We start from the raw sequence: 68,182 nt of genomic DNA, 5'->3' as shown, positions 1-68,182 counted from the left end.
TAATTATTTAAGTAAAAAAAGTTGTGAAAAAAATAAAAAATGAATAGTAGTTGCCATGGCAAAGGGCAACTGCTGGAAACACACATAGCTTAATATGGCAAGGGCAGCCACTATTCATGTGATTAGTAGCTGCCCTAGCCCCCCCCCCTTGCCATGGCAAGGGGCAAACTGCTGGAAGTGCTCTTACAGCATCTCTTAGTCCACTCCCTTGGCCAAAACAACGGGCCCCATCCCTGCCCAATCATCATCATTCCTCTCCAATCCAAAACCCCACCGTGCACTATACTTCTCACTCTCCTCCTTCGTTTCCATACCCCAAAACCCATTCTCCCTTCCCTCACCAAAACAAGAGTAGTAAACAGAATTTTTTTAATTTTAAAAAAAAAAAAAAAAACTGGCATATTTTGTGGAAGATTTTAAAATTCTCTTTTAATTTTTTAACAAGGTGGAAACAAAAGTTAGTTTGTCCAATACATTTAACAACGGTAAATTTGGAAAACAAAATATACATTGTTTTAAGTGTAGAGAAAGTGACACATGTCATGAAGAGAAGGGAGAAGGTCCAAAAGAAAAGGTTAAAGAGAAGGTTGCTAGCATTCCTCTTAAGACGATAATAAATTTTACAGTGGAACCTTATTCTTATACCACAATTTCACCTCACTCGAATAAAAGTTGGACTTTATTCCAATTTTTTTGTTACTACTAGAATGTTTACTTATCCACGTACTGTGTTTGATTCTACTTACTTCGTTATCTCTTATATCAAATAAAAAAATAAAGTTTTTTTTGGTTTAACAACATAGCATCTCAATTATTTAACAAGAAAAACTCTTTCCAAAAGTCATCAAGAGCTTCTTCCTTTTTTTTTTCTTCTGTTTTTTTTTTAATTTTTTTTGAAGTCGAAGTCATCATCAAGAGCTTGACATTGGATGGCGTGCAAGACTTTTCTCCTCAGTACCTTGTTTACAATGTTTAGGCAAAAGAGGTTCTGCTTCTGATTGAGAAAATGACTCAAAGCTTCCGGTTTGATCATTTTGGGCCTCCTCCTTCACTTCTTGGGCTTTCCCCCAAATTACGGCATAAAACCCTACCACTGTTATAGCCTCTCCCAGCAACCTGTTGAAGTAAGTTGAAACAGATGAAAAAAAACTCAATAAAACATGGTTTTTTATTTTCTGGGTCGGTGAATAAAACATGGTTAATTAGGTAGCAGGTAGCAGAGTATGTGAAAATTATAACAGATAATCTTTACCTTCCAAGATAAAGAGTATCTCCAAGAAATGCCACGCCAACGAAAAGTGCCAAGACTAAACCAAGCGGCTTGAACTTGGCAGCATAAACAGGACCCTTTATATTCAATGCCCACAAATGAATACCAGTCCTTAGCATTACTTCAAAAGTTGCCTAGAAATCAATTAAGCAGCACATAAAGTTTGGTTGAAAATCAAAGGAAACTAAGCCTATAAAGTTGAAACAGATCATCCCTCACATTGTACCCAATAGCTATGAGTTCAATGTCAGGCTTTAGCTTCCATGCATTTAGTCCTTTGACAGCAATCAGAGAAATTGCAGCAGATTGGATGGTAACAAAGATGCACCGAATCGTTGTAACCATCAGCACTGCAGGGTAGTCCCTAATAACCCATGTCTGCAGATAAAAAAATCAAAAAGGCTTTGAAGTGATGCAATTAAGAGGTGGTTTTAATGTGAGCACAGGATTTTAAATTACCTCTGCAATATGCATCATTGCTAGCAAAAAGCTTTGAAATGCAAGCACAATGCCTCCAATGAACCAGTTCGTTTGAGAGGATAAAAGACGCTGCAGATTGATTAATTTATTATGTGATGCATCAGCCCTTATGAGTGGTAGGCCTTTATATAAGGTCAGCATGAGTGCCCCTGTGATTGAGACCACTGTGCCTATTCACTTGGCCTGTCTACTGGTAATTCTCAAATCCAGAATTTCCATCCTAAAAAACCAAAACATATTTTTTATTACAAAAAAAGAAAATATATTCATCAATTTGGGACAGTAACTGTATATTTACCCAGTGATGACAGCAAGAATGAAGGTAAAAGCTGGCATGAGATCAATCAGTGCAGAGGCCATAGTTGGAGAGCTATAGTTTATCCCAATAAACTTTAGCAGCTGCGCACCAGAGCTAGAAATCATGTTCAAACAAATTTAAACATGATTAACCAAAATATATAGTAAAATAGATCATCAGAGATGACTAAGTTTAAACTACCTCATACAGCTAACAAGGAACAGTTTACAGATGAAGGACCATGAGAGAGGTGGATAAGTTCTTCTCCTGCAGAAATAAATAATTAACTACTTCATTAAAACTAAAAATTAAAAGAAGGGATATTGGGTAATTAATTGGATGAGATTAAAACCTGTAGAAGAAGGAAGATGGAAGCAAGACAAAGAAGGCGAGGGCATTCGCATAGACAACAAAGACAAAATCACTCATCCCTTTGTTCATAGCTGCTTTGCTCAAATTGTTCAACCCCACATCCAAAAACTCCACCATCACCATGATCACTGTTACTGATTTTAAACCCAACATTGCTGCTTGCTTCTGTGACCTGCTTCCTCTGTATGCATGCTTGCTTCTCGTTCCCACTTGCTAAATAGATCAATAATTCAATCCTGTTATTGTTATTCATCATTTGTAGAGACGAAAAGTGGTGGGCTAATAATACATAACATACGATAATATTTGACTGTTAGTGGTTTGATTGAATGAGGTTGAGTATACAAGAAATTATGGCATTGACTGTTTACCAATTATATCGGTTGAGTATTTATGGACCACCTATATAGTTGGTAAACAACAATGGTGTGGTTAAATGCTCGACCAATCGCATTCCAACAATGGCTTGGTGGTTTGGAGTTTGTGATGTGATGTTCTGTTTGTGCGGTCACAGATTAAGGTTCGAATGATGTTACCTCATGATCATAATAGTGTTCTTTTTGTTGCTATTAAAATATAAAAACAGAGAAAATTATGAGAGAAAAATAATATATTTTTTGGAGAAATATATGTAAGACATGACTTTCGACCACAAAAGGAATGTAAGGCATGACGATGTTTCTTTCTGTTTTTTTGTGGCTCAGAGAAAGATAACAGTTGTGTTTGTTGGACCATCTTCACTTCCTCTTGGGCTTTGCCCATGAAAGCATTCGCAACAAGAGGCCTTAGTTTAAATTTAACTTAGACCATGTTTATTTCCTTGGAAGAAAGTTTTTCCCTTTATCGAGAGTGGCCCATGAGACAAGCCCATGAACTTGTTTAATATTTTCCTGCTACCATGAAGGCGGCTGCTGGTCTGTAAATCCAAGCCTTTAGCGATCAGACTCTCAGTATTCCAAGCCTTGTTTCCCAACTTTTGGGTCTTCCCCCTGCAGTAGGAAGGGCTGATTGGAAGGCCACAGAGATGCAACAATCAACCCTCAAGGGCAGCTCTCTGCGTCTGCATGGTCCAACTTGGTAAGTGTAAAAATAAAATTCCTAATTTTTTTCAAATTTTATAAGTAAGGAGTATTAAATCTGATTAGTAATCATTCTTTTTGTGTTTAAAATGCCAAATGAAGAGCATTACTGTTCTAGTTTGCAGCATGGGTTGATCATACAGTCCAAAAGCCAACGGGGTCTAAGCCAATGGAAAATGGTCTTGATTTGATGATCAGTGGTCTCAGATTCACATCTCTATGACACCTTGTCAATGTGTGTGTAAGAAAAATCCCCTCCCGCTTTCTAACTTTGGCAAAAAAATTAAAAACAAAAACCAACAACAAGAAGAAGCAGCATGCGAGCACCTTTATGTGTTGAAATTTGAACCTATTTACCATATAGGATGAATGTGAGTCTGGTTGAGCTTATGCAAGTCAGTTGTATGCTTAGGCAGTGGACCAATAGAACATAGTTCTTCCATCTGCTTCAAGGTGGTCCTATAGTTTGGTTTGAATGACAAATCGACAATGACCACTCTGGGGGCTCTTCTCTGCAGCTTAGCTCCTTGGTGGGCTCTGATGGGTTCTCACTGCTTCTTCAGCTGTTTTTTTAAGGTTACAATCTTAATGAATTTGATCTCGGCCCGCCTATTGGAACATGCCAGGTTTCGTATGTAATATTATGTATGTATTTACACGCATTCATGTATGTATGTATGTATGTATGTATGCATGTGTCTCTCCATGTTGCATTTCTATACTGAAGTGGGGGTTGCTGCAGGCATTTGGCAATGATGATATGGTGATGTCAATGCTTACCGGAAATAATTGGAGGGAGGGAGGGAGGGAGCAATTATTTTGGAGAGGAAAAGCCACGTGAATTATGCCTCAATTTGACTCTAATGCATAAAACTCCACACACTCTAAAGTTCATATTGTACTGTGCCCATCAGTAAAGTAGGCCGGGAAATCTCCCCTTAGAGCAAATTAGGTTCTGGAGCTTTTGATATTAGTCTAATACAAGATTGCCAAAAAAGCAGTAATTTGTGGACATTGTCCCTGTCTGCCTAGAACTTGGAAAAGAAAATAGACAGGATAAAATGAGAAAGGGACATTTGAGTCGGTGTTCAAATATAGGCAAACCTGGTAAGGACGTGCATCTTTTTGATTCAATAAACTTCTGCCTTTGGTTAAGAAAAAAACTTCAGGAAAATGCACAATAAGAAGATAAATTAACCCTTTTAATTCTTGATCATTCTCAAATATTCTCGGATCAATAAGTCTCTGAAAAAAATTTGGTTCTGATATTTGCAAGCACTAGCAGAGGCACGGAGAAGGACAAGTCAGTGCAAGCCATTGGCTGCTAGTACCAATTACCTTCCCCCTTGTTTCCTTCACTGACAGACGCAAATAAAGGAAGAAAAAAAAAAGCTTCAAAGAGAGAGAGAGAGCAAACGTACAATATGAGGGGCCCTTTGAGGGCTTTGATAGTGGCATATCACTGGATCTCCGTTCCTCCATAATTAAATGTTGTTTTCTCACGAACCAGTACAAAAGCTTTAACCATTATTCAAAAAACAATCAAAATATTGGTGCATGATGAAAGTGATGTCAGGCTACTTCCTTCAATCCAATAGAAATTATGAACATTAACTTTGAAGTGAAGTAAAATCATAAGCGTATTTTCAGATTCATACACGCAAACTATCAATTATTTATAAACGCATACACAAACTCCCAGAAACCCTACATTTCAAACCACTCCGTCAGCCGTAAACCCTATATCATCAAAGTATCAGAAGATTGGGAATTGACTGTTACCTACCCAGGCATATAGTCCAAAGAAACGGGCCATAAGGTGGACAATCTAGAATGGGGATTGTTGGGACCTGGGAGGATGTGGGATCATATTTTAGTTGCTTTGGTCCATGCCCCACACAGTACAAACTTAGCGGCCTAACTGGATAAGAGCATCTGCAAGGCAGGCACCTACCACAAACAAACTCAACATGCAACCATTCTAAAACATGTATCATGTTTTCTTTTTTTCTCTTTGTTGAGTTACATGCATCATGTTTCTTTGTTCATTTGGTAAACTTGTATGCAAATTATGCAGGTAAACATATGTGTCATGTTTATGCTGTAAAGATTGACAATAAAAAAAAGTGGTCAGTAGTACTTTGATAGGAAAAACAAGAATTTAGTCCAATTTGAACACCTCAAGAAAAATCCGTGCTTCTGTTGTTACTGCATAATGTAGGCCAAAAAAATTATATCTTTATGTTCTGCTTCTTTTTCAAAGTAGAGAACATGGAGCATCACTTCACTATGGCCATGTTTTTATGTGTGTCATGCCAACTGTAAAGAGAGCTTCAATAAGTCAAAAATACTATAGCAATATTAATCAAGATGCACAGTAGCAGAGCAGCCTTATTTTTTTATCATGTAATCACTTGGTATATAAAATCTCAACCTGTCTTTGATTTGTTAGATGAATTAATTACCATGAGAATGGATTGGAAGGTTAATTGTGTTTGATTTGATAAGTCTCCAAGTGGGCACAAATGAGGGAGAAAAAGAGAAGGTTTTGGTGATTGAGAAGAAAAGGGATGAGGAGGCAGCTTCTGTGTGATTTGATCAAGTCCCTATCTCTCCATGTATGTCCCACATATCTTAGTCATGTTGTCCTCAACTGCAGAGCTTTAGATGCCAATTCCATCTCTCTATGATTGTTAGTCCCTTTCATCCTTCTGTTAGCCAAAGAAGCTAGCATCATCCCTTCAAACCCCACTCAATTGAGTGCAATCATGTCGATCCATGCATGTATCTCACTTAACCTTTGTTAACACTTTGTCTATATATGTATAACAACAGGACTAATTTATCATTAATTGATCATATCCAATGATTAGCATAATCTAATTGTCCCCCTAATTCCTTCTCCTAAAAGTACACAAGATTCTGCATGCATGTTTCCATCAACCAAAGCCCTATATTTATAATGTCAACTTATTAAGCGGGTAATATTGACAAAAGTTGCCTATTAGTCAATTAATTAATGCATATGAGATGACATGTTTTGCAAAGTGGATAATGAAACTAATCAATTAGGCCCTCAAGGATGAGAGAAACTCTCATACAACAGGTATAACACTTTTTGCTATCTCAAGTCAATACACTAACAAGTGGGATAACTTTTCAACGTGTCATTGTGTTATTAGCCGGAATAGTACCATTTAGAAGAAAAAAAATTTCCTTAAGAACATCACAATGTCACATTGCTTACAGCTTATAAGTGGACCAGTATATATATATATATATATATATATATATATATATTATATTATATTAGTTGTGTCTTGGTTGTCCAATGGCACTTTAATTTTGATGCTGATGGATGATCATGGTGATAGCGAAAGGGATGGTGATGATTATGAAGGAGCGTTGGAGAAAAAATCTTTTCAAGTCCCCTCAAAGATTGAATTATAAATTATGTGTAGAACATCTGTATCTCACAATAACGGTAGGTGGATCCGCATATGGATCGTCCACTAGATTGACCAAGCTTCAGACTTCAAAGAGAGTGTGATGATAAATCATTTTCCATTCTTTCAAGTACAAAAGCAAACAATGGGTATCTTTCTCTGACTTCCACAGCAGCACCAATGATCATGTTTGCATGTCTTCATTTTCCTATTTTTTTCCCCCTCAAAGAACTAATTATATTCAACCCTTTGTGAAGATATACAAGAACAAGAACTTGTACCATTATATTTCTTTTTTTTCCACCAGAAATTTTACCTTCTTATCAGAGAAGAGGCACATGCCTAATGCAATATCTAATGTATATTCTACTGTCTCTACACCTTTGATTATTTGGTCCCTTCCCTTGTGATGGACGGTCCAGAAAGAAAGAGCATCTTCCATCTTTTGATTGCAGGTTTCAGTTTACGACCACTTTTTGGTACTATATATGGGATGGCTTTTTGCAACACTGATGACATGTAAAAGTTGGGTGTGGTGTGTGTGTGGGAGCCAAGAATATTTTGTCTTTGAAAGACAGGCTTAATTTTACAGCAATGAAAAGGTTACAAAAGCTACCCAGAAAGGGATATCTTTCTTTAATCTCTTCCCTTTTCCTTTTCGTTATGGATTTGTACACACAGCTTTTTTGCTAGCCCAAAATTGTCACCGGCAATGCCTTCACGTGATTGCCTTGGAGTTTTTCTATATTAGGGTAAAGAATTCCCAGTATTTTCATGCATTTGACCAACTTCTGTCACACCCTAAAAACCCCTCCACCCTGGACATTTTTGAGGTTTTTCCCCTCAGGATTTTATGGCACACCCTAATTATGTATAGTTTCTTGATTCCTCTTCCCTAATATCGCTTTCGCTTTGTATTATAAATTATTAATTGTGCAGAAAACAAAAGGCACCTCTCACTTTGAAAAACATGGACCAAGGACTCACTAGAAAAATAATTAAAACTCACCGTATTGTTGTGACACATGCATGTTGGGAAATGTGGATGCCATTTTTATATGAGTGTGAGAACAAATCATCTTGTTAAGTGGATAAGACATTTCATCACTCCAAGAAACACTGAAATTTAGATTTTTGGACATTCATCACAAATTCACAGTAGAGAAGCTAATAACCAACCCTTTCTAACAAAACCAAATAACTGAGGAGTCTTTAAGACAAAAGAGGCAATCCACCCAACGCAACAGCCCATCATCTGAATTATAATACAATATCAAACATTCCAAAACAACATCAAATTACGTTGATCCCCTACCATTCTCTGCTCCTATACTTATATATACCAACCTTTTCTCATAAAATAAAATATGCTAAAGTTGTGTGGTGGGAGAGAAGAAGAAGATCATATGCCTGCCTTAGAGTGAGCATTACTAGATACTGTCTCATATTGTCTGATTATCACTATACATTTTCACAAAGCAACACCATTTGTTAATTAATAATTCTGTTGGTTTTTGCAATACATTGAGAGATTTAAATAATATCAAATGGGATTCAAAAAAGGATGGGGGATGGGAAGAGCAGAGATTCCACTTGTTAATGGGGAGAAAGGGATGGGGCAAATTCCAACACCAATAATCTTTGACCACTCGTATCTATCTTGTGCCATTCTTTGCTTCCATACCAACTTCTCCAATATCAATTTTTGCAAGTGCTTTTTCAAAAATCAACAAAACAACAATATAAAGTGTAGACCAGAACCATCACCAGCACCAATAAAATCCAAAGCTCATTCAATTGTTGCCCCTAACACACTCCTTTTGCTTACATCACCACCATCAGACTTTGTCTCCCAATATTAATATTTTACTCTGCCAAAGGGATCGTGAATTCATGCATTATAAGATCCCAAAAACTACAATATAACAGAACCCATTTATGAATTATAACACCCCACTCTCTCTCTCTCTCTCTCTCTCTCTCTCTCTCTCTCTCTCTCTCTCTCTCTCTCTCTCTCTCTCTCTCTCTGATTGAGTAGAGACATGGATGGGGTTGGCCTTGGTAACAAGAATCCAAAGGAAAAATTATGGAGATAGCAATGTGTGTCGCTATCAAGGCTAGCAATGAAGGTGACAAATGTTTGGCTACACATCCTGTAAATTACACTGATACATACATTTACTACACGGTGTTATAATGAGACGACGGTTTCTTTCTTGTAAAAAAGAAAAGGACGGTCAAAGGGACAGTATAATGTTCTGTCAATATTTTCCTTGGTGTCAGGGAGAGAGGGTGAGGAAATGAAATCACTGATAGCTCCTCTTGGTCATCATGTTGTTCACAGAAGAGAGAGAGAGAGAGAAATATAGAGATTGAAATCGATGCATGGTTATAACTTCTAATTAATGAATGCAGTATAGTCGATCAGCATTTTATATATGTAACATGGCTTTGTCTCAGTGAGGGCTAAAAGACTAAGAGAAGCACTCTTTAAACTCTATGGCAGCAACCAGCAAGAAAGCAGCTTTTTTCCACCTTATTATCTGCAAATGCTTAATAATGGCTGGCTGGCCCTCTTTGTAATTGGGAAAGTGCCATTATTATGAAGTGGCAGGAGTAGGGCATCAATATCAAGTACTACTATACGAACTGCAACTCTGTACGTATTATGGGCTAAGGTTTCTCGAACCTAAATAATAGCTAGCACCCGTTGTTTTTGACTGAACAAGATATCTATCTATCGTACACCAGTAGAAAAATACCGTGCCTTCCTCAACACCACAGGAAAATCAGAAATTGGCAGAACCCTTTATTTGTTTATGTATATTTCGTTGGTCATCAAACAATCTTTGGTTAATTTTATAACATGCTTCAATAACTAAGTTTGATGGCGGTGCAGTGTTGAAGGTCGAGGGTAAGAAAGTTTTTCATGGGACTGAAATGAGAGTGGGAACACCAAATGGTAAGTGCGTCAGAAAGTCAGAATGATAATAATACCATTGCGGGTTGGAGAGAAAGAAAGGGAGCTAGCTACTCAATACCTGCCATCATTTAGTCTGAGAAAACTAAGGTTTGGTCGTTTCTCTGATATAATAACATAATTGGGATCATGAGGTAGGACTTAACCAAGAAAATAAAATAAAATTTTAATAGTAGTTTTGAATGAAGGGTTGAAAGAAAGACAAGGTGGGGCCTCAGGAAACACTTTGGTAAAAAAGAAAAGTTGAAGAAAATTTTATGTTACTTCCAGTAGTCTTCCACACGGAGAGAGAGAGAGAGAGAGAGAGAGAGAGAGAGAGAGAGAGAGAGAGAGGGGGGTATAAATGAGAGATGAACATGTTGGTAGGCTTATTATATAAAGGAGGATAGGTGAAGATTGGAAGAGGAGAAATTGAAAAAAAAAAGGTAGAGAAAACATTGAGAGATACGCCCAAGGGATGGAAGAACATCTGAACCCCTTAGCTGTGACTCATCTGCTTCAACACACCCTGAGAAGCTTGTGCATTCATGAAAACTCTCAGTGGATTTATGCCGTATTCTGGAGGATCCTGCCTAGAAACTACCCACCACCCAAGTAAGGAAATAAAAAGAAAACAACAACTTTGCCAAATTTTAAATTTTTAAAATTTTTTAAAAAAACAATTCTTTACTTGTTTTTCTTCAAAGTATAAAGTACAGGTTCACAAAAAGCTTAGTTTATATTATAATTTTCATTAACAATTTTGGTTTTGTAACAGATGGGAAGGTCATGGAGCTTATGACAGGTCAAGAGGGAACAGAAGGAACTGGTATATAATGATGTTCTAGTTTCATAGTAAAATGGATTTCTGCAAATGATGTTCTGGCTTATTATATATATGTATGTATATATGCACATGGCAGGATATTGGTTTGGGAAGATGGTTTCTGCAACTTTGGTGCCTCCTCAACAGCTCATGAGATCAACTCCAGTTCTGATTGTCCTGCAGGCCCTTCATCATCAATGTATGGCAACTGTGAATTTCAACAATACAATGGCCTGCAACCAGAGCTTTTCTTCAAGATGTCCCATGAAATCTACAACTACGGAGAAGGGTAAAAGCTATATAGCAATGATGACGATAAAGAAATTAATTACCAAATTGCTGACTTTGATTTTTTGTTTGTGTGTGTGTGTGGATATAGTACTCACTGAGCTCTAAGAAAGAACACACAGGAAGCAAAGCAATTAGTTGAGAAATATTTATATATTAATGTTGTGTTGGGGGTTGGGCAGGTTGATAGGGAAAGTGGCTGCAGATCATAGTCATAAGTGGATACACAAAGAACCAAATGATCAAGAAATCAACTTCTTATCAGCCTGGCACAACTCAGCTGACTCGGTATGATTGCTCCTGATCAATGCTTATATATATAATTAACTTTGTGATTTCATGCTACATATACTAATTGCAGGCACGACTTTATATTTATACCCTAGTTTTTCTGTGCAAAATATCAATCTGTCTGTTTTCTTAGGTTTTTTCTTCTTCTTTTTTTATCTTTGCTTCAGCACCCTAGGACATGGGAAGCCCAGTTCCAGTCTGGCATAAAGGTATATAGCATCAAAATCCACCTCAAAAAGTCCAAAATTTCACATAGATTTGTTTTATTTATTTATTAATTTGATTCAAATATGTTGCAGACCATAGCCCTTATAGCAGTTAGAGAAGGTGTTGTTCAGTTAGGAGCTACTCACAAGGTGAGAGATACTCTCTCTCTCTCTCTCTCTCTCTCTCTCTCTCTCTCTCTAGAAACTAGTTCAACATATAGCCATTGATCAATAATGTTTATAAATCCTGCAGGCGGTTGAAGATTTGAGCTATGTAGTTCTGCTAAGAAAGAAGTTCAGCTACATTGAAAGCATCCCAGGGGTGCTTCTGCCACACCCATCATCTCCACCCTTCCCCTACAAGGTTGATCATCATCATCATCATCATGGCTATGCATATGCTCCCACCCCAGATCATCATCATGCATGGCATTTCCAAGCAGGCACTCCAACTCATGAATTAATGTATGATCACCACCACCAATATCTCAACAACCAAGCAGTTCCATTGAAAAACATAACACCCTCTATGAGCAGCCTTGAAGCCCTCCTCTCAAAGCTTCCTTCAGTGGTGCCCTCTGCACCTGCAAATCATGATCAGCTGCAGCAGCCGCAAGAACATGATCATCAAGGGTCCCAGTTTATGTTATCCCATGGACCGCTGGATTTCATGGCGATCACGGAGCAGAAGTTGGTGGCCAAGGGGGAGACTGATGATCATAACGAGGAGTATAATAATAGTAATAATAATAGGGCATCAGATCATCAAAACAACGTGGGTGAGACTAGCACTTCTATGTCTGCCTATGCTCGTCAACAACACCATTTCCATCACCACTAGCTAAGATCAGAACTAATATTACTAATGACTGATTAAGCAATTAATTAATAGTGTTATTTATTTTGTCATTAGCTTAATTATATATTATAGAAGGATCGAGGATTGGTTTCTAACATTGCTAGCAATCTTTCTTATAATCTCTCTCTCTCTCTCTCTCTCTCTCTCTCTCTCTCTCTCTCTCTCTCGTAGTACACTGTAATGTGAAGAATCTTGTTGCTCTTATGAATGCACATTGTTACTTCGTTTGAAATGACGAGTCAAAGGCTTGCCGAAAATAGGACAACTGCAAGAGGAAGTATATTTATGATAGATAGATAACTGTTGGAAAAAAGAAACTTAAAAATTCTTTTGGACAATATAGCTGATATAACTTTTATCTTTTTTTTCTTTAATTTGAGTAGAGAATGGTAAAACAACAAATGCATTCATTAGTATTAAATCCCTGAAGTCACCCTCCATATTGTAATCTTCTAAAGAGAGCCTGAGGAGATGATATATAGAATCTAGAGGCCATGGTTTCTTGGAAATTATTTGGGTTGTAAAAGAAGTTGACCGAACCCTGTCATGTTGAGGAGAGGTACTAAAACATATGCATCACATTTTTTATATATATAATGAAAGCCTATTATCATTTTGCCAAAGTTAGAAAGGGGAAACTCGACACACACAAGTACCTTGAAGGCTTGAACCTAGTACCATTTGAAAGGTACCTTGAAGGCTTGAACCTAGTACCATTTGAAAGCACAGCAAAGGCTTAGGTCTACACTTCAAACATTTCATCATGGAAATAACAATTGAGTTATGTGTATAACGCGACCCTTAATGGTAAAAATAAAATTTTAAATTAGAGCCCTTTTTTTTTCGGGTCAGAAAAAGAAAAGGCTGTAGAAAGAGCTTAGTTAGTGCGTTTGCCACTTGTGTAGAAGTGTGGTGTAGGAACACGTGCGGTGCAGACAGCAACTGCCTAGAAAGCACCAATTCAATTCCATTCCATAAATTGAAATTGAAATCAACACCATACACGTTACAGACGCACACAGCTTTTCTTTCTTTCAAATAAAATGAATTGCATGACAATTGCAGAAAAGCTCAGCGCCAAATTCAAGTACGACAGTCAGAAGCTTTCCATGTCAAGGTTCGGTGCATCGTACAAAAGCTAAAGCAAACAACACTAGAGACACGCCAATTTTTTGTCAATCTGAAAAAATCCTTCTATCTTGATGATTCAACAACAGAGTTCTTAACCTATACTTCATACATTGAATCCCAAAACAAAACAAACAAACAAAAATACAGTAAACCAAAAGTACAAGACGTGGTGGCAGGAATTAACAGGTAATCTCCAGTTGGGATCACAAACATGTTTTGTCCATCTGGGTAGAAGTCAAAGATTTCTTTGAGCATTCTTCAAAGAGCAAAATCCTAATGGAAAGCTTCAACTTCAGCCTTGAAATGTTGAAGTAGATTTTCCATGCTCATTACGGTAACATCTCCCTTGTCTCTAACCCGTAAGCTCACCTGGAACAATACGGATCAAAGATTAACTTCTCAGTGGAAAAGCATAATTCATCATAACCAACACAAGAGGATCGCTCTTAGACAGTGCGGTGACTCTTGTTGTTTGATGGATGGTTTCAAAGTAATCCTTTCTTCTTCTTTTACGTTAAATTATCACAATTCTTGTTGTCACGGTGCCATGTAAAAGGCTATTTCGCAGTAAACCAAAGCGGACCACTTGATGCATAAATTATATAAGAAAGTTGAACGGCATCACATAATTTCTGTGGCTGGACAACTGCAACTAGGGGGAAATACAACATAAATAAATAAGAGAATTAGAATTGAATAGAACCTGTCCAGTTTTGACTTCCTCTTCACCAACAACTAAAATGTAGTTGTACTGTGCTATCTGGGCTTCTCGTACCTGCAGGGACAAACCAATTCAGTATACATAAACCAACCTTTGGGACACAAGCCTCCGTTGAACAATTAAACACTTCAGTTCATGTCAAAGAAATTGACACTAGCGGTGCTAGATTCTTAAAGAAAACAATTGTGACTGTTTGTCACTGGAAAACAAAATTCATGAAGTGTATCAAACAGTAAATTTTATTGCCATTGAACCCAAACACAAAAAAAAAAGCCCAGAACCCAATAATGCGAGAGAGCCAGCTCCCGTTATGAAACCCATAAGCTCAATGGACCTCCAATAACCCAGAAAATAAAATAAAATGAAACCTTAAAAATGGAAAGTATCAACAAAGGACAAAGTTATGAACTCTTACCTTTTTCTGGATGGTTCTATCACTTGTGTCAACATCAACATAATAACCAGCCTGATGGATCCGATTCCGAACCTACAAAATTGCAACAATAGCTTTATCCATGACTTAAGATTAAATAATACTGTAACCCTTAGTACATCTCACTCAAGCACTTTGTACAACTCCTAACATGAAGAATTTAAAAGTTAGGCAATATAGTTCAGTTCCGTTAAATATCAAACCAGCGAATGTTGTATGTACATAATTAATGGCATTTATATTGATCCGGTGCAAACTTCCTGAAGGGGAACAACAAAATGTTCCTAGAACATTAAAGTGAGCAGCCAATGAAAACAAGGAAAGCATAATATCAACTTACCTCCTGAGCATAAGGTTGGGATTTGTCTGAGACAGGGCAAACAATTGCCTGACGTGGACTAAGCCAGAAGGGCCATTTTCCTTTGTAGTGCTCCAACAGTATAGCAAACATACGCTCAACAGAACCTAAAATAGCTCTGTGTATCATAACTGGTGTCTCCCTCTTTCCCTCTTCACCCTCTGCTGAGTAATACAGCTCAAAGCGAGTAGGGAGCTGAAAATCAAGCTGCAACCACAGTATTTTTCAAATGACCGTGTTAAACGGAATCAAAACACAACAAAATAGCAAGAGGTGCAACTGAAACAAAGTGATCATCAGATACCTGTAATGTTGCACACTGAAATTTTCTGTTCAATGCATCAGATACACTGATATCTATCTTTGGTCCATAAAATGCACCATCCCCTTCATTTAACTGTATAGACAACTAACAGAGTAAGTATCCAGACACAAACAAGAAAGTCGGGCACCTAAAGTGCTACTTAAGAAAACACATAACAGATAATGGACCACAACAAGAATCCACCAATCACAAAAATTTCCCATTCTAGTTTATGTCCATGGTGAATGGGTGATGTAGAAAATGGCTAGCGGATCCAATACTATCCATTCAGGTCAATAAGCTAAACCATTTTAAAAACAGGGCTACTAAGCTTCATCAAGTTTTGAACCTAGTTTGGACTGAGCTAAGCATAAGGTAAAAATGTTGTACCTGCCAGGGCTTGCCGGACTCATTTAGTGCTTCTGTCAGAGCAGCCTCAGCTTTCTCCCATGTTGCCACGTCTCCAAGGTATTTTTCTGGCCTCTACAACACAAAGACCAGTACAAATGTTGTACAACACATCAAATTTGAATTCCACATCCTTAGGCAACAAAGTCAAAAGGTTCATGCTTTAAGCATAAGGATCAAGAAGCTTACTGTTGATAACTTCAGATCAAAAGTGAAGCCAAATATATCATAGGTATACTGGATGAATTCTAAGACACCCTTGACTTCATCTTTTACCTGACATAGAAGCACTATATGTCTTACAAACAAAACAAAGCCAAGAAAAAACAAAAACAAAAATATCTGCAATTTAATTAAGTTCAACTCACTTGGGACTCCCTGCAAAAGATATGAGCATCATCCTGTAGCATAGATTGGACGAAAACTTGTCAGAAAATTAACAGCTAGGTTTAAGCTAAAATAAAGGCATTGAAAGTATACCTGCTGGAATCTCCGTACACGTGTTAATCCAGTCAGTGCACCACTGGCCTCATTCCGATGCAAAACACCAAAATCAGCCAGTCTAAGTGGAAGTTCTTTGTGATCAAGGTTCGAAAGAAAAAACACAAATGAAAGAAGTTCAGACAAAGTAAACACAGGTGCTTAGAATAAAATAAATAAAATGTCAGACAAAGTATTGGTCCGAAAATGTTAGACAAAGTACAGTGCAAAAATGTCAGGACAAGGAAAGTGTGTTAATACCACTTTATACAGTGAATTTCCTATTAAGCAATTCAAGTGAATAAAAGGTCAAGAAATTTTTATTAAAAAGCATACCTCTATAAGAACGAACCCTATGTTGAAACATTAAACAATGCCCGGGGCAATTCATTGGCTTCAATCCAAATTCCTGTTTCTCAATCTGCAAGGCAAAAGTGCAATATCCAGCAAGTTAAGCATGGTCTTGTTGAACAACCCTGTAGTAGTCTCATGGTTAAAGATAGTCATGTTCATTTACATGAATAACTACTCAGTGAAAGTCTCAATCATCTACATTGAGTTCCATACTATTATTTCCATATTGTTTATTAGCCAAGCAAGAGACCCCTTCACGACCACAGCTATACAAAGTTCCCAAGAAAATAATCAGACAAGTTTTGGTGGCACCAGATTAGCTGTTAAGAGATTAATATGTATGTAGCCAATATTTGGTATCCATCCATACACAGTAAAATACAAATAATAAATAAATAAAATTTACATTTTCAAATCTGCGTATTGATCTTATTTTTATTTCTGCTATTAATTTGGCTTTGACAGTTCGTTTACTTTTTAAGTTTAAGCATAAAGATGTTTCAATATAAATAATCACAATGGCATAATGTCAAAACTCACCTCAAAAACAAACATATTCTCTTTGTAATTTGCAGCATGACCGGATGTTTCCCAAAGTTGCATATTGTACACGTTTGGTGATATAACCTACCAAGGAACAGTAATTTAGGTGCAAATGATTTAAGATTAATAGGATGATATAAAAACTGAAGATTAACTGCCAACCTCATGATAGCCTCTCTCTATGTATTGATTTTGTATAAATGCCATTAGTTTCTTATATATACGAGCACCATTAGGGAGGAAGAACCAACTTCCTGGGCTGAACTTGACAAGAGATAATCAAATGAAAATCATGGGGAATCTTGATCACTTATACAATGAAGAAATATTAGCTCAAAACATACCTAAGTGGGTGACAGAAAAAGAGCTCCTGCTTTGTACCCAACAGTCTATGGTCATATTTTTTTGCTTCTTCAAGCCTCTGGATATAAAGCTGCAGAAAAAGTAGATGTTGGTAAGAAAATGAAATAATTCAAGACCAATGTCCAGCAGCTTTCACTCCTTTTCAATCACCACGCACAACCTCAACCATGGACTTAGTCAAGTTGGCTAGAGCGGATGTGCTCCCCACTCTACACCCAAGTTCGAATCCCCCTCCCCGTAGTTTAGATTAGATTAAAGTAGAATATCGCTTGTATCAAAAAAAAACATATCACAATTCACAACCTAACACCTTCTCAATTTCAATAAATATCATCAAACCTGCCACCTATTTTGACTTTGATAATTGAATTTCCATATGAGGGATTAGAGCCACTAGACTCAAGTTTAAAAGATAGCAACAAAATATTTCAGATACTACTATGCAGGGATGTTTGGTTAACTAGAAGGCGACATCCTTTTGCCTTCACACATCTAAAACCCTTTTCCTTTCATTGAACTGCATTCTCTAAGCTATATCCAATTCTATGCTGAAATTATTTTCTGAGTTAGGATTGAGATTAATTATCCATACTTTTTTTTCTGTATACAATTTGAGGAACTGGTGCAACTATGCATACAAGGAACTCCCAATTTTAACAAGACAGAAATTTAACCGAAGCGGCTGATACAGGTAAGAAAGCAGATAAGAAAAACCAAAACCATATAAAAGGTCAAAATAAAATATCACACCTGCAAACTTTTCTTATCCGGATATGATATTCCATAAACTCTCTGTAAACTTTCACGATCTTTATTTCCCCTCCAGTACGCTGAAGACGCCTGAAATTACATATTCATAGGTTAAATATTCACACAACACAACACATGCAAACAAGATGCAAATACAACCTGCATCAATAAAATTTCGTGCAAACACATACCTTCAAACATGCAAAGGCTTTGACAAAGGATGTATTTGGTATATGGGGCCCACGACACAAGTCAACCAACGGGCCACATCTATACACAGTGATAGTTTTGTCTGCCGGAAGATCATTGATGATTTCAACCTGATTACAGTTGGTGAAAACAAAAACATATCTGAAATTGATTTTGAGTATGGAAGGCATATAAGAAAAGTAGATGACAATCATATTTATCTGTAAGACACAAAATCAGCAGCTTCACTTACCTTGAATTGATTATCAGAAAAAATCTCAAGTGCCTGTTCCCTTGACACTTCTATACGCTCAAAAGGCTGTTTGCCCTGGGGATAAAGATACAAACAGTCAAGGAACTACAACAAGAAAGAGCAATATATTGAAACATCTTATGAATCTGCGATCAGTCAAGGAATCTCAACAGGAAAGAGAAAAATGTTGAAACACCTTATCAATATACAGTCAGTCAATGAGCAAGAAATTCCTCCATACAAGAAGTACAAATTAACTACAAAGAGAAAAAAAACAATACCTTAACGCCCTTCTCTGCCGCTGATACAATTTCCTTGAAATGTTCATCATTCAAGCCCAAATCACCATAAAATGCATCATAATAGAAACCCTGTTATTGAATTTCATAAGGGACCCACCAAATGAGTAATCCAGAAACTGATAGCATGGAATGAAATCTATACAAATGTATCACCAAGACTAAGATCACAAGATTGCAATATCCAAGTAATAAAATTACACATGAAAACAACCACATAGGCACATAGAATTCCACCCAACATATTGGTCAACAAAAGAGGAAAAAAACGTACAGAAACATGAAAGGTGCCTTGCATACTAAAATCTAAAAATAAGAAGTTTTACTGAAATGTGGGTACTAGAAACTAACAAAGAACAGTAACAGAAAGCAATAATCTCCAAGACTCGATTACTTTTCATCCACAAATTTACAGTCTTAGAAGAAACAGAAATAGCATAATCCAGAAAAGAAAAAAAAAACCAATTGAACAAAAATGATATAATAACAAACAATGAAGCAAGAGCTGTAGTGTAGTACACTTAAACGAAAAGACATAATGATAATAAACTAGTCAAATTACTTAAAAACTCAAAGTAAACGAGCATGTTAATATAGCCAAGGATAAAGATAGATAAATCGAACCTCTCCTCTAGTAGTGCACGGACCGATGCAGAGCTTGCATCCATACTCAACCTCAAGAGCCTGCACCGTAATCAAAATTCAAAAACATTATCAATCTCCAATATCATCCACTAAACCACAATTTGAATACTCTCTGTACCTGTCCGAGAATGTGAGCACTAGAATGCCAGAAAGTATCACGTCCTACATCGTCTTCAAATTTGAAGATCTTAAGCGTACAATCGCCCTCCAAAGGCCTGTTCATGTCCCACAAAACCCCATTGACCTCAGAAATCAAAGCATTTGAAGCCAAACTCTTCGAAATCTCCCTAGCAATGTCAAACGGCGAAGTTATCCACCTCTTTCCTTCCTTCTCCTGCCCGCCCGGCAATGTTATCCTTAAAAAAAACCCCTAAAATGAATCAAAATGCAAGACATATACACATATACTTGCGCAAAAAACAGAAACAAAGAGAAAGACAGAGACTTTTGAGTTAGGGTTAGGGTTTAAGGTTTAGGGCTTACTTGATGGGATCGGAGGGGAGGGACTGGAGGTGAGCGCGCTGTTGGGCCTGGATGGCCTCGAAGAGCTTAATGCGCTTCGGAATAACGGTGGCGAGATAAGCGTCGTCTTTAGGGTGGGGCACCATGGCGTGGTTGCTTCTATGCAGAGGAAGAGGAGGAAGAGGACGAAGAAGAAGAGGAGCTGAGAGTGAAGAAGAGGAGCTGCTGTAGCAGTTACGGCGGAGAAGAAATGAGAAAGCTGCTGTCCAGGTTTTAGAACTCAATTGCATATGGATATTGTTTGGGCCTCCTCTCACAGATTGGCCCTTCTTTCTTATATTCTCAGGGCCAGCGTGGATATCAAGCAAATTAGGAATGATTTGATTTTGAAGAGTTCAGGTGTCTCTCCTCTCTGGACACCCAAAGCCAAAACTAAGGACCGTCTAGTAACGTTTCAGAAAATAAAAATCAGAAAACAAATTTGCATTTAAAACATTTGAGAATATGTCTTGTAGTTTAATTGTAAAACAGTTTCAGAAAATAAAAATGTGAATGGTAGTATAATTTTGAGATAACATAAACAAATAATGTGTTTAATTAATAAACTAGAATGCAAACAAAATAATTTCATGTTTTAATAATTAATAAAAGTAAAACAAAACTGTACCAAACAAATTAAGAAAGTCTTGTCTTCTCTCTCTTCACTTTGTCTAAATCTAAACAACTCAGGTCTCATAAAAAACCTCCTTTTTTTTTCTTTTTTTTTTTTGTCATTATCAAAGCTGCACAGTGATATCAAAATTCATAGGTTTCTTTTATTTTTGTGGTTGAATGAAAAATATCAGATTTCTTTTTCATCAAAACAATATGAGTCCAAAATCATGCTCTCTATTTTTTTGTTAAATTTTAGCTAAAAACATATAAAAGTTATTTTAGGAGCTCTCTATAAAATTTAAATTCTAATCATGCTCTCTAGTTTAGGAAATCATAAATGTTATAACTCTTTTTTAATTGGTCCATCTCTATTTAAAAATAATATAAAAAATAGTTAACATTAATTAAATGTTTGAAATATTCATTAAATAGAGCAGCATTAAATTATAGGGAGCCACTATGAATCCTTTCTCTCTCCTCAGATTTAGGAGCTACTAGAGATCTCCCTATTTTAGGAGGAGGATAGGGAGCATGGTTGGAGTTGTATTTCTCCAATTCCTCCCTAAAATTTGTCTAAGGAGGTGGTTTAAAGAGCCCATTATGGATGCTCTAACAGAAGCGGCCCTTGCATGGTGCAAGTGGTGTCGCCGCATAAGGCCCTCAATTTTTGACGGTCTCTAAAAAAAAAATTACTTTACATAATATATATTAATATTATAAAAACTATATATACTCCAGCGTGCAGCACATTTACACAAAAGTGTATTTGGTGAAGCTGGTTTCTAGCACATATCCTTTTGTACAAGTCCTAGGTTTGAGTCCGGGCGTTGTCATTGTATTCATATTTTTATTCTTTTTTTCATTATAACAACAAAATTTAAAATAATTTAAAAAAAAAACAGAAGCATGTGAAAAAAAAGAAGGGAAATATCCAACTAAACTAACAGCAATATATATCACACACATACGCTTTTTCCTAAAGAAAAAACCTTTCTTTCACTCAAAACAAAAAAAATATTCATGTCCTCTTCTTTCGCTTGAAGTCCTTTTTTTTTCCTTTACCGAACATACTAATCTTTAACTTTATCAAATGAAAACATTTTTAAAAAAAAATTATGAATTTGATTTGTGATTGTTATTACATGCTAATTGATGATGAATTTTAGGTATTAAAAATTGATTTATGACATTAAGTCATGGCATTTTTTTTTTAGCATTTTCATATTAAATTATGTGAATACTCCAGTTTAAATTTCGCATAAGGCACTCAAAATCTTAGGAACGGTCCTGATTCCTAAGGACTAAAGAGACAATAAGAACATATAAAAATAATTCAATAATAACACTTCCCATGAGTTTAGCTTTCTTGGTCAACAAGGAAAATCAGAAAATATCTACTACGTTGTTTATTGTACGTAATGGCCAAGCAAAGTCCTATATTCAACTAGAGAATTAGGTGTGTATGCAAACTTGAGAATTGGGTGTTCAAAGAACAACAACGGATGCATTTGGCGGTCTAGTAAGAGGACCAAATTGGGTCGTTGATCCTATGAGGTAAGATTCTTGGGTCTATCACTGAGTATATATCATATGCATACGCTTTCTCATGAAAAAAAATAAAAAAAAATTTCTTCCACTCAAAACTACCAAAACAAAATTAATGTCCCCTTCTTTTGCTTGAACTCCTTTTTTTTAAATACCAAACATACTAATATTTAACATTATCATATGAAAACATTAAAAAATTTATGAATTTGATTTGTGATTGTTATTACATACTAATTGATGATGAATTTTAGTTTTTTTTTTATTTTTAATATTTTCATATTATGTGAATGCTCCAGTTTAAATTTCGCACAGAGCCCTTAAATTCTCAGGACGGGTGTGATTCCCCCAATAACTAAAGAGACAAGAAGAACACATAAAAAAAATAAAATAATAATAATAATAACACTTTCAATGAGTTTAGCTTTCTTGGTCAACAAGGAAAATCAGAAAATGTCTTCTACATTGTCTATTGTACGTAATGGCCTAGCAAAGTCCTATATTCAACCAGAGAATTGGTCGTGCATGCAAACTTGAGAATTGGGTTTTGAAAGAGCACCAACGGGATACATTTGGCGGTCCAGTGAGCGGGCTAAACTGGGCCGGTGACTCATATCCTCCATGCTAATTAAGCATCGAATTGGGCCTCTTTCTATCTCTTTTTCGGCCATTCGTTCTTTGTCTCAAGTCAATACAGCCTAAACAATATTCTCAGCAATTAGGCCCACCTTCTTCTACACCTGAGTTGGGTTAACAAATCATCGATATACATACGCATATCATAAAGGATCATTTGAGAATGCTTTGTTAGAAAGCACTTCTGCTCATAAGCGCTTTTATTATAAATGTGTTGAAACTTTTATATAAAAAAATAGAAGTGCTTCCTAAAGAAGCACAGAAAATGCTTCTATGACCTAGAAGCATGTGTAGATTATTTTGTCAAACATTGTCAACATAACTTTTAGTTGTCAAAAAGCGCATTTAGATCTAGAACTTCCAGAAACACTTCCCAAACATACCGTTAAAACCATTCATTTATGCATCATACCAAAAAAAAAAATTATCAATCAAATTACACATCATTTAGTAATCCCCATGTATCGAACAAATTAACAGTGGTGATGACAATGAAGATCTTCATAATTGAGGTGAATAGAGGCGGTGCACCTAAATATTGTTTTTTTTTTTTTTTTTTTTGTAAGCTACGGTAAAATCTCGCTACATATGTGACGTGAGAAAGGTAATGATGAGGCCCAACATTAGCAAAACGGGAAAAATAGACGAGTGCAATGCAATTAACAGACTAAAACCCAAAAGAGTTGCAGAATTAGGAGAAACATGAGATGAGGTATATATCATATGCTCAATGCTCATGCATGCCCTGCAGTGAAGTTCACCACCAAATCACAAAGCAACCAACCAACCAGCCAAAGTTGTTGTCATGGCGTAAGTGGGTCTGACTCTGAGAGGAGAGAGAGGAGAAGAGCTTCATAACAACAACAACAAGAAGAAGAAACGGACTATATAAATAAGAACGTGAAAATGGAGGAGGTACATGTGCAAGCATGTGCGTTCCGTTCCCACCACAACGCCAGTCCAGCTAAGAAGAAACCAAATTGCAACGGCACCACCCACTTTATATATAAATATTTCACCCTACATATACAATCATCCTTCATCACACACTTTTCAGTTTTGGCAATGTCATTGGCTACCCCATCAAACCAGCTCATCACCCTCTAGGTTATTATAAACTATAAGCTATATAAGCTAAGCTAGCCACATAGCTAGCTAGCTAGCTCTAGCTAGACAAACAACCTCTTTTCAAGCCCCTAACTTAACCAGAGAGAAACTTCTCCATCAACATTTTATTACCTAATTCTCTCTTTATTTCTCTCCTCGTCTGTCACCTATTAGAGGAGGAGAGAGATATGAAAATAGAAAGTCAGGACAATAAAACGGGGAAGTATTTCTCCCTCAACCAACCACTCTAAGCCACTAGCTAGCTAGGTCTCCATACACTTCTATAGCTTCTCCAATATTACATGTACCTAGGGCTGGTAATGGGTCGTGTCTGGATTATATTATTATATACGTGTCAAGAATGGTAAACCCAAACTCAACCCGTTTAATAAACGTGTAACTTTCAGGTTGACCCATTTATTTCCAGTGCATGTTTCGGGTTATGTTGAGTTGACCTGCTAAGTTGTAGCAAATAAAAAAATCTAAATTTTGATAAATTAATTAAGTAATTGCATTTTTTTTATATAAAATAATTATTGCATTTTGCCCTCTCTCTCTATATATAAAGATTGAGAATGAGAAATTTTAAAAATTTTAAAAATAAAGAAATGGATTGGCGGGTTATATAGGTATTTTATCGGACTAGCGGGTTATATAGGTATTTTAGCGGGTTAGCAGGTTGACCCGCTTAATAAACGAGTTAAACAAGTGTCGGGTTGGCAGGTTACATAGGTATTTTAGCGGGTTGGCGGGTTATATAGGTATTTTAGCGGGTTGACAGGTTGACCTGTTTATTAAACGAGTTAAACAAGTGTTTTAGCGAGTTGGTGGGTTGACCCAAAAATGACCCGTTTTTTAATCATGCGAGTTCATGTCGTGTTTTTTTTGTGTTGATTTCGAGTCATGTAATGGGTCGTATTGAAAATTGCCACCCCTACATGTACCCTACCAAACTCATATGGTCCGTAATTTAATTATCTGAGTTTGAGGTCCCCTACCCTCATATGCCTTAATTTTGCATTAACGTATGTGAAGGTACGTGGAGATGTCATTTATGTCCTCACATGGGCCTGGAAATTTCTTAGTCGGCATATCATATATATACATATGCTAAAGCAAAAGCAAAGCAGCTTTGTGTACCACTTTTATCTTTTCATCCAAATTTGGTTTTATGCAATCCTCACCTTAATTTATTCATAACAACAACAAACATATATTAATATTATACACGAATACACGTACGTGTGATGCTGGTACAGTATTATAAAAATTATAATGACTTACTAGATATTTAACATGCTATGTTATCAACAAATTCGTATAATAATAATAATATACTGGATTTTTCATATAGAATTATTTCCAAAAAATTATCAATGCAATTGCTATAAAATTATTCTACTCCCATTATTAGGAACATTGGGCAAGTTGGCAAACGATCGTGCCCATAATATCTTTACCTAAAGAAGAAAAATATCGTTTCCCACATAACCCATAATCTATTTGGAAAACAAGAAGATCCATAGCCAAGACAAAGAGGAGGAAACATGCCCTATTGGGCCCAACCACGTTACATTATATAAAATTATGGGGGAAATTATCCATTATCCATTCCAATTGGTTGCATTTCAATTCAAACCGTCTTTGCCAGCCAACATTTTATTTTTATATATAATATTTCATTATTGTACTAATTTATCTTACCTTAAAGCAAATTATTACCAAATTAAATCCAACGCTTAAATTAAACCTACCTCTCTCCCAAGTTGTCTGAAGTGGGCTCCTTCCACTAAGATTGATCTCGCATCACGTATAAACACCGTGAGTGCGAGTGCGAGTGCAGGTGCAGCTAAGATCTCTCCTGGAACCCAGTTGGACAACACCTTTAAATTCCTGCAGTGGGGCCCGGATGATATCAAAAATACTGTGGATTATCGGCCGTCAGATATGGGGTTGAGGAGACGTGGATGATCAGATCCGCACACGTGTGGGGAGAGCAAATGTCGGGATTCGGGGATTACGAGGGACAGACAGATACGGTTGTAAGCGTGTGAGAGACGAGAATGATATGAAGAAGGAGGAGGGAGCGAGCTGTCAGACAGGTGCGTCGGGTCTTTGAAAGTTAAAGCAAAAGTGGGGCCCAGAGGGGGCCATGCTTCCATGGACAAACGACAACAAAATTGTGCCCGTGAGAGAAAATTCAAAGGCGGGCGGGTTGCGTGACCCGACCCGTAAGTGCCAAAAAGCCGAATTATACGAACAAAACATGAATGGCTCGGCTCACATGGCCCCCGTCCTATTGAAATTGAACTGAACCCCCTAATTCCGACCCCAAAAAAAAAAAACCCCTTAAACACTCCATAAGCTTAAGCTAATAGCTAGTGCTAGAGCCTAGAAGTAGCATTTATAGCATAGAGAGCATTATATATAGATAGCCCTCCTCTTCTCATCCTCCACCATCTCTCATTTTTATAACCAAATATTTACAACAATATTATTCACAAACACCACAAATCTCTTTTCTTTTTTTTTTGGTCGAACACAACAAATCTCATTCTCATTTATTTTCGACTAGCTAGATATATAGCTCAGCACCCACAATGAATAATTCTACGAGTAATTATAATGGGTTGAAAGCGCACTCTTCTTATAGGATGAAGATGAAGATGACGAGGAGGCGGAGGCAAAGGCAGAGGCAGAGGCAGGTGGGTGGTCGCGGCGGCCGCAGGTCCACAGTGCAAGTGAAGGTGAAGAAGCTGCAAATGTTGATTCCAGGAGGGAGAGGGTTGAAGGCAGACCGGCTTTTTCTTCAAACCGCCGACTATATACTACAGTTGAGGTTGCAAGTTAACGTTTTGCAAGCGCTTTCCAAGATTTACAAGCTATGAGATGAGGAGTCTACAGTCTACTACTTGTGATGCCTGCATTTCGATCTTACCTACTTAATTATGTTATATATAATGGTAACATATTGTATGTTTCTTTCTCTTAGTTTTTTCCGGGCATCTCTCTCTCTCTCTCTCTCTCTCTCTCTCTCTCTCTCTCTCTCTCATTTCAGCAGAGGGGATAATACTTATCTCAACTCAGTAACTGAATTTAGGAACCTCATCCATGAAGGAGAGCTGGAATTCTCATAAATATATTACTCTTGCTTTCTCTTTGGCTAGCTATAAGCTAACAACAAATTTAGGAAGATTAATTCGAAATCAACTTAATACTTCACATGCATGGGATGGAATTATTACATGTGCTATAACTTGAATCAATGAATACTGCGGTTTTTTTAAATTGGAATTCGGGATTTTTGAGAGTTTTGACTGCTTGGATATACAATTCTCCAATCCACTACTTTGGTGCTCAATTAATCCGAAAATTATAGTTTTGGCAAACTTAAAATCTAGTGCTATATTTTGTGCAAGTTTTGACTGTATAAAATACAAGTTTCTATTTTACTGATTTGGGGTAACCTGGAAAATATAATATACGGAGGGAGGGCCCAAATCAGAACAAAACAAAATGAAAAGATAGAAAGATTTTGAGGCTAATTTTTATTCCCCAGTCAACAAGTCACTTAGAAAGTAAACCAACCCAACATACATTTATAGTTTATATTTATGGTGGATCTCCATGCAAGAAAGCAGTTGGGAAGTTAGCATCTCATTGTTGGTTGCAATATCCGCCACAATCCCTTCACTAATTAACTTAGATTCATCCATCAGCGATATTCTAAATTATTCTAATGTACGTGAGTGAATTGAGATAACTTGTTTCCGACCCTATAAACTGCAAACAAAAAGTGGATGAAAATTAATTCAGATCTGAGAGACCACCTGCAGATGGACACAAAGGGAAGGACAACTATGGTCCTTTTTTTGTCACGTAAACTGAAAGGAGGAGAGAATCTCTCAATTTAAGCCACCATATCGTGGTATGTACCAGTTTACATATGTCTGGCCAAAAACATACTAATGTCAGACCAAACAACGTGTATCCCATGGCCTACCTACCAGCTTCATTTCCAGCCATATATATTTTTGTACCGAGAGACTTCCTTCATTCGTTTTCAGATATGTATTCACCTTCCACTTAGAAATCAAATATCATCTCAAGGGGCTTTTCTGCATTATTAATTCAAGAAGCATATGTGGCTTAAGCTAGTTTATTAAGGTCTTGCACCGGGGAGGAGTAACAAAAGTGAAAACAATTTCAAATAGATTTCAATTTTTAGTTTTTGTTTCACTTTTGTTACTCCTCCCTCCCATCCTCTCCTCTTATCTTTCCTCTCAATCCCATCTCCACTCTCATTCTCACTTCCATTCTCACTCTTTTTCCTCTATACTCTAGCATAAAAAATGAAAACTAAAAACTAAAATTGAAATGAATATCGATCGAGCCCAAAGCATGCAAATTTGATGTAATATGCATGGAATTTGTTATATGGGTTTTTTATTTTATTTTCTTTAGGGTTTAGCACAGAACATAGTAAAAAGGCAAGATTTCCTGCTGCATATATGAAGGTGAAATTCATTAATATGTGATGGCATGCAGAAACAATTTAAGTGTTGGTTGAAGAGGATGGACCCTGTTGGACTATCAAGGGAACCTTTGACTACCACCACTCCTATTTATATCATGAAAATCTTAACAGGACAAATTGAAGAGTCTGCAACAGCTGGCTGGTTGTTGTTCATATCCCATCCCTTATGTTTTGGAGATGGAAGGACAATTATTGTTTTGGAGATCTTGACGTGCAATCAGCGGTGCCGTCGTAACTTGACTTGCAAATCAACAGTCTTAACTTGTATTAAAAATAATAATAATAATAATCTTTGAAGGGAGTCAGTAAATGGGCTTTGAACCCCATTACAACTATTTTTTAGACCCAATTGAAATCAGACAACCAAAAGTCCAATGGACTGAAACCCCCTCCCCTCTAATTATAAAAACATAAAAAGTCCAATAAACCAAACTATTTTTGGACCCACAAAGGAACTACCAAAAGTCCAAGTTCCCAAATTTGCACCATAAATTGGAAAGAAAATTGGCAAAATCTAAGAATGTCCACGCCCAATCTACCAAACTGGCTATGCGCACACGTATAAGGCCGCTGTCCTTATTATTGACCTTTTTACCCTTCGACTTGCCCTTTTGAAGCTGCCAGCCCACTTCTACTAAAATTTCTGCAGCCAGTTCCAATATAAAGAAATTGAAACCCCTCAAATGAGTACCGCCCAAATATTGTTTAGAATTTTTTTTAAATTATTTATTTATACATCACTGCAACACTGTCCAAGACCAACACAATACTCATCAAGCACATGACAAATGGGCTCCATTAATGGCAGATTTTCCAGAGTTGAGGTAGGTACACTGCAAACTGAACAACTCTAAAGTGAGTTCCTTGTTTATGTTCTTGCATACCACCAGTACCTTGGTTTCATGTCAAAACTGAAAACACCGAGGTGGTGTTTCTGGTACCAATAATAGCCTTCTAGAGCCATGGTTTAAGTTGCAAGTCTGGGTCAAAGTTTTGTTCTTTTTTGCACATTGTTGACTAAATCTCAATTGGGTTTGTTGAGAGAGAAGAAATAATGTGCCTGTTGCTTCTTCACTTCAAAGTATGAGTTGGGTTTGATCTGAATGCAAGCAAGGAAGCTGTTTTCTTGAGCTTACAAAAAGGTGAAAGTGTGTTTGGTTTCTAAGGAAGTCCTAAAATTTGATGGTGAATTTAGTGTGCCACTATCCTAAAATGTCTTGGAATCAAGCTCAAACCAGGCAAAGAAATGATTTTCTGACCATCTATCCTGGCTCTCGTTTGCTTTCCTCTTCTCTTTCTTCTTCTTCTTCTCCTTCACTGCCATACAATAGTGACTACCAAAGACACTCAAACCCATCATCATCCTCTGGTAGTAAAATAAGCCCATCAGTTCTTTTTATCATAATTATTCTAGCTGTTATATTTTTCGTATCTGGTATCCTTCACTTGCTTATTAGATTTCTCACAAAGCATAGATCTTCGTCAGTATCTGAATCTAACAGATACCCAGAACTCACTGGGTCTGAAGTTTATCGGAGACAATTACAGCAACTCTTCCATCTTCATGATTCTGGCTTAGATCAAGCTTTTATAGACGCTCTTCCTGTATTCCTTTATAAAGAGATAAAGGCGAGAGAACCATTTGATTGTCCAGTTTGTCTGTGTGAGTTTTCTGAAAAGGACCAGTTGAGATTGCTCCCCATATGTAGTCATGCTTTTCACATTGATTGCATTGACACATGGTTACTGTCTAATTCAACTTGCCCGCTTTGTAGAGGGACCCTGTACACGCCAGGGATTTCCATTGAAAACCCAGTCTTTGATTTTGATGATCTAAGGGAAGAAGACGGTTCTTTGGGCAATGAAGGAAGTGGAGTTCTTACTGGCCAAAAGTCTGCAGATAATGAGAATGGTGGTGAGAAAAAGGTATTTTCTGTGAGACTTGGTAAATTCAGAAGCACAAATGATGAGGGAGATGGAGGTGGAGGTGGAGGAGCAGCAGTGGAGAGAGCAGAGGGAGAGACCAGCAGTAGTAATTTGGATGCAAGGAGATGTTACTCAATGGGATCATACCAATATGTGGTTGCTGATTTAGAGTTGCAAGTGGCTTTAAGGCCCAAAAGAGCAGCTGCTGCTGCTGCTGCTGGAAGTGGTGATAGTGTGAGGCTTGTGAAAGGGAGAGCTGGACAAAATGGGAATTCCCACTGTGATGGTGATGCTGAGGGGAAAAAAATTAACAGTGCAAGTAAAGGTGAAAGCTTTTCTGTTTCCAAAATTTGGCTATGGCCTAAGAAGGGTAAATTTCCAACTTCCTCAGAAACCCATATGGGCACTTCCTCTGTTACTGTGGGTTTGCCATGGAGTGATAGATCTCAGGTTACATGAAGTTATTCACTGTGATATGCACTTTCTGCAATATATCAATGAATGTATTTAATTTTTTCGAAGTAAGAAAAGAATTTTTGGCTTTTGCTTTCTTCTGGACTTGTATTTTCTTTACTGCCGTGCAGCTCCTGTTCTACAAAACTTTTGTCGCAAGTGGCAATGCACTTTTTCTTTTCAGAAAAATTAATAAATAAAATTCCATGCAACTTTGATAAATGCTTTTACTTTTGCCTTATGCTTGGAGTGACAATGCTTCTTCAAGTTCAGCATTTCCCAGGGTTCCTAAAGGTTAGATGCGCTACCTGTAGAGTACACATGTTAGGTTGATAAATGAACTGTTAATCTCCCCCACTTTCCAATGCAGTTGAAACAAACATGGGATTCCATCAAACCATGTGATGCCTTCACATACATAAAGAGAAAAAGAAAACCTAAACTTTTTTACGTGCATAGTTGTTTGTGGGAACTACAGGAGAGTCATATCAAAATGCTGCTTTTTGGCTGCTTTGGTGTCTCTAGAATTTTGCTTTATGTTAAAATTCCCTTCCCATCTCTTCTTTTGATCCGGTTTGGAATCCCCTTTTTTGGATGGACAATTTGTGGTGGGATGGTGAAAAGGGTTTTGAGGGACTCTTGTGATTGCGATGAGGTGCGTGCTACAATTGAAACGTTGACAAAAAGCAAGTGGATTGTGGGCACATAAACTCACAATAGAGAAGTGTGCTAGTCCATGGAATCATATGAGAAATGTAACAGCATAATCTCACACTTCATCAATGGTTGAAAGTTTACTCACTTACATACGGGAAACTATCTTTAATAGCATCTTCCCGGTACTAGCGTTTTGATTGTTATCCCGGGAAGATCATACTGTTCTAGGGAAGTGTTGTACCATTTAACAATTTACTTGTTATTAAATATAATCGAATGCACGATATTAGAGCACTTGATTGTGAGAGGGACCACAAGGATGTGAAGTTGAGGTTAGAGATGATTATTTTGTAGGTCACATCATCATTTGCATACTTTCTGATGTTGCACACTATAAATAAAATCACTCATCATCTGGAGAAGACTTGGTCTGCGCAAAACGCCACGAAAGAAGGTGAAAAAGAAATCGAGTGATGCATTGGTAGTCGGTGGAGCTTATGATCACAATAATACCAACTCCACAAGATACAAAGCTTTAGGCTCACCCAAAGTCAAACACATCCCCTAACAGATAATACCGTCTTTTGTAGACAATTGGTGTTTGATATTTATGGCCATTTGGGGAGAATCCAAGGCCGTTTGCATTGCATTTGCATGTGTTGGGTGTACATAAAAATAATCAAATATAAAAATCTAGCACGAATCGTGTCAACTCCTTACCAAATATCATTGACCCAGTAAGCCATTATTTCGATGAAGGTCAGATTCAACAATGAAAGGTGAGAACTTGACGCAATCAATAATCTCTTCCTCTTGTTTTTTCTTTTGTTGTGTTATAAATCGAAGAAAGTTACCCAAAGCATGATGGGAATCACAATATTTAAAAGGGTGAAATATACAGATGAAAAATACATAACGACAATCAAAGTAAAATCAGAAATGTACTTTCCCATTACATACAGAATATAGGATTAACTCAACGTATAAAAATTGCATATTTTCTTGGCCATGAACTAAACAATTGGACAACTGGTTGCATGTTTTTATTTTTTATAATTAAACGAAAAAACAGACGAGGGAAGGAAGGTGAGAGGTGAAGAAGAAAGTTGAAGAAAACCAAAACAAAAGATACAATAAGAATAAATTAACATATGGAGTACATGGAAATGTAAACAAGCAGCAAAATAAGCCTTCATTAATGACATTGGTGAAAATTGTTACATTAAATCGAATATATAACTGATTTGCAATTCAATTAGATTCCCAACAACAACTATGATCTCAAACAATAAGGCTAGCGAGCAAATCCAAACTAAAAAGCAAACAACTATGACCTCAAGATCTCAACATGCAACTAGCTCCCTCCTCTTGTACATCATGAGCAAAATTTAATTCCCACAATTTCGTACATGAAGAACTTTAATAATGTACATAAACCAGGTACAAGGGGAAGAAAAATGTGGGACAGGGGAGGTATCGAGCCATTGGATAAACCACATACTTCAAACAAAATCAGTCCCAATTGCCACAGGACATGCCACCCCAAATTGAGCAATTTTTGAAGGAAAAGACTCCACTGACGTCGTGGACAGCGAGAATGAAGACATATACTTGTGCATCACCATTTTTACCATCTATGAAAACTATTCAGCCTCATAAACCACGAGGAAAATTGCTGATTTGTCCTTCCTCCAAGACATCTTTGTTGTTCATCTTGTAAGCTATTCTTATACGCATGACAAGAGATTTCTGAAAAGATGTGAAGTTTGTAACTATCCACTACATCCACCAAATAATGAAGGGGAAAAGAAAAGGACAAGCAAAAGATATGGTTTGGCTAAAATAAATAAACCATCAGCTCTCTGACCACTTAAAAGGATCTGTGTTCCCAACCCCATATCATTGGGCTGAATTTTTGTCGTGTTAAGGTTTACAAGAATACAAAAAGGATATTACGACATAAATAAACAATTAACAATCCAATGGGAACTGAGCTGCTGAGCAGAGGATTTAACTTGCTAACTTGCATCTCAACCATTTCCCTTTGTGCATATCAACAGAATATATGATCTAGACAGTTGAGATGCAAGTCTTCAACCTAAGTGCTCATCAGAATAAGGTCTTCAAGGCCATAACTAAACTAGAAAAGATTTAGCTGGCCGTTGGTAACTCTCAAAAGGCCATAATGATTAAAAAGAATTTAGGTAATTTGAATTGCATTCTCATGTCAGGCAGCAATCAAGTTCAGAAACTAAAGGACGACACATATATAGAGATTTCAGATACCTTTCCATGTTGGCTATTGGTAACTCTCAATGTTTGTGTGATGGACCCATTACCACTTGCAGGCAGAGTATTGCCGCTAGCTGGATCTAAGTGCAGTTGAAGAAACTGTAAATTGGAAGCACAGAGAAAAATAAGAACCGCAAAGTTTGAGTTAAGAACAAATAAACTTGGAGCATGAGAACATCTAAGGTTTCAACTGAAAAACTGGCAAACTTTAATGGTCACCAATATTTTATGAGCAAAATGTGGATTTAAGTAACCAAAATTACCTTTGGAACAGCTGCCTGAAAAATAAAATCTGAATAGACATTCGTTGACAAATTAGTGAATGTAGCCTCGATCACAGTCGTTTGTGGATTTCCAGGCAGCTTTGAGAAGTTGAACACCATCTTCAAGTTGCCGCTCTCAAATGCCACTACAGATGGATAAGCTGTGCCATTGTTTTCTGTTTCTTAAAAAAAAAAAGGCTATCAGAAAATTAACCTAATCATATCTGCTAAACAAAACTCTCAGGGTTGCTAGTATTTTACCCTGTTTTGGTGGGTTGGAGGAAAAACCGTCCAACAAATCAATCACTGGAGCAGCTCCTGCAGAAGAAGTGGGTTGTATGGAATTCGAAGATGGGGATGATAATCCCTCTAATGGTGAAACAGGTGTTTTGTTATCTTGACTGGAGGATAACATATCAGAGACAGATTGGCCGCTTTGGGTAGGTGAACCAATAGACAAGAGATCCAGTAGAACATTGGTGCCATTTTTTGGAGCATGATTTACACCTAAGGGAATATCACAAACATTATATGTCGGTTGATACAATAGAAATAATGCAAATACTTTCTTCTTCTTTTTTCGTCTATAGGTTTATCTAATAAGGAACACCAAAACAATTCAAATCTACATAAAAATTTCCTGATGTCACCACACCAAGAAACAGTTGTAATACAGAACTAAGAAATTCAACTATGGGTTGCCAGGGCATTACCGCTTATAAGTTCATTCCACAGAATTTTCTCTTACAGAATCAAGCCTTATCATTTCAATGCACTCAATTCCCAAAAAGAAAAAAAGGAGAAAAATAACTAGTTATGGATATCGTCATAATCAAATTAGACATAATTGGGAACAAAACTGTAGGCGTAAATGGGTTTACATATACTCCGACACCAAATTAATTGGTAGCCGACCCTCTATATATTCAGCAAATCAATAGCATTTCGCCAAACATAAAATAAGATACTCCACTATAAATGAAGATGAATCAGGATAGTGGTTTAATTAAGTAATTCTGGTCCATTCACATTTTTCGCTAAAAGTAATATATGGCATAACATTTCCCAAAACTAACCCGATTGTGTAGAAGCCGTTGACAAATCAACACCAAGAAGATCATGAAGCAAATCACCACCGGAGGAGCTAGGTGCTGGCACATCATCTGAGCCTAGATCAAGTAAATCCACAAGAGGAGCTGCAGTAGGTTTGGCAACTCCGTTCGGTAGATTGATTGAAGCACCAGCAGAAGGAGAAACAGTAGCTTGTATAGAACCAGCCCTCTTTCCAATGAACGTTGCCTCATCCAAAACTGGCATCCTTTCAACCAGTGTAGATCTGCACAAATTCATCTATCAGTTTTCAAATATATGAAAATCTTCTTGGTGCATGGGGAGAAAAGGAAGAATGAATAGAACAGGGGCCACTCCTTTCAAAATTAATTTTAACTTCTCAAACCCACATACCTAATGTTCTGATGCTTCGCAATAATAGAGTTCATTTCAATGGATCTTTGCTGCAATTCAAGAACAAGGCTTCCTTTGTATTGAACAACTATATCCTTGATCCTCCTACACGTCATTCAAAGAACAATCATGCTTTGTGTCATAACAACAGATAAGAGGATAGAAAGATTAATGCATTTAACAAAAGTTGGCATCATTTGGGAAAAAAAATGTGATAAACAACAGAACAGGTAAAAAAACATAACGTACTCTGAACAAGATGGGAAACGTGAAGATAGCTTTAACAGAGCAACCATAGCCATTGCTTTGGTTGTGAGATCCGACGTATGGTGCTTAATTGCAATCTCTATAACATCCACAGCATCAGACTCTGTTACCTGTTAAAGGAAACTCATTGTATCAGGAAACTTTCCAAGAAAACATAAAAGGATGCAAACTAATCAGTCTGAAATACCAACTTTTGCTACAAACCGAAAAAGAGAGAGATCTTTAATTAAATACAAAGTGTTTCCTTATGCTGTCACTTCAAATCAGAAGATGGCTTATTTACCTTACATATTTTAAAATACTAGTCTCAGAAAGATAAGAAATGACTTCGCAAAAAAGGTCTTCATTTTGTTATAGCCTCAGCAATTGAACTGCTATCCCAACTCATTACAATATTAGGCAACACGCACAGATTTTTAAGACATTATTATAATGCCGAAGGATGACCACATATAGTTTTAAATAAATGATAGACAGCCAGAGAAAGCTCATATATCATGCATCTACAGATTTTTTTTGTTTTTCATATTTAAAAGCAATGACAACAGCCCACAGGAATTTCATAAAAGGAAAGATGACTGCAGAAAGGTTGGATGAATGAAAATATGTAAAGGGCGCACTTACTGTTATTGGATCCTCTACATCGATCATGCCAACGTTGTTTACCAACAGGTCACCATATTCCCCAATGCACCAAATTGCTACCCGAACGAGACTTTCCTGGATAAAAAATTATACTTTTAAAACACTAACCACATGCAACTTGGATACTCAAGATTGTAGGGATTTTGAATTGAAAATTAATAATCACAGGAAAACACTATAACACCTGCTCAGTTGATAATTGTAATGCTCGGTACAACGCCCTAACTGTATATCCATGAAGATCAGAAGCATTGCTTATCACAACAATAACCGCGTGCCATACTTCATCTTTTACAAAATTTCCAGCCTACTAAGCACAGCAAAAAGATCAGTACTTTTTGGAAACAAATTGAACCATTCATTAGGCCGCTGAAATGTGCCACAAAATGGCAGGTCCAGGATTTTGAAATATGAGTAGATATATCCACAGAGTACATGAAATTTCACCAAGTGAGATAGGTATAACATGCCAAAAAAAATTGTGAGACCGAAATTCATCACAGATACAACTTTATTTTTCATTCATGGGGGAGGGGGTATTCAAACTTGGGACTTCTCCCAACATTGGGAAGAAAAATACCACTGGACCAAGACCTAGTTGGCAGAGATACAACTTAATTAAGACCAACAACACTTCATTTAGATTTATACCTCAGAGAGAACCTTGAGCATCTGATCAATGTACCAAATCTTCTCGGGGGAAAACCTAAAAAACCAGAGAGTGAATGTTCATAAAAAAACAGTTGGCAAACAAATTAATAATCAAAACTAGAAATTTTTCATTGCCAAATAATGCTACAATATTGACCAGCAACATAACCCTACGCTGCGCCAATAAAATAAAATAAAGGTCCTGTCCCAAATATCAGAGAACAAGTAAATATACATGGCAATAAGAAGACTGAAAACAAAAAACAAGAGTCTACAATGGTAAAGCAAACATATTATAGATCCTATCCCCATGTGCAGAACTGGCATCTTCGGAAGAACCAATTGCTATGGCCCCTTAACTACAGGAATAATTATGATGAAAATAGCTAAAGAAGCTTAGTCCACAGCAAATCTCTCATAGGTAGACAAGTTATCCATGCAGCATCAGCACTCATATCGATTACTAAATAGAACATATGAGAAAAACACAATCTGAGTTCCTTGAAGAAAAAAACAATCCGATCTAAATTCAAGAACTGCATAACTTACTTTGCAACAATGGAGCAAATTTTTGCAGTAAGATCTCCCTTGAATTCTTCGTCACTTACTTCCAAATAGTCAATTAGTTCTTTTGTTAGAGGTTTCACATTGCTCTCATTCACAAGAACATAAACAAGTTCAAGGGCCCTTTTTCGAATTGAAGCATCTGAATCCTGAAAGGAGAAAGTCAAGTCACAGGCTTCTCAAGTTGTACGCTAGTACACTCAATTCTTGCACTAATCATAACGCAAAGTCAAATAATAAGGCTTCAAAGAAAAAGTTTATTGGAAAAGGAGATCTTCAATTCTCATCAAGCAAGAACAAAACAGCAACCTTTTCTTCTTCATAATCAAATTAAACATGAGCAAACACTATACCTTTACGCATTCCAAGATAGTTGCCCGATGCCTCTGTACCGCTTGAGCATCAACTGTAATTGCCTTCATCAGCATGTTTAATGCAACATATCTGGAAGGAATTAAAAACTGATACATTATTATGAAATAACAAAAAGTTGCAAAGAGCTCAGTAAGAACATAACAAGGCCAAATGATGACAAAGCTTGAATATCGATTCATCAAATATTTAAAATTTAAAACTAAAAAAGAACCTGAAAGAAACAGACATCTGGGCTGCATGCCACTGGTTTCACCACCAACAATAAGGATTTTGGGTTAATTGGATAAATCAAGTTGAGAATCCCAATGCACAAGAGATTAGTCTCTAAGCAACTACCAGAGTTGGAAAATACAACACTGATACGATCGCAGACTAATGAGAGGCATACCTAGACTCACACTACTCATGTAAATATCCTCCTATGTTTAGCGTATTGGTGCATGCCTGCGGTCTGTTTACACTTAGGCAAGTTGTACACAGTTACCATTGTTGGGGCATTCAAGGCCTCTCTCTCTCTCTCTCTCTCTCTCTCATACATACTAGCTCGCATTTTACAAAGGCCAAGCCCTATGACCCGATTGAGTCAACAGCAGCGCTTTATTAGAAAAGAGAGATTTACATAAAACATAGCAACCAGTTGGGAAAAATAAGATCCATCAACATGACCTCTTAAGAAAGACATTATCATAAATTGCAAAGCATTTCAACTTAATCCCAGAATATAAAAGAGGTATTCCAATCAAACTTATAGCACTATGATCCTAATTTTCCTTCTTACAAAACAGTAAAGCCTTGCCCAAGTTAAAGTATCATAAACAAACCTAATATTGTTGTCACGATTCGATAAGAATCTTCCCAAAATATTGATGGCAAGAACACGTAAGCCACCATTATCTTCAATGCTCATGATGGTTTCTACGCATTCATACAGAATCGCATTCCCTGCATTTTTGTTTGACTCGGTTTTTGTTGCCACCTAGGAAAAGAAATAATAGTCAATTTTAGAAGAAGATAAAAAATGAGGAGTAACTTTTCAAATTATAAAGCAATTCCCCCTGAACCACAGGCTTAAAGAATAATAAGCAGAAATAACCGCATACAAAGTGCAAAGAAACAACAAAAGGTACTTCAAAACTAAATTTAAATGAATATTAACAATGTAAAGAAGAGCCATCATCTTAAACTCATAGCCAATTAGACTATCTGAAACAAGGGGCCTTAAGAGAGGTGAAGATTAATGATCTATTTTTTCCCCCATCTCTTTTTGATGCACTTGCCTCCACAACCATTGGAATAGGTGACACCACTTTCATTACTTACCACAAACAACACACAAAGGTGATGAAGTTAATAGTCTCAGAAGTAATTTAATTATAGTTAAAATAAATAAATAAAACAAAAATGGTACATCATAGTCGCATCAGTTTATTTTATGGAAAAAAGATTTTGGAGAAGCATGGACTAAATGCATATGATAGTATTTTCACAGTTCTCACAGCTAGAATGCAATATTAAATATATTGAGAAAGTGGTGCTTTGAAAGCAATCGTGACTTTTGAGTGTATGGGTGATTGGTGAGGGTGAAGTTGAAATATTTTAAAGCAGCAATCACAAAACATTAAATAATTATGCCATGAATGGCATAGATGGCATGATATAAACTCTACAGCAACTTACCTGAGCAAGTATGTCATTCATGCATTCACTAGCATCTGCATCTCCTTGGCCCAACTCACGCAAAAGCTTAAGCAATCTAATATGAAGGAAAGGATCTGTGATCCCAGCAATGTCATACTCGGGGGCATATGGACTGTTTACTACATCCTTTAGAGTTTTGACCAAACCCTCTGTGCACTTCTGCATTAACAATTAAGACGGGATGTTACATCATAAAACTGCAATCAAAGGTAGCATAATATTTCAGTTAACTTTATCAAAAATTTCTTAAAACTCCATTTCAAGAACAGAATTATTGTATCTTTTCCAGACTATAGACAATATATATAATAGGCCCAGAGTCAAGTTACCTTTCTAAAATATTCAAGGGCATCTTCACTGACTTTACAAAGATCTGTACAAAGCTGAACTCCTGTTATTAAAACACCATGATGCTTTTCTTTAAGTAAGGCAGCAGCAGGATTAATAAAATTTTCCGCCAGCTCAGGGACTTTCTTTATAATCCTTATAGAGCACAACGCTGCCTACATTCAACAGTGAGGGAAATCAACTTACAATAAGGAAATTGATCAATGAGAAATTAAGTATCCAAATGAAAGATATACGCCAAATTATCAAACACAATTTGGGAGAAAAGTCAGAGTGTAATTCTCCCCCAACACACTCCAAACCTCATATTGCAAAACTTTGAATTTTATTTTGGTTTTTTTTAACAAAGAAAAGAAAATCACAAGAAAAAGAAGATACATAGAACAAATCTAAAATTGACTAATTAAGAACAAACCTTCTACTGCACAAGAAATCCAAATTTTGCACATAACTATTTTAGTATACCTTCTAACAATAGAATTTTATGTGCAACAAGTAGTATAAAAAAAATTCCAAAGAAGACCACTGCAGACAGAAAGTTGGTCTGCAGCAGAAACACAATGACCAGATAATTCAAGTGTCTGTAGACTATAAGAACTAATATAAGACATTAACAAAATACATAGTTGAAATCCTATTACTGTAGGTGTAAAGGTTTTATAGGACATTGATGCTTAAAAGAGTTTTCTCATTCAACTGGAAAGGAGGCTGCCTAGAGTAATTTCAACCAGAAATGCAAGGGTTGAACAGATTTCATTGCTATTCTTTGTTTGCTATGTGAACAAAAGAATATGCAAGTGAATCAGCCACGTGTACTATAAAAGGCCAAGGATCTTGGTGTCGCTCAAGGAATGAGCTTCCACAAAGGAAATGTATAATAGACTTCTTGCACATAGTAATTCAATAAATTGACAGAATCTCATGAGATTAATATATGATGTTCCTTAAGCAACAAAACATTGAGTCGTAGGTCCATGACAAAAATATTAGTAAAACTCACCTTTTTCCGAATATTTGGATCTCGAAATTGCAGCAATCTTTCCACTTCGGGTGCAAGATCACGAGCCATTTCTGCTGAACAAATATTTCCCAAAGCACAAAGAGCAAGTCCCACAATATACTGGTTTGAGTGATTGAGATCTCTGTACATAAGTTAAGGTTTCTACAAGGACACATAGATGTAAACAACCATGTCTGCAAGTGAAAGTACCGTATCTTTGACACAATTGTTTATTTAAAGAGAGAGAGAGAGAGAGAGAGAGAGAGAGAGAGAGAGAGAGAGAGAGAGAGAGAGAGAGAGAGAGAGAGAGAGAGAGCAATGCTTATTCTAATGAAAAATCATCAAAGAATTGGATACTGTTTCAATGAGTTTGTGACCAACATTAGAACTTCTTGTCTTTCATCAAGAAGCAGCATGAGGCCAAGATACCCTATTCTCTTCTCAGGAAAACCGGAAGATGCAATCAACTTCAGGCACTCCATTTGACCAAAATGGGTGGGATAACCCAGCATGTGGATGAACATGAGCTTAGCCAGGTTGCGATGCCTGTAATCTTGATCATTTTCATTTATGGCAGCACGAATAGCAGCACACTCTTTTCTTACAACAGCACGTTCCTCTGCCGCAGTTTTGCAAGCACGTATAGCCCGAATCATGTCCCTGCATTGAAACAGTAAGTACTCATTACATAACATACTGATCAAGTCTACAATTGACGTCTGTCAACCATCATCTGCAAAACAAAATATACTAACAATGTGATAACTCATTTTGGATTTGGGTACATCATTTTCAAACCATATGAAGTGCCTTGAACAAAATCATGGGAAATAGACTGAAAAGTGAGAAATAATCTTATGATTTGGGAGCCATGTAGGTTGTGAGATACTAAAACAATTCCTTCTACAGGATTTCAATATCTGATCAAAATCAAAGTAAATAAACCACAGCCAATCCAAGTTTCTAAAATGTATGAGCAGTTTGATGCAGCGTAAATCAAATCCCTCAACATTACATTACACCATCATGGACCCAAACCCCATTTACTTCAGCTGCCCTGCTGTGTTCCATTAAACTTATGTTTCATTTCTATTTCTTTCATGCTTTCTATAAATGAACTAGACTGAAACTAGGATCAATAAGGGCTAGTATTCACTAATTTGCAAAATGAGATAAGGTGGAAGCTGAAATAAGTTCGAACTCCAGCATCCCAATACGACCCCTAAGTTGCTTCATTGCCGCTTCTACGTAAATGTATAAAGCAATGAAAAATGAACCAAATTTGACAGAATTCAATTCATCCAAATTTGAATTTCAGAGACTGATCCGAAAAGATGAAAATGAGTGAGGGTTTCGTGAATTATTACCTCAGGCGCGTTCCGGACGAGAAGGGATTCATGATTGGGTCCGTGGTGAAGCTCCGGGAAAGCTCAATCCGATCCGAAAATGGGAAAGCAAAGCCTAGCAGCAGCGGCAGGCGATCAAATACCCACCGATTCGGGCGGCAAGGTGGATAGTCCGAATTGCAAATCGGATCCGAATATGTCACCAGAGAGATCTGAGGAAGAGGCTCAGAGAGAGAAAGAGAGATTTGGATCTGAGAGAGAGAGAGTATATATTTTGTTGAGTTTTTCTTTTTTGTTTCAGGGTCTATTCTATTCCTTCCACTTACGATGAATGCTCCTTTTTTGGGTCTTTGTAAACGGAAATTAAAATAAAAAATTGTCTAACTCTAAAATGTGAAAAATAAAAATAAAAATAAATAAACTCGGACACATAAATTCTCTGCGAGTATTGATTGCATTACCCGCTGTTGTGAGTTGGATGGGTCACCCTTGGCTTGGCCTTTGGGTCTCTCTAGTTCGATTTGATTGGCGCGAATTGTTGTGGGACCCGGGGTGACGTGGCGCGAATCCACTACATATCCCTCCGACGGTCCAGATGAGTAGCTGCTCTCTTATTTCACCTGCACAAGTAGAAATTTTTTTGCTTCCACTGTTGGGCGTGCGACGATGGCTTCACACTCCTTCGCTGTTGCTCTCTTCTTCTTCTTCCTCCTCCTCGACCTAGCTTCACTTCAAGGTAAACTGTAATTTTATTTATTAAAAAAAAAAGGTCTGAATTTGCATCAATATTTTATTTGCGTTTCCATGTATTTCCATTTCAGTCCTCGCCGACGTGGTGCTGGAAGACGGGTACACCGTCACGACAGTGATCGACGGCCACAAACTCGGCATCAACCCGCACTCGGTGCTCCCTCGTCCTCGATCGTCCGATCTCCTCGTCCTCGACTCTTCCGGCAGTGCCGTATACACAGTACCGTTCCCCATACCAGGATCCGAAGGTAATTTAACTAGTAACTAGCCACTTCCGATTTCTGAACCGACGTTAGTTTTCGTAGATGCTAAAACAGTTTAGGTGATGTTTCAGAGAGTGTGATTAAAAGGTTCTCCGGCGGCGTCGAGGGTTATTCGGACGGCGAACCGGGTTCGGCCCGGTTCAAGAAGCCCCGGAGCTTCGCTGTGGACCCGAAAGGAAATGTCTTCGTTGCCGATAAGGGAAACAACGTCATTCGGAAAATAAGCGCTTCAGGTAACTCCTTCTTCTAGGGTTTTGCGAGCGTGGCATAATTCGTAAGTACTCACCCAACTCTCTGTATTTTGCTGGATTACGTGAAATGAAAAGGTAGTGTGAGTACAATTGCTGGAGGGTACACTCACTCACTGAAGCCTGGACGTGAGGACGGCCCTGCTCAAAACGCAACGTTTTCGCCCGATTTGGAGCTGGCTTTCGTTGCCGATAAGTGCGCGCTTCTCGTCTCGGACCGCGGGAATCAGCTGGTGCGGTTGATTAATCTCAAGCCGGAGGACTGTGCTAGGTCTTCTCCGTCGGGTGAGCTTTTGTGTAATTACAGTAATTCATTTGGGGATTTTGGTTCCGATATTTAATTTAATTTTGATTTTCATGATAATGGTGTTATTATGCAATTTGCAGCACTTGGAGCAGCTTCGATTTGGCTTTTGGGTCTCGGATTGTCATGTCTTTTCGGGCTGCTTCTTGGAATTGTGATTCGGCCTTATATTATCCGCAATGTAAGTGTTTTGTTGCATAATTGCATCTTCTGTTATAATGTGCTGATTTGAATGTCAAGATCATAACTTTAACACAATGTGTCTAACTGGACTTGGTAGACAGGAGGGCCGCAACAGGCTCGGATTCAGCGCGACATGGAGGCTCTGCCAAATCAATCTGGGGAAGCAAGTACAGACTCTTTGCTTCGCCATCAAAAGCGCAACTGCTAGCTCCACCCCAGCTGTGTCGCTGCTGAGGCGGTTGTTTTTGTTGTGCATCTCTCATCTTTCTCTTATGTTTAGAACCAACCATGTAGGGTCCCGAGTTTCGCCTAAGGAATGTGTGTCTTTGATTGATTGTGATTTTCATAGCGATAGTAGTTTCAAGGTAACAGAGATAACAGAGTCGTCCAAGTATGTGGATCAGTTGAAGGATTTGGTGGGTTTTGATGGAAGCATGGAGTTGCGTAGCAGGAAGCAAGAAGATGGTAATGATGGGAGGAGTGATGTGTTATCTGGTTCTCAAGGAAGAATTGAAGGTATGATAGACAGTAATATTATGGGATTTGTGGAGGGAGCTAAAGAAACAACTCTGCCGGCATTGGGAAGTAATTATGGTTTAGTTAAAAGGAGATGAAATGAAAAGGTTGAAGAAAGACAACTATATTGTATGTATATAGCTTAACTTATCTCCAATTGTGAGGCATGTGAGTGTTTTTGAATCCTTTCATCAGTAGTACCTAATATCTGGATAATGGCATGTTCGTGATTGTGTGCTTACATTTTGTGAGTTCTTCTATACTGAGAATCTTCATTTGATTTCAATTATTAGATTTGATCGAAACATCGAGTAATTGGGAAACTGGGTTTGTGAAACATGAATAGAGTCGTTCTCTCTTATTTTAATCAATGTGACAAATTGAAAATGCAAAGAAGCATAGGTAATTTCCAAAGCCAACCGATTTACTATATGATGAATGGTTTGGAAAAAAAGGTGCCAGTGCTTGTGATTCAAAGAACACATCCAGTTAAAACGTGAAAAACATTTCGTCTGATTGACACTCGTGAGGCTGATTCTTAAGGGTAATGGCCATATCACTCTTTGCAATTTGATTGCAAGGAAGCAGGGAAAGCGATATGACAAGATATCTAATAATGCACGAGAGAAGACCGCCTTCCTTGAATTATGAAAGAAATTATATAAGAGGGACAATATTCTTGAACAAAGGCCTTCAATATGTTGACCAGAATGAGATACCTCAAGGACTGAAATTCTCCACATGGAACTCAGAAAATGATTTGAAACCACCTATAACCTAAAATTTGAAAGATTTATATGAAAGATCAAATAAGATCAAAACTATGTCTATGTGCCTCTCTTACGTATATATGATCAATAGCCATAGGTATAACCCCTAGGATTGATTTGGGAGGTAAAACTGTAATGATTAAACATGGGATTTCCATAATCAATAGGCTTTATGACAACAGCTTCACCCTTCCCATCCTGCTCCTGAACTGCACCAAACACAATCTCAGTGGTTTTTTCACAACTCTGCTCATAGAAAGTATTGGGGTTTGATGATTGGTACCGATGATAATGCTGTTGTTGTTTTTGCTGCTGAATATCATCCCACCCATTATAGAAAACTCGGCTTTGCCGCAACTGATGCATCGTTTCAGCATCCTTGGCCATGAATGGGTAGGTTTTGCGTGGGGTGGGGGTTCGGGTTTCAATAGAAGGGGGCTCATCCTCATCTGGTATCACATAACTATCTTGCACAGGCCAAGAATTTGAATGCTTCTGCTGCTGCTGAATTTGGTCTTGATAGTTTAGATGCTTTTTTCTGAAACCAGGAAATATTGCTCCCAGAATTTCAGCACCACATGCCCCAGCATTGACCAAAAGCTTCCCAATCGATCCAAAGAAGCCTTCTTCTTGCTTCTCCTGCTCATCTTCAGTTGGAATCAAAGGTGGCCTGACTGATTTCAGAGGCTTCTGGTATGGACTTGGAGGAATGCTTGTCTTCATTGGGCCTTGGTCCTTCAAAAATGCAATATAAAAGGTAAACGAATGTTCTATGCTGTCATAGAAGATGCTACACGTCATGATCTATGATTCTCAAGGAAAAGCATTACATTGAACTTTTATCAAACTGTTGTCATACTGAAGTTGTTATGGCAGAAAGGTAGTACATAATTCCTAATCAAGGCAAGTGTAAAATAAGTCCTACTTTGAGGAAGTGATTCCCAGAAAAAGAAAATCCTCTTTTCATAAAGAATTTTCTTTCAAGTATCAACAATATTCCACTTTTCCTATTTACAAACCCAACAAAATGTGAGAGTAACTTCAAATAGTTCCTACAAGAAAGATGGACACAAATGACCTGCAGAACCAACATCTACCCCACAAAGTGTACATGTCAACAAAGTGAATAGAAGGCAAAACTCAGCACTCACATTTTGGGAAGAGACAATTGTACCAACTCTGCGTTGTAGCAATGCTAGCATGTAACCAAAGAAGCCAGCACCCACAAGCATTGCAATACCTGCAATGATGAAAATCAGTACCTATGTATTTTTCAATATTCACACCATCCAAAAGGAAATATTTGAATGAAGTTACCAAGGGGGAAACCACTTCCATACTGATAAGCACAGTCATCAAAATGGAGTTGGATCTCCCTGATTGCTTGATTTCCTCTGTCTATGACGAGTAAGGAGCAGCTGCTTCCAATGTAAACCACATCAAAGTCATCAGAAAACTTTGCATCCTCACTTGGTCCATCCACATGGCTTCCCCCACTTCCCCGTTTCCCTCCAGCAATTGTTGTAACCCCTGACAGTAGAAATTTGAATGACATCAAAATTAAACATCTAGCTACCAATTAGGGAAAAAATTATCATAACGGTGATGATGATTGGTACTACAATAACAAACTACTGTAGTGAAGACAGGGTCGGAATGAAACAACGAAGAAAAAGGAAACAAATCCACTTTGTAATGATATGCTGAACATGAATGAAAAAAACTTATGCTTAAACAAATTTAAAATTAGCAATTACCAGCATCACTTATCTTCCTGATTGCCATATTCATTGTGTCTGCAATATAAATGTTTCCACTGTCATCAACTGTAAGCCCCTTTGGGTGGTTCAATCTTGCCTCTCTGGTCCTCCCATCTACATGTCCAGAGTATCCTTCAGGGGATCCTGCAACCAGCTTTGGTCTGCTGTCTGCAGTGTTCCCATGAAATAGAGTGAAAGTATGAGAGATGCAAGCTCAAAAGAGTTGAATGCATCCATAACAATGATAAAGGAGTCCATTTTCGTGAGGGGAAGCTCTTCAAATCACTTTAAATTTTAGTAGTGTAATTTGTAGTACATAGTAGACTGAAGACATCGACACAATATAGCATGCATCCAACAAAGATCAAGGCTCTTTCCAGTTTAGGGAAGACGAGATCAATATAAAAGCTAGATGTTGGAATTTTGGGATTCAAAGCACAGTTACCAATAGTATTGCACCTGGAAACACAGCCATGAATAAAGAAGCCTTAAAATAGCAGCATTTTTTCTTTCTGCTAGAATCCTTTTTTGGATCCCATATCCCAAAACCCAAACATAATAAAAGAAATATCGCCTTTGAACTACATGCAAATGCTTGCCAATCAAGACAAACTGGCTCAAAGAGACACTAAAGCATATAAAAATCGTAAGAACTCGAGTCCAGTACTAACTTGGCCAAACAGCAGATTTTGCAAATCATACTTCATAAAGTGGAGAATTCTACTTGCAAGTTCAATCAAACTAACAAAGCAATTTCCCAATGCATTCCATAAAAGCCACTTACAGAGAGACAGAGCGGAAGAGATCTTATAAAGGTTACTATTAGCAGAATCCAAAATCAGAAGCTCCCCACTGGGCAACACCTCAACAGAGTAAGGCTCAATCCCAAGCTTGCTTCCATCAAACACTGTCTCCACATTAAACCCACTCTCATACTTCATCAACGGACGGCCAGAAATCGCTGCACACATAAATTTCGCAAATCCCCACCGTTTCAGAATAGAAGACCATAAACCCTCAAAAAACAACAGAGTATAAAAAGAAAATGCGGGTAGCATCAGAGATCTAGACCTGTTTTGGATGTTGCTCTGAGTGACCACAGCCGTTTCATGAAAGCAGAAGCAGCATTTGAAAAAACCCCACTGACAATCTCTGAAAATACCAACAAACAAAAAAAGTTTGGATTGAAAACACACCAAAGTTCCAAAACCAAAAGCAGATCATATAGCGGCTAAGCTCACAGTCATGTATACATAAATTCAAAAAACTCACTCACTTGCTGGAGCAGTAGGAGCAGCTGATGAGACGCCTCCAAAAATAACCAAAATGGCGAGACCAAGCACCAAGACATTCCGACCCATTACTCCTTTTCTCACAATGAAGCCCGGAACAGCACAGAACTGAAACATTCAAGCTGCCAGCATTGTAAGAAACCCTAAATCCTATCTGGGTTTTGCAAGAATGTGATGTGAGTGATATGAGCAAGGAGATGCTCTTCCTCAAATGGGTATTGGTTCTGTGTTTCGAACAAAACCAGTGTATTTGAGTGTAAAAGAAACTGCGTGTGAAAAGATGCAAGAGACAAAGATGAAAAAGAGAGAAAAAAGGCAAAGGGAAAAGAAATACGAAAAAGCAGAGCTGCAGAGGTAGAGAGAGGGTCACTCTCGCCTCAGTGTCAGTGGGGACTAAAGAGTGAACGGTGAGAGAGTGAGAAAGAATCATATGCTGCGGGGAGGATCGTGTCATGAAATTACTGGTTTTTATTTATTTATTAATAACAAAAAAGAAAAAACAAGAAAACCGACCATGCCCACATTATTCTCCACCTAAATTCTCTCCATGTTCCTTGTTTCTTTTTTAATATTTTTGGCTCAATGCAAGTTTCCATTTCCAACATGCTATTATCATTATTTGTTGTTACTTGATTTTATGACCGTTTGTTTATTGTTCTAAATGTTCTAATTAGAATTTGAAAATATTTTAGCACAAAAGAGAAGGGTTAATACTGTATAGTCCAGCTCAACTTTGTTTCAACAATTTGACCTTTACTAGTGAGAGTGTATTATCACCTACTCGTCTAAAGGTAAAACGGACAATTAGAGGAACCATTAGTGCATAACAAAAGATAAGAGCATCATTAACACTAGTCACTAACCCCACAGTTTTTTTTCTATGCATTGAGGTTCACGTATGATTGTTGATCGGCATCGACCAAGTGTCTAACTTTAATAACATAAACAAGAATCAATTGTGATGAAAATTCACTAATAAGAAAAATATCTCAAAATATTATTCATCAACGTCAAAGATTTACCGAATATTGTATGCATCTTTAAAAATGAGATCCCGTAGTAAAATTTAAAACTCTTATATTAAAACAAATGAGCTAAATTAAAAACAGGAAGCACACAACCGTGATTGACTAAGAAAACATAAATGACGACAATGTTTTCTTTCAAGTTTACACAAAGATAACAAAAAGATGAAAGTTCTAACTCAAATTTCCATATCACTTTAGAAACTCCTCACAACAAATTTTTAGCACAATACTTCATGTTGAAGTGTAATTTTCCTTTCTTGCTAAATTTTGAAGCAACTTATTTTCTTTAACTTTACTTACATAAGTGATCCTCATCGTGTTCCCATTTTTCTCATATCATCATGCTAATAATCATAGCGGTTTGTTTTTAAACCAAGGCAAAAAAAGCTGTGTTTAACTATATGAAATTTTTTTTTTTAAAAAGGTATAATATGTATATTTTTTATTTTCTCTTACAAGCATCTTTACATAATGTTTCTTGGGGAGGCGATGCCCCCAAATATCATGCTGCCTTGTTTTTAAATTTCTTTAAATTATATTTTATTTATTTTTCTAAAATATTTTTGTTGTATATTAATAGTTACGAACCAATCACAAACCATGAGGCCAAAACTCAAATCGTATTGGCCCAGTCACTAACCATGAGACTGGGCCCAACCCTGTCAGATTGGCAAATGGCAACCCCTAGCTACCCAGGCCGTTGACCAAAGAAAACACCTACCCAGGCCGTTGACTAAAGGTTGGGTTGGACAGTTGGATGGAGCGAAGGAAAACTTGTGTATCTCTGTAATCAGGTGTCACATTATGTGAGAGAAGATAAATTATTGGATACCACTGCCGACGAAGTCACCCATCCGATGACACACACAAAATAGCGGGCGTGATTTCTGTATTGTAGTGCAACTGGACTCATAAATAATAAATACGGCAGACACAATAACTCTCACTTTAAAAGAAGACCCCATTATAATAGATCTCCCAAAAAAATAAATTAAGCCGACCCCAATATTAATTTCTGGTTATCTCATTATATACACATATCAAACTGTTATTGACAAAGAATATAATAGCGGTCAATTGATCCCTGCAAGCCCGTAATTCATCATTAGAGGTGAAGATGTTAACCTCTGCAAATTGCCACCAACATAGAAGGCAGATTACCTTATTTCCATTTTCAACATTTAAGTAAATGTCTTTGTCCTTTTACTTTCATTTATTTTTATATTACTCCATTTACTTAAGTTTACAATGTAAATAAGAAAGTATTCCCCATTTGGATTCAAATAAAAATACTAGAAAATCAAATTCCCACCAAATTAAAATATGAAAAATTGGTTTTAGTGCAAAATAAGATTTAGGCTAAAAATGATGGCTTATTAAGTCAATATATACTTCATACTAAAATGCCATAAAATCAAGTTTTCTTATTTGATGTGTAAGGAATAAAAGCCGCCAAAAATTATCTTGAGAAAATGATTATTCAAAAAAACCATTTTTCAAACTTGGCCAATATTTTTACATAAAATAATTTTTCATATATGATATGAATGCATGAAGGGACCTGGTAAAAAGCCTTAGATGTTCAATCCATAAAGAGTTTTACAAGAATAACTCAACTCTTACGTATTGAAGAAATATTTGATTGAATAAGCTCCCCCTAAGACAGTACTCATAAAGGTCCAAAGTTTGAGAGCTAGAACCCAAAAGAATTGCAAATAAAGCCCAAAATAAAAACGACAACAGACCTAAAAAATGATGTAAATGCCCTAAAATGAGCTGGATTGGGCTAATATATGACAGTTCTTACATCGAATACGACAAGACACCTTGGGAGGCAAAGAGGATTATGCTAATTTTTTTGGTTTATTATCACATTCTTAGAGATATTTCTGGTGTTTTGCAATGTACGTCTATTTTTTGAAGTTGATGCAGTTCTCTTTGATAATGAACATGAGTATTTTGCATGGTTTTATCTATTAACTATGAATTAGAATATTATCATTTCATTTCGATGGGTCTATTTTGTGTAGAAATTTTTTTAACCTTTTACACGTTAACCCCCGGAATTAAATTTTTTGGATCCGCCACTGCATAGCATAATGATGATTCAATGCTTGGAAGGAGCCAGTCTTCTGTGCAATTGACAGTTAACCAGCTTGCTCGCGCGCATTTTTTCAACTTTCAAGACTTCATTTTAATTAGTGTTTTTTTTTTTTAGTTTATTTAAGTTTAGATTTTAATTCGTTTATTTCATATTATGCTAAGCTCATACCATCAGTTATATGTTTCACCAAAATAAATAAAGATGCTTAAAGTATGTTCTGCTAAAATTTCTGTGTCTCAAATGTGATACAGTAATTTATTAGGAAGAAAATAAAGATGTTGGTATCCCAATTGGAAGTGACATAAATTTATGACGAGAATGTAGCAATTGAAACAAATGAAGAATGAGGGTCAAAACTATTCTTTTGAATGAAGAATAGAAAATGATTGAATCTAGAATCATAGATACTTGGCCAACCAAGGTAGCTCCTTGCTGTCCTTGAGTGCAAATGCGACATCGTCGCTGAAAGACAGACATAAAATCATATGAGGTCACAGAATAGTCCAAGGTTTTCTTCTGATGGTAATGCAGTTGCATGAAAGGGTGAACCATCAAAGCCAAAGTTCAAAGTAGCTGTATTACACAGAATTCTAATAGGTATCAGAAGTTTTGGGAGAGGGATGATGTAAAGAGCTGGACAGAAAACTAACCTCGGAAAATTGAGCTGCAACTTCTGCAACCTATGCTTTGCTCCCGATTCACATAAAACAATTCTGCACTCCCCAAGCTTACAACTGCCAAAAATGTACAATTCAGATATTAAATAATCCATGCTCATATAAAGTTAGTATCAACTCCAGAAATTAACCTCTAATCGTTCTCACTAACTATTCTCCAGAAAGGCAATTGCAGACACAAATAACAGCGCTCGAAAATGGACATCATAAGCCATTTAAAAATGCAACCTGACATCCGCATCAAAGAAAACTTCAAATAGAGGGGACCATCACCTAAAATAGTATGTGCAAAGTACAAAAGAAATGAAAGCAGTCATTTTATTTAACACTCAATATTTTCTTAGTCAAAAGCCAAAACTAGTGCCGCTCTTCAGGTTCATAACACTCCCATTTGACAAGACAACAAGGACCAGAGGAGATCAATGGACTATGTTTCTACACATGTATATAGCAAGATATTAGTATCAACGCATGTCTTACCCAATTTTTAAGAGCATGTCATGTCCGGGAAATGCTTCTCCGTTACTTGTACAGAGGCATGAGACTGTCATTGCCAACTGCAAGGAAAAACATAAATTCAATGAAAACACTATTACATATCAATTAATCGTAAAATTCCAGCGCTAGAAATCTACAGTGAAGGCATCAAAGAAACTGGTGAACCAAAATAAAAATAATCTGGTTTGTAGTTGAGATGCGGTATAGCAGTCAGGAACAATAAGTATTCTTTTAGTCAGTATTTCAATGCAAGCCTGCGGGCCAAAAATAATCACTTCCAGTGTGAAATACTATTATTTTAAACCGAAGTTACTCTGAATGTACGATACAAAAAGATTAAACGCACACATCGTTCAGGAAAAAGCTTGAGAAGTTCACCTTTTCGAAAGTAGTTTCCCCCATTCCTGTTTTGTAGAGTTCATACACCATGGCAGTCAAAAATATTTTACTCAACCTGGAAGAAGTTTTCATCACCTGCCAGGAAAAAACAAAGAAAATAATTAGCATTAATATCTCTGAAGAAGGTAGAGAGAATTTTTATTTAATTTTTGTTTGTTCTTCCAGATACAACATAGATAAACAAAACTTCCTTTCAACCCAACAACAATTTATGCAGCTAAAGTTGTATGGAGTTGAATGCTACTTGTGCAGAAATTCACTACTTTAAACCAGCATCATATAATTTGGGTCCTGAAAGCCATTTTTTCCCAGGCTACTCCTTTTAAGAATGGCACTTATAAGATTTAGCAAACTCCAACTGACACCATTTTCATCTTTGTTACTCGACCATAAAACTATGTAGCTATCTGGATCTCATGTATTTCATATTAGGAATGCATATTAATGTAGCAATCACTGCGTCATATGCCTCACTCAAGAGTATTGATTACCTCTTCTAAGATGTAACATACCATTTAAATAAAAGAAGTTTCACCAACAGAAATCATTTTTTATCATGACTGTAAGATATAATCTGACTCACTTGAATATGAGGTGCCTGGAACATTTCTTGTATGGCTGCTTCAACCTCTGCCATTCCAACAAGTGATTTTCCTGCAAAGTGGGTACCTATAAATCCTGTAAGTGACAAGAATTAAAGCTTCAAAGCAAGATAATAACGCTTCTAAACAAAGCAAGCACAGAGTTTACACTACATGAGATGTTGGTGCTTAATATTACCAATGTAGTAACAGAGTATTTCTTTTGAAACTTCAGGATACGGGAAAGAAGAGAAGTTGACAATTCTAATTCCTTGGTTGACCAAAAAAGAATACTGGTTTAAAGGCTGCTTAATTTTCATTTTTTCAAATAAAAGAAAATGAAACAAAATCAATACCAAAAACAGAACAAAAAACAAAACATGTATTATTTGGTATTTAAACCAGATCTTCCATGACACAAACTCTCATTATGGGACCAGTTGATTCTTTGCCAATGAAAGGCCATGTTTTTTTTTTCTGACAAAAGTGATATTCTAAACTACTCTAATGATGCTTATGTTGCTAGATTGTGATTTTGTATAACACAATCAGACAAGAACCAACCTAATAAATGGCCTAAATTCAGAGTCTTGCAACATAAGCATTTTATGTTGCCAGATTGTCTGGCAAGAGAACATTTCTCTACGAAATATAGTTTAAAGCTAGCTTTGACAGAACGCATTCTGGATTTTTCAAGTAATCCTAAAATGTAAAATGTTTCACTACCATAAAACTGAAAACAAAAGCAAAAAAACAAAAGTTACAAACTAGAATCAATATGATGTTAAATAACAAATCAAAATAATGCATCAATAGTCTAGACCATGATGTTAAATAAAGATGCAACTGGGCAAGTTGGCACCACATCGGAACGAAGTGTCAATATTCTGAGGAAGTCCCAATGGAGCCATGTCAGAATTCCCTTGAGAAGGAGCTTGTATATTTATAAAACCAAATTATTCGAACCTCAATATCAAGTGATGTTCATGGAAGGTTAACTTATATACTCTATGTTCTGTTGATGTGGTCAGTGGATACTAGAAGCCAAGATTAGTCATTAATCTGAACTAAATTAAAGCAATCAATTGTAAGAAATAGCTAAAAAGTGTGAAATATGACTAACAGAAAACATTTTTCCCACAGGTGCATGACCATTGACAGAAATAAAACCAAACAAAAATATTTCTGTCTACTAGATAATTCCAGCAATTGAAACTTACGGTGATACAGTTTCAATGAAGTGGAAGGAGAATAGGACAGATTACCAAAACATTAACTAAATAAGGATTGTTCAAATCAAGTTTCCAACTTTAAAGGGGTTGTGGTTGAAGTCTATACCTTGAGAAGCATTATTAGAATTTGAGATTAGCTTCTTAAGTCGATAATCTGTGATTTCTGCTGCACGCCTGCATATCTCCAATGCACGACGGGCATCTCCTGAAATAGCCGCTACCTGAATATATGTTCAAATACTATCAGAGATGGAGTTTCCAATGCGCTCATCCACTATGGCCAACTAATAACTATTAGAAAAGAGACAAAAGAAAATCAATTTTATGATGAAACAGTTAACATGCAGCTAACCTTTCTTGAAGCATATTCTATAGCTTGTTCTTTAAAGGCATTAATTCCTTTAAGACGACTAGAAACTATCTCTTGAAGCTGTTGGTAATTATAGGGGCCAAAGCAAAGCCTTTCGATTCCCATACGACTTGAAATACGAGGAAGCAACTTCTCAGGAAGATCCATGGTATTTGCTATGCCTGAACATGTATATCATTACAAACAGTTAATGATGCAATCATTAACAATCTCATAGTCATCATCATTGTTTTTTCTATTTCGTTATGAGATAAAAGAATACAAAAATCGTTCGACGAGGATGCCTACTGAAAATACATAAAAGCATACCTATTACAACTAACTTTGAGTGTGGCTTAGTAGGCCAGTCAAGAATGTTGTATAGAACCTGAAACCAAAAAAGCACTACATGTATGTAATTTTGACTATTTCAAGATCATGGGTAGTAACAACTATATTATAAATAACGCAAAACTGGAATAGTTATTAAAAAATAGTCACATCATAAAATGCAGAAGGTACCAACTGATATAAGAAAAAATGGTTACCGACTGGTTTCTGGTCAGAAGAAGATCAAGTTCATCAATGAGAAGAATGCAAGGCTTGTCATCCTCTTTGCCAATTTTCTTTCCTTCAGAAAATCGTTCATTTAGCAAGTGGAGAGCCTTCTTCCAACTAACTCTGTGCCCACTTAATGCTTCATATATAACCTGTGCAAACACGTGTGTTACAAGGCAGCAATGCATACCATCATGATAAGCATAGAACATCAAATATAAATATTTGTTTACCCTATAAATATTCTCTGGTGATGCCAACTTTAGACCATTTATCTCCACAAAAGAGTAGGGTCTTATACTTCCTGCATCAACTTCAGTTCTTAGATTCCTCATTACTGCTAGTACACTCATTGTCTGCAGTTACACAGATATTACAAAAGGAATAAATAAAACTCATTTTATCCATGAAAAGTACATAAATGAAATTTACAGCCTATCTGAAACAATGTAGCTACCTATTTATAAACACAACCACAGACCGCACCTTGCCAGTTCCAGGAACACCATTAATGTACAGGCAACGTCCCAGACATTTATCATCAGAGATGGCATCTTTGATAAATGCAGTTATCTCCAACATTTCTCTGCACACAAGCAGGTCTCCATGATTACAATGTTAAAGTAACGCAGATCAAGAAAACCTTTCATGAACTGATTCTCACATACTTATCCCTGCAAGGTAAAGACTTAGGCAATGATGCCAACAGAAGTGCTGCCTTTGCTCTTTCAAGATCAGTCTGCTTGTGGCATCTTACATGCTCTGGGATTTTCTTAACTCCTATCTTCTGAAGTCCAAAGAACTGCCCCTTCTGTGAATTCTGTAAATACAGAATTGACTAGTTCAATTTGGGAAAGTAAACAAACAAAAGCCACAAGTATAAGATAGAATTAGAAGATAGTGTCCATACTGCAGCCAACTCATGAGCTCTAGATGGTTTGGCTAGTATATTTTTTATGCTCTCCTCATCATAGTCCATTTCTTCTTCTGTATCAGAGTCTGGGTCTTTGCTAAGTTTCCAATCTCCATCACTTTCAGCTCCATCATCATCCTACCAAATAGTTAAAACCCCATAAATTCAACTCAATTTAATCCATTTGAAATTTTTGAAGAATTTTCAAATGCTGAGTCTCATTTCCTGAAACGCTTACCTCTTCACCATTATCAATTTCAGCAAGACGCTTGAAACTGTGCCAATGAATATCATATTCATATTCACACAAATAAACATCATCCCCTTCATTCGCTTTGGCATATTCTTTGGGATTCATGACAAAACAATGTCGAAGAATAGACTCCATCTGTAAATATATGAAATATTACCGTTATGAACTGAAGGATGGCAAGATATACCTCTTTTCACCATAATATCTGATCCAAAACTGAGAGAATATTAAGCAGTAGAACAAGAGTTGAAAAGTATTTAACTACATTAGTGACTAGGTATATAAAAAGATGGACCATATTAGCTTAAAGCTAAAATTTTGTGAAAATCCTCAACCACATCCAAAGTCAAAACTGAACCTAAAGTCATACAGAATAAGAGGATCACTTCAAACAAAAGAAAACAAAGGGTGGAGAATAGAAAAAATAATCCCTTACAAACTGGATTACATTTAATGTAATTTTCCCTAAAGAGACTACCTGTTTTTCTTTTCCTTGTTTCTTTCTTTTTCTTTTTGCCTTGTTTTTAGCAAAGCACGAATCATGGATTCTGAAACAGAGTTTGGTAGGCTGAAAAACCCTTGTCAAAGGCCAAATGGTTTATAGATTCCTCACATTGAATGCTTGAAATGATTGGCAGCAATCACATGAACTTAAGGTGAATAACTTCACTTATTTTGCTGGAAATATGGCCAGAAAATGGTAAATTCATGACAAGCAATTTTGGTGTAAGAGGAAGTTTATATTTATTTGTAAAATGACAATAAGCATTCCCCTACAGGGTGTTATTCCTTGAAATTAGAACAAAGTTAAAAGGCACAAAAAGTATCCAAATGCGAAGAACCTAGTGCAGAAACATACGAGGCAGTTTACCAAATAGTTACCAGTCAAAGTCATTATTTTTTATTTATTTATCATATCAAGTTTTTAAATTGCAATCAGTTCGGTAAACTTCCAGATCCCTACTAAAAGATGCACCTATTGCCTAAAGTTCAAACTTTCTAAAGTTTTTCTAAGCTCTCTCAATACACAAATGCAAACCAATGCAGACTAGCCTTTCCCTCCCATAAAAGCCTAAATAAGAATCCCACCTTTAGCATGTCCCTCCAGTTTTCAATATCTTTTGGGCAGGAAAGAAAAACTACTAATTTACCAGCCTTTCAATTTGAAGGAAGTCCAACCTTCGCACAAAAACCAACTCAGGCCAACATCATACAGTCAAGTTTTTCTCTAAGCTCCTCATAGTGTCAAGATCACTCCTATAATAGAAATTAAAAGTTACATCTTAAACTAGAAACGATGTTGCTTGCTATAGGGTCCTCACACTCTTTTATAAATTTTTGCGACTTATTGACCGTGATCCTATAAACTTAATCAGCATAATTCTTTAAACTTAAATCAGCAGGATCTTATCATCTGAATCCGCATGTTAAATCCTTAATCCAAAAGTATTGCTTCATCGAAGATCAACTCTAACTTTCTTCAAGAGCAATAAGGTACTAAAAGCAAGTGAAACCTTCAATTGTCACCGACAGACCTCACCTACCAATGAAAGTGATCAAAATTGCACAACCTGGCCCCATTTGAAATGCAAGCTTTCCACACTCAAAAGGGGAAAAAATTACTAAACTTCAGAAAGTAATGTTAAGACCAATGCTGCATCATTCAACTTATAATTCAACTCCTTTGAAACTAAGAATTAATCCTAAGTTATTGGGGTTGGCTAAATATGTTTTTGTTAACTTCATTTTGCTTCTTTTTTTACCCTTATGCTAAAAATATGCCATGAATGTTTTTGGCTTGGTTGCTCTAATTAACAATTGCAAGGGTTCACTACATTTTTTTAGAAGAATTGCAAGGATCCTTTACTAGAAAATACAAAACGAACAATTGAATAAAACAAGTAGGATGTCTCGCTATTTCTTCATGTGATTCTGATTTCTTTCATGCGGAACAAATTTATTCAAACAGAAAGGGAACATTTCTATGGGATAAAGCAACCACAGCTATATAACCATTTATTCTTCTAGTAGAAAAATAATCAAGACTAGATGTCATCTATCACCTCAATGTCAGCAAAATCATTGGTGCGATAAATTTCTCGCCTCAAATTATGAGGTTGTCTTCCAGCCACAGTCTCTTCCGGGATTATATACCAACGTACCCGACACCAATAGATACCATCTACTTCTTTCCATATACTACACAAATTCAAAAGCACAAACCAAGGCCACATACATTACGACCAAAACAACAGCACACACTTGCACCATTCGCAAAATTAAACCAAATTAAACATCTACCTTTCAATGTGGGCAGCCCATAAATCGCTCGAGAGAAGCTTCTCCCTCAACGTTCTAACCCTTTTCTTCCCTTCTGGTGGTGTCGGAAGCTTGACTTCCCTTCCCAATTTGCGAGCATCACAAAACCCACATATCCAATCTCCTTCAGGAACCTCCTTCAATGGAGGTTTCAAGCATTTCAAATGGAACCCACCTAAACAATCATCACACTCGATCATTACAGATTTCCCAGACTTAAAGCACACCCTACATTCATCCACTTCAACCAATTCGTCATCCGAGCTTGCATCCTCTCTCCTCCTCACATAAACATTATCCCCGACCTCAAATTCACCCCCATCATACACAACCTTCTTATAATAAACCCGTCTCTTTGATACTGCCTTGTTCTTCTCAAAGTTGACATTTTTCGAGGCCCTCGAGCGTGTAACTACCTTGCTCTCCTCGTCCCTCTTCCTCTTCTTAGTCTCAGATTGCCCTGGCGTCTCTGGAGAGAATGCAACTTCAACCTCAGTCAAATTTCCCTCCTCTTTACGCTTCGATTTCTTGCCCTTCCCAGCAGATTTTGGGGTTTTTGGAATTTCCCCAATTTCCCCCTTTCTTCGTGTTTTGGGCAGTGTTTTTAAAGGCATGCCTTCGCGCGCGTCCGCGAGCGCATCGGAGCGAGGTGGCAGGAAATCGCCAGAGGCAGTCGGCTGTTTCACGAGTTGCACTTTTAGCGCGGGGAAGGCGTAAGGAGGTATTGCAAGGCGTGGCCAGGCGGAGCGAGGCGGGCAGATCTGGACACTTCTGAACCTGAAGAAATTTTGCGAGTATGCAAATTGGCTGCGACTCTGCGAGGAAGACGACTCGAGTGTTTTCTTTTTAGGGTTATTGTAATGGAACGATGTCGTTTCGATTGCAGTGTTTAAAAAAAATTCTAAATGAAACGACGTCGTTTCACTTGGAGTGTTTTGATTAAAAAAAACGCAAGTTTCTGTTTTGTTTTTTATTACCTTTATTGTAATAAACTTAAGGCAAGAAGAATTAATATCTTTATTGCCTTTGAAAATTGCATAATGCTATTTGGATACACAATATTGACACACTTAGTTGACACCCGCTGATGTGTCAAAATGTATCATTCGCTGAACAGAAAACGAGGAGAAAAGAAGAGCAAATTATACATTGACACATAAGCGGGTCTCATTAAGTGTGTCAATGTTGTGTGTCCAAATAGCATTACTCTTTTTTCAATCCCCCTGTCGTCTCTCTCTATTCTCCACACCTCTCCATTTTAAAACCACCCTTAAAAATGAAAAGACTAAAATACTCTTAATCATGGATGAAAAATTGGATGATATTAAAGTCATATAACAAATTATTGATTTTGAAAAATTAAGATGACATTTCTCTTATTTTTTTTTTTTTAAAGTGACAAATTGAAACTAAGATATAAGTTCAGATGACATTTCTACAAATATCCCAATAATCAATAATTATCAACTAGTGATGTGGGGGTCAATGTGTGGAAGGGTGTAAAGTCAAACGCAATGTTCCCTACCTGTCTTTTTCAGTATTATTATCTTGGCCAATCTTGGACATTACCAAGTTTCAGTATTATTTTTAATTCTTAATCCGCCATTGAAAAAATAAGTTGACTGCTACATAATGCCACACCGACAAGAAAGAAACTAATAAACTAGCAAGGCCATTATTTGTGAATTATTTTTTCGACATTGACCTTGCAAATAATGCATCCTGAGTGTTTACATTTAGAGATGGTGCATTTACACAATTTACCCGCATTTCATAAAATCTAGACCATCTAAATAATCCAATGCTTATAATGCCACATCACCTACAATAAATTCGTTTCCTTTTTATTAAACTAACGCCGTTATACCTGGTCTTCCTCTCTCCTCTCAACTCCCGCACTCATCTTCTCTCTCATGTCTTCTACACCCCAATTTTTTTTTGTTGACAATACTTTTCTCATATATTCAGTATGAACGAATTTTGGTTAGCAACACTAGCAGAACTACAATCAGGGCTATGGTGGGCTGTGGCCTAGGCAAGCTTTGAACAAAATAAATAAATAAACCTATATCTATATGGCCCTCCAAGTCTATTGCCTTTTGCTTTGAGCGAATCCTCACCTCCTAATCGCTTAGCAGCCTTATTTGTTTGTATATATTTTTTTCTTCTGTAAAGTGTGCTGCTTTTTGGTTTTTGGTTTTAATTGGGCAAAGGCTATCCTTTTTTCACCAAATAAAAAATAAAAAATAAAGCTCCTTAACATTAGACTCAATAAAATCCCTCGCAAGCCCTTTAACCCACAATTACAGACGCAGTAAGTAGCAGGAAGAGACTTTCAAAAATGGAATAGTATGTTAACCTAATTATATTCTTCTTGTGTTTACAACTAACATATATGTGAAACTTAATTATTTATTTTCAATAACAAAAAATTCAATTCTCTCAATGATCGCAGGACACAACTTGAATAGATACACTTTGCATTATATTTGTTGACCATACGTACATTCATTTGGATAGTATGTGTGTTTTGATTATATTTAATATGTATTTGTCTTACAATAAAGTTTAATGAAAATTAGTCAATGGAAAAAAATGATTAGAGTTTAAGCTAAAAAATTTAACTAGCCCACCCATCGAAAAATTCCTAGTTCCGTCCTTGGTTAGTAATCCCTTTTTTTCCCATTAGTACATCATTTGTGAATTGTGAAAAAAAAGCCTTTAATAGCTACAATATACATCATCGATTTCTAAAGGAGGCAAAGGTGAAGCTTGAATTTGCTGCTCCTGCAGAAGCCGGAGAGAAGAATTATATCCTTTATTTCATATTTGAGATGTGATTCGGAATATGATTTCACTGTTGATGTTAAAGATGCAGCATGCCCTGATGAGGACCGTGGGAGAGAACGAGAGAGATGTTTATTCTTTTGAATGTTTTCAATCCCCGCAGTTTCTAGAATTATATGTTCCCTCTTATGTAATACAGTACAGTAATGGCTGATGATGATTTACATGTTTCAAAGATATTGGAATGGCTTTCAAATTAAAAAATCTTTTAAGAAATTTGGCTTTAAAAGTCATGAAGAAATTGAATGTTGCAAATTTGCTCCAATCGATCGCTTTCAAATTCCAAATACACTACAGCAATTGATTGTCAATCTGTAGTCATGAACCGAAATTGATAAGGAAATTACCAAAATGATTGCTATTCTGATTGAGGAATTTGGTCGTTTAATTTTCTTTAATGGAAGGTTTACAATACTCATCTTCAATGACTATACATTAAACTAGAAGAAGAAGCAAAAAAAAAAAACAGCCAGATTACAAAGACACATAGGAAGAACAGAGAGAGAGAGAGAGAGAGAGAGAGGAGTTGAGAGGGGAGAGGGGAGAGGAAGATAGAGGTAATGGCATCAGTTTTATAAAAAAGGAAACAAAATTTATTATAGGCAATGTGGCATACTCTCATAAGAATTGGATTAATTAAATTTAAGATGAAAGAATATTTGGGGTGTTTTCTTGGAATTAGGTCAAGCCAAAGCATGACATTTTCCTGTCTTAGAGAAAGTATGTGTTGGATTTGTTAACTGAAACTAATGCTTGATTGCAAGCATGCATGTTCATACTCCTATTTTGCAGAATCGCAGGCATTTACCCAGTCGAGCATATCAAAGAATTGAGGGGTGATTAATTTACTTTTCTCATAGTCAATGATGGTATGTCAATTTATGCATTTACCTGATGTATGCATAAAATATAATGCATGATCAACTTATGAAATCATAGACAAACCAAGAGAATAAGAGGAATAACGTGAACCCTGACGAATATGTTTCAGGGTCCGCAATTCAGGTTTGTTGCCCATGTCAAAATTTGTCGCAAATAATTACGCGAGGGTAACTTTTTCCTACATATGTTTGAAAATATTTTATATTAGCTAGATATCCAAGATATGGCTGTGTAAAAGGAAATGATCTTGGAACACATTCCTGTGAGTTTTAAGTTGTCATCTGGAGATGTTTTTCCTTCATTTATCATCCCTAACCTTTGACAAAATTTTCTCATCTTGGATCATCAAAATCATCCAAAGGTTTAAGAATACTACGTCAGCTGAGTCTGGTTCGGGGTCCTGAACAATGCCTGTGACTTAAGTCCTATATGCTCAATCAATTTGTAGGATTCAAAATTTTTTGAAGGTCCACTCAATTATTTGGGGTATTAAAATGGTAATTACCAAATATTATATGTCAAGTTGATCAAAATGGAATATATGATATGATCACGGTTCCTTAAGGATTATTCTAATGACTAAAACACAATCTCAATGGGAGAAAAACGGCATAACATTAAAACTCAATGCTAGTAACAAGTATTATTCTCATGCACTTCAAGTCATTTTGGTCAAGATACCAGAAGCACATGATTAATTCGAAATTCATGCAACCATATGGTAAATCAAAGCAACTATGTACATGAAATCTTAATATTTTTCATTCATTAAAGAAAAAACCAAATGACCAGTACAGTACTTACAAGAAAATGCAGGAGGGGTTCTAATTGACCCAAATTATTGATTATAAATACACTTGTTCAACAACGGAAACAATGCCAGAAAGAATTATCCAACATCAAGACGAAGTAGTAATTCAAACTTATTCAACTCATTGGTGAGCGTATGTGTTGCGTAGATTTAGCTCCACCAAAATGGATTAAGCTGCATCCTCAACTTGTGATACTCGCAAGTGCACGAACCGTTGGTAGTATAGCATATGTAAGTGCGAGGTCGATTCCACAGGGATTGGTGATTGAATGATCCAATTTAGTTTCCCTACACAAAATAGAAACAAAAACAAAGAACATAAAACAAGGAAGAAAGAAATAAGTAACTCAAGCAAATAAGTTCCCAAGTTCAATTTAGATTAATGGATTGATTCTAGCTAAAGTATGATTAAGCCATGGTGTGTGGTCATAACCTTGTGTTCCTAATTCCCTAATTTGATCATTTGTTGTCTAACCTAAAATTAAGCATTAGGAACCCATTAAGCATAGAAGAACATTTTAAACAACCAAGTATGTATCTAATCCCTGTTGTCGAATGTCCATACATACTCTTCCTATTCATAGTTCAATTCGAATTAAAGCATGGTGTATACTCTTAATTCAAACCAAGATAGCTAACATGCAAGCCTAAATGGTGATCAATCATTCAAACTAGCATATTAACTTATAAGCATAATGAATAAGAACAAAAACCATAATTGAAACTTGGAAACTAATTCAACTTGAAAACTTAAGAAAAGAATTTACATAACAAAGAAAAATAAATTACAACTAAGAAAACATTAAGGAAACTAAGAGAACTTTGAGGAAGAAAGGAAGTGTTTGAGAACTTTGAGGATTTTGGAAGGGAATGTGTTTAAGACATGGGGAATTTGGAAGAGAGTGTTTGAGAACTTGGAGGATTTGGAGAAGAAAGTAGAGAGGTGTTTTGAGAGCTTTGTGGATTTTGGAAGAGAGTGTTTAGGAACTTTGAGAATTTGGAAGAGAGTGGTTGAGAACTTGGAGGATGTTTGTGAACTTGGAGAATTTGAGAACTTAGGGAAGGAAGAGAAATGTGTTTGTGAAGTGTTTGAGACATGGAGACTTTTGGAAGAGAAGGGAAGTAGAGAGATGTTTGAGAACTTTGAGGATTTTGGAAGAACATGTGTTTGAAAGCTTTAGAGAATTAGAAGAAGAGAAAGGAAAAGTGTTTGATATTTAGTACAAAGAAAATTTAATAGAATGATCTTATTACAACAATTGAGAACTACAAAGGGAAACTAAGAGAATTTGAGGGAGAGAAGGGAAGGGAGCTCTAGAGAAGTGCTTGAGAGCTCCCCCCCTTGGGGTGTTATTACAAGCTTAGAGAACTTCCCTATTTATAGGCCTAGGGGAAGTGAAAATCAGAATTCAATAAGACTAATGCATACAACACTTGAATTATAAAATCTGAAATGGTTGATGCACTTGTATTAGAAAATCTGAAATGGGTGATGCACTTGTATTAGAAAATCTTGAATTGGTTGATGCACTTCACCACTAAATCCCACCAGCAGCCCTAGCTCATCTTCATGTCACCATGACCAAGCTTCCAACCAGAAATGATAGCTCATACCTAGCTCACCATGACCAAGCATCCAACCAGCACATGCTGAGGTCAGCATGACCAGCAACTTCAAGGGCTTACAACTTGGGCTTCTCTTAATCAAATTAGGACTTTAAGCACTCTAAATTGAAGTTCAGAATGTCTTCTTTCCAGCCATATGTTATTTGGGCCAATCCAAGGTCGGAGGAAGAAGTTAAGGCCGAAACAAAATGCTAACTCATTTTCCGCGCTGATAAGATCCATCCTGAGCATGGTTCTGTGTTTGCTAGGTAACGGACTCCAGATTTATCCAATTGGGCTGAATTTTGGATATGTTATAGTACACACCAATTGGAGAAACTTTCATGAAGAATGTGGCCTCATCCGAGCTATGTAGGTTGCTGAAACAAAGCTTGCAATATGACCTACGGAACTGGACTGGCAGGGGGCTGTAGCCATAATGAATTTGTCTTTAAGCTCTTCATCAATTCATCCAAATTAGGCCTTAACATGCTTGAATTGCATGAATTATGTTCTCCAAAGCCATCATTGTTACCTAAAGCTCAATTAACTGAAAGATAAACACAAAAAGGATTAAAAGCACAAGTTTAACTCAAAAACATAACCAAATCATAAGCTAGAAGGGTAAGAAATAATATACAATTATGAACCGATCAAATACCCCCAAACCTAGATTTTGCTAGTCCTCGAGCAAAACAACACAAAACAAAGTTAAAAACAAAACTAGAAGTTAACTAAACCACTTTCGTAGGTAACTCGATTGCATTTAGCATATGCAACAAGCCTTTAAACCTCTAGGCATCCCTAGTAGGAGGAGTTGTGTCTCCTGAGGGTTTAACAGATACGATACCCACAAACGTTTTACTGACTCTGTAAAACAAAGTAATTAGAAAACTTAAAGATTGTTAGTCCTTAAGCAAAACCAAAAACAAAAACAAACACAAAAACACAAAGAACTTAAAACAATTTTTCCGAACATTTTCTGAAGAGAAATGACTCATGCACATGACTTAAACGTTTTAACAATAAAAGCTCAATTTTTAGACATTATTTACAAAGCGGCAAAGTTCTAAACACAATATGCTCAAAGTGTAGTAGTGTGATAACCAAATGCAACAAATTCCCCAATCTTAGTTTTCACACAATTTCAAAAATCATACAAAGCATAAGTTCAACTTCAAATCTCACCAAAGTTGTCCTCTCACAAATGAATCACTCAGAAGAGGGCTATAATGCACACTCAGTTATAAACATGAGAATAGAGTTAAACCATAAGGGACTTAACTCGCAATAGAAATATGAAGAACTTGCATTAATATGATCTCAAGAAGGATGTCAAATACTTAAAAGTAGAAAAATGAATGCAATTCAACCACATGACATTTAAGATCAATTTAGGTCTTTAACATGGGTTGTAATGGGGCCAAGGGTGTAAGGTGAGTAAGAAATGAAAGGTATGGATAATACAAAGTCCAAGGAACTCGCAATGTAAGAGCATAAAATAATTATTTACAAGACTTCGAATCATCACGATTAGATTTTTTCTTTTACATGATCAAAACTCCTTATACCTTCATTTACATTGATTGATACTCCTTTCCTTTAATTGAACAAACACCAATTTATTTTGAAGGCCCAAAAATGAAATTTCAATCAACCACCACTTAAATTTTCTCTTTTCTTTCACCAATTGTGTGATTTTTTTTTTCTTCGAAATGTAACACCCATTCCCAAACTTAGTATGAAAAACACATCCCAATTAAAGCTCATGAGTTCCTTAGAAAGGTAAATATTTGTTTTTCGGGCTAAGGCGAGGAAATAAAATTGGTAAATGAAAGAAAAGGTTTACATGTAGGCTCAAAATGGTTAACAATGGAAAATCATGCTTAAGCATGCATAAGGTTAGCTTGAAAGGCACAAACGATCCAAAGAGGGCCTTAATATCACTTCTTAAATGTCATGAAATCAAATTGCATAAGAATGAATGACTTTTAAGTGTTCAACCAAATCAATGAATAATGAGATCAAACAACAACTTTGATGACAAGAAAATAAGAGTATGTATATAACACTCATGAATTGAAGTACAAGGCTCAAAAGCTCACTTTATATGGTTGGTTATATAAGTCTAATTTATGCTTCATACAATTCTTTAGATCATGCAAATCCTTTAATTGGAAAATTATGAAACAAATGGCAAGTTTAAAGAAGGTTTCAAGCATATCATGTTAGAACAATGCCAAATTAATTAATTTTTTTTTTAATTTTAATTTATTATTTTTTTTAATAAAGAAAAAAAAACACTAAAATAAAATGAAATCCAATTTTCATTTAAGTCATGCAAACATTTATCACAATCTCATCAAATGTGTTCGGAAAGTGAATAAAATCAAAATAAAAATAAAAGCAAGACTCAAACAAAATAAAATAAAAATAAAAACAAGCAAAAAAATTAAATTAAATTAAGGAAAAAAAATCAAATTTACATGCTAAACTCCAATACCCCCAAACCTAGAAATGAACATTGTCCTCAATGTTTAAAAAT

The 68,182-nt window shown here is 36.5% G+C and overlaps 9 protein-coding genes and 1 non-coding gene across 19 annotated transcripts; 4 read left to right on the top strand and 6 right to left on the bottom strand.

Annotated features, from left to right (window-relative positions):
• Window positions 1-428: 428 nt before the first annotated feature.
• On the bottom strand, window positions 429-2,797 carry LOC110753250 (WAT1-related protein At5g40240-like). 6 transcript variants are annotated; one of them, XM_088246673.1, is made up of 7 exons: window positions 2,401-2,794; window positions 2,250-2,315; window positions 2,049-2,162; window positions 1,730-1,970; window positions 1,490-1,648; window positions 1,253-1,404; window positions 429-1,116 (listed from the first exon to the last, which is right to left on the bottom strand). In XM_088246673.1, the coding sequence occupies exons 4-7, from the start codon at window positions 1,889-1,891 to the stop codon at window positions 912-914; spliced, it is 678 nt and encodes a 225-aa protein (XP_088102799.1). In that variant the 5' UTR covers window positions 1,892-1,970; window positions 2,049-2,162; window positions 2,250-2,315; window positions 2,401-2,794; the 3' UTR covers window positions 429-911. The 6 variants fall into 6 exon arrangements, 4 of the variants coding, with proteins under 4 accessions (XP_088102799.1, XP_088102801.1, XP_088102800.1 ...); XM_088246675.1 differs by having other exon boundaries at window positions 2,049-2,149; XM_088246674.1 differs by having other exon boundaries at window positions 2,257-2,315.
• Window positions 2,798-10,225: 7,428 nt separating this feature from the next.
• On the top strand, window positions 10,226-12,469 carry LOC110753210 (Serine/threonine-protein kinase WNK (With No Lysine)-like protein). The gene is made up of 7 exons (XM_021954054.2): window positions 10,226-10,519; window positions 10,683-10,733; window positions 10,828-11,019; window positions 11,201-11,306; window positions 11,477-11,518; window positions 11,609-11,665; window positions 11,769-12,469. The coding sequence occupies exons 1-7, from the start codon at window positions 10,383-10,385 to the stop codon at window positions 12,354-12,356; spliced, it is 1,173 nt and encodes a 390-aa protein (XP_021809746.2). The 5' UTR covers window positions 10,226-10,382; the 3' UTR covers window positions 12,357-12,469.
• Window positions 12,470-13,317: 848 nt separating this feature from the next.
• On the bottom strand, window positions 13,318-20,419 carry LOC110753225 (Threonyl-tRNA synthetase). The gene is made up of 20 exons (XM_088247165.1): window positions 20,089-20,419; window positions 19,724-19,961; window positions 19,585-19,644; window positions 18,943-19,032; window positions 18,662-18,736; window positions 18,411-18,539; window positions 18,220-18,309; window positions 17,451-17,539; window positions 17,269-17,365; window positions 17,104-17,190; window positions 16,546-16,630; window positions 16,210-16,304; window positions 16,098-16,130; window positions 15,919-16,005; window positions 15,712-15,804; window positions 15,322-15,414; window positions 15,000-15,224; window positions 14,642-14,713; window positions 14,209-14,280; window positions 13,318-13,874 (listed from the first exon to the last, which is right to left on the bottom strand). The coding sequence occupies exons 1-20, from the start codon at window positions 20,355-20,357 to the stop codon at window positions 13,779-13,781; spliced, it is 2,175 nt and encodes a 724-aa protein (XP_088103291.1). The 5' UTR covers window positions 20,358-20,419; the 3' UTR covers window positions 13,318-13,778.
• A 5,900-nt stretch (window positions 20,420-26,319) lies between these two features.
• LOC110753180 (uncharacterized) lies at window positions 26,320-27,000 on the top strand. Its single transcript, XM_021954011.2, has one exon. The coding sequence runs from the start codon at window positions 26,610-26,612 to the stop codon at window positions 26,895-26,897; it is 288 nt and encodes a 95-aa protein (XP_021809703.1). The 5' UTR covers window positions 26,320-26,609; the 3' UTR covers window positions 26,898-27,000.
• A 2,110-nt stretch (window positions 27,001-29,110) lies between these two features.
• On the top strand, window positions 29,111-31,023 carry LOC110753179 (RING-H2 finger protein ATL46-like). The gene is made up of 2 exons (XM_021954010.2): window positions 29,111-29,370; window positions 30,322-31,023. The coding sequence occupies exons 1-2, from the start codon at window positions 29,348-29,350 to the stop codon at window positions 30,929-30,931; spliced, it is 633 nt and encodes a 210-aa protein (XP_021809702.1). The 5' UTR covers window positions 29,111-29,347; the 3' UTR covers window positions 30,932-31,023.
• A 1,726-nt stretch (window positions 31,024-32,749) lies between these two features.
• On the bottom strand, window positions 32,750-42,836 carry LOC110753177 (AP-1 complex subunit gamma-2). Of its 4 annotated transcripts, none has more exons than XM_021954006.2 (18): window positions 42,517-42,836; window positions 41,507-41,882; window positions 41,150-41,291; window positions 40,131-40,304; window positions 39,781-39,960; window positions 38,925-39,079; window positions 38,082-38,172; window positions 37,714-37,877; window positions 37,165-37,219; window positions 36,698-36,820; window positions 36,493-36,588; window positions 35,851-35,978; window positions 35,602-35,706; window positions 35,214-35,473; window positions 34,399-34,644; window positions 34,138-34,319; window positions 33,869-33,973; window positions 32,750-33,331 (listed from the first exon to the last, which is right to left on the bottom strand). In XM_021954006.2, exons 2-18 carry the CDS (start codon window positions 41,842-41,844, stop codon window positions 33,236-33,238), a joined length of 2,640 nt encoding a protein of 879 aa, XP_021809698.1. In that variant the 5' UTR covers window positions 41,845-41,882; window positions 42,517-42,836; the 3' UTR covers window positions 32,750-33,235. The 4 variants fall into 4 exon arrangements, with proteins under 4 accessions (XP_021809698.1, XP_021809700.1, XP_021809699.1 ...); XM_021954008.2 differs by having other exon boundaries at window positions 34,138-34,313; window positions 42,517-42,835; XM_021954007.2 differs by having other exon boundaries at window positions 41,507-41,809; window positions 42,517-42,835.
• A 242-nt stretch (window positions 42,837-43,078) lies between these two features.
• On the top strand, window positions 43,079-45,000 carry LOC110753194 (NHL domain-containing protein). The gene is made up of 6 exons (XM_088244153.1): window positions 43,079-43,231; window positions 43,317-43,493; window positions 43,580-43,741; window positions 43,835-44,041; window positions 44,144-44,241; window positions 44,345-45,000. Exons 1-6 carry the CDS (start codon window positions 43,162-43,164, stop codon window positions 44,855-44,857), a joined length of 1,227 nt encoding a protein of 408 aa, XP_088100279.1. The 5' UTR covers window positions 43,079-43,161; the 3' UTR covers window positions 44,858-45,000.
• A 399-nt stretch (window positions 45,001-45,399) lies between these two features.
• On the bottom strand, window positions 45,400-48,986 carry LOC110753193 (uncharacterized). Of its 2 annotated transcripts, XM_021954030.2 has the most exons (8): window positions 48,566-48,986; window positions 48,361-48,441; window positions 48,074-48,250; window positions 47,287-47,457; window positions 46,847-47,059; window positions 46,681-46,769; window positions 45,813-46,264; window positions 45,400-45,738 (listed from the first exon to the last, which is right to left on the bottom strand). In XM_021954030.2, exons 1-8 carry the CDS (start codon window positions 48,696-48,698, stop codon window positions 45,714-45,716), a joined length of 1,341 nt encoding a protein of 446 aa, XP_021809722.1. In that variant the 5' UTR covers window positions 48,699-48,986; the 3' UTR covers window positions 45,400-45,713. The 2 variants fall into 2 exon arrangements, with proteins under 2 accessions (XP_021809722.1, XP_021809721.1); XM_021954029.2 differs by having other exon boundaries at window positions 45,400-46,264.
• Window positions 48,987-51,909: 2,923 nt separating this feature from the next.
• On the bottom strand, window positions 51,910-60,338 carry LOC110753224 (origin of replication complex subunit 1A-like). Its single transcript, XM_021954075.2, has 16 exons — window positions 59,475-60,338; window positions 59,237-59,372; window positions 57,159-57,308; window positions 56,918-57,058; window positions 56,676-56,827; window positions 56,494-56,593; window positions 56,241-56,363; window positions 55,998-56,159; window positions 55,780-55,837; window positions 55,453-55,631; window positions 55,207-55,321; window positions 53,871-53,965; window positions 53,267-53,362; window positions 52,871-52,947; window positions 52,364-52,447; window positions 51,910-52,175 (listed from the first exon to the last, which is right to left on the bottom strand). Exons 1-16 carry the CDS (start codon window positions 60,104-60,106, stop codon window positions 52,112-52,114), a joined length of 2,364 nt encoding a protein of 787 aa, XP_021809767.2. The 5' UTR covers window positions 60,107-60,338; the 3' UTR covers window positions 51,910-52,111.
• Window positions 57,174-57,251, bottom strand: LOC148297812 (small nucleolar RNA snoR28). The gene has a single exon (XR_015833332.1). It is a non-coding gene; the product is annotated as a small nucleolar RNA snoR28 (small nucleolar RNA).
• Window positions 60,339-68,182: the final 7,844 nt, after the last annotated feature.

The sequence above is a fragment of the Prunus avium genome, chromosome 1, assembly GCF_965620075.1.
Source record: "Prunus avium chromosome 1, drPruAviu1.hap1.1, whole genome shotgun sequence".
Classification (NCBI taxonomy): domain Eukaryota; kingdom Viridiplantae; phylum Streptophyta; class Magnoliopsida; order Rosales; family Rosaceae; genus Prunus; species Prunus avium.
This window is presented reverse-complemented; position numbering and strand designations above follow the sequence as displayed.

What these genes read in the sequence shown, in the direction of transcription:
- LOC110753180 (XM_021954011.2), top strand. Translation starts at nt 26,610, where the DNA reads ATGAATAATTCTACGAGTAATTATAATGGGTTGAAAGCGCACTCTTCT.
- LOC110753179 (XM_021954010.2), top strand. Translation starts at nt 29,348, where the DNA reads ATGGCAGATTTTCCAGAGTTGAG. An exon ending in GCAGATTTTCCAGAGTTGAG is followed by an intron (nt 29,371 to 30,321) that starts GTAGGTACACTG and finishes CCCGCTTTGTAG; the next exon opens with AGGGACCCTGTACACGCCAG.
- LOC110753177 (XM_021954006.2), bottom strand. Translation starts at nt 41,844, where the DNA reads ATGTTATGTAATGAGTACTTACTGTTTCAATGCAGGGACATGATTCGG. An exon ending in ATCCAAATATTCGGAAAAAG is followed by an intron (nt 40,305 to 41,149) that starts GTGAGTTTTACT and finishes TGTTGAATGTAG; the next exon opens with GCAGCGTTGTGCTCTATAAG. An exon ending in CTCCAACCCACCAAAACAGG is followed by an intron (nt 34,320 to 34,398) that starts GTAAAATACTAG and finishes TTTTTTTTTAAG; the next exon opens with AAACAGAAAACAATGGCACA.
- LOC110753250 (XM_088246673.1), bottom strand. Translation starts at nt 1,891, where the DNA reads ATGCTGACCTTATATAAAGGCCTACCACTCATAAGGGCTGATGCATCA. An exon ending in CAATGATGCATATTGCAGAG is followed by an intron (nt 1,649 to 1,729) that starts GTAATTTAAAAT and finishes TTTTATCTGCAG; the next exon opens with ACATGGGTTATTAGGGACTA. An exon ending in GATACTCTTTATCTTGGAAG is followed by an intron (nt 1,117 to 1,252) that starts GTAAAGATTATC and finishes TTACTTCAACAG; the next exon opens with GTTGCTGGGAGAGGCTATAA.
- LOC110753193 (XM_021954029.2), bottom strand. Translation starts at nt 48,698, where the DNA reads ATGTTTCAGTTCTGTGCTGTTCCGGGCTTCATTGTGAGAAAAGGAGTA. An exon ending in TGCTCCTACTGCTCCAGCAA is followed by an intron (nt 48,442 to 48,565) that starts GTGAGTGAGTTT and finishes TGGTATTTTCAG; the next exon opens with AGATTGTCAGTGGGGTTTTT. An exon ending in CAGAGCAACATCCAAAACAG is followed by an intron (nt 48,251 to 48,360) that starts GTCTAGATCTCT and finishes TTATGTGTGCAG; the next exon opens with CGATTTCTGGCCGTCCGTTG.
- LOC110753210 (XM_021954054.2), top strand. Translation starts at nt 10,383, where the DNA reads ATGGAAGAACATCTGAACCCCTTAGCTGTGACTCATCTGCTTCAACAC. An exon ending in ATCTACAACTACGGAGAAGG is followed by an intron (nt 11,020 to 11,200) that starts GTAAAAGCTATA and finishes GGGGTTGGGCAG; the next exon opens with GTTGATAGGGAAAGTGGCTG. An exon ending in AGTTCCAGTCTGGCATAAAG is followed by an intron (nt 11,519 to 11,608) that starts GTATATAGCATC and finishes AATATGTTGCAG; the next exon opens with ACCATAGCCCTTATAGCAGT.
- LOC110753225 (XM_088247165.1), bottom strand. Translation starts at nt 20,357, where the DNA reads ATGCAATTGAGTTCTAAAACCTGGACAGCAGCTTTCTCATTTCTTCTC. An exon ending in GTGTACGGAGATTCCAGCAG is followed by an intron (nt 16,131 to 16,209) that starts GTATACTTTCAA and finishes TCTATGCTACAG; the next exon opens with GATGATGCTCATATCTTTTG. An exon ending in TTGATCTGAAGTTATCAACA is followed by an intron (nt 15,805 to 15,918) that starts GTAAGCTTCTTG and finishes TTTGTGTTGTAG; the next exon opens with AGGCCAGAAAAATACCTTGG.
- LOC110753194 (XM_088244153.1), top strand. Translation starts at nt 43,162, where the DNA reads ATGGCTTCACACTCCTTCGCTGTTGCTCTCTTCTTCTTCTTCCTCCTC. An exon ending in CCCCATACCAGGATCCGAAG is followed by an intron (nt 43,494 to 43,579) that starts GTAATTTAACTA and finishes GTGATGTTTCAG; the next exon opens with AGAGTGTGATTAAAAGGTTC. An exon ending in GGCCTTATATTATCCGCAAT is followed by an intron (nt 44,242 to 44,344) that starts GTAAGTGTTTTG and finishes CTTGGTAGACAG; the next exon opens with GAGGGCCGCAACAGGCTCGG.
- LOC110753224 (XM_021954075.2), bottom strand. Translation starts at nt 60,106, where the DNA reads ATGCCTTTAAAAACACTGCCCAAAACACGAAGAAAGGGGGAAATTGGG. An exon ending in ATGATTTTGCTGACATTGAG is followed by an intron (nt 57,309 to 59,236) that starts GTGATAGATGAC and finishes ATATATTTACAG; the next exon opens with ATGGAGTCTATTCTTCGACA. An exon ending in GACATGCTCTTAAAAATTGG is followed by an intron (nt 52,448 to 52,870) that starts GTAAGACATGCG and finishes CATTTTTGGCAG; the next exon opens with TTGTAAGCTTGGGGAGTGCA.